The sequence below is a fragment of the Carcharodon carcharias genome, chromosome 1 (assembly GCF_017639515.1).
Source record: "Carcharodon carcharias isolate sCarCar2 chromosome 1, sCarCar2.pri, whole genome shotgun sequence".
Lineage (NCBI taxonomy): Eukaryota > Metazoa > Chordata > Chondrichthyes > Lamniformes > Lamnidae > Carcharodon > Carcharodon carcharias.
In genome coordinates, this window is record NC_054467.1 from 210,619,873 (window position 1) to 210,691,961 (window position 72,089).

Here is a 72,089-nt window from a genome sequence, read left to right on the forward strand (position 1 = left end):
ACACCATTTGGAAGAAGCACTGAGAGTGGCAAGGGCACAGAATGTACACTGGATGGGGGACTTCAATGTTCATCACCAAGAGTGGCTTAGTAGCACCACTACCGACCGAGCTGGCTGAGTCCTAAATAACATTGCTGCTAAGCTGGATCTGCAGCAGTTGATGAGGGAACCAACAAGAGGGATAAACATACTTGACCTCATCCTCATCAACCTGCCTGCCGCAGATGCATCTGTCGATGACAGTATCAGTAGAAGTGACCACTGCACAGTCATTGTGGAGACGAAGTCCGCCTTCGCATTGAGGATACCCTCCAGTGTGTTGTGTGGCACTACCACTGTGCTAAATGGGATCGATTTCGAACAGATCCAGTAACTCAAGACTTGGCATCCATGAGGCGCTGTGGGGCGTCAGCAGCAGCAGAATTGTACTCAACCACAATCTGTAACCTCATGGCCTGGCATATCCCCCTCTCTACCATTATCACCAAGCCAGGGGATCAACCCTGGTTCAGTGAAGAGTGCAGCAGGGCATGCCAGGAGCAGCACCAGGTATATCTAAAAATCAGGTGTCAACACAGGACTACTTTGTGTCAAACAGCATAAGCAGCAAGTGATAGACAGAGCTAAGCGATCCCACAAACATCAGATCAGATCTAAGCTCTGCAGTCCTGCCAAATCCAGTCGTGAATGGTGGTGGACAATTAAACAACTCACTGGAGGAGGAGGCTCTACAAATACCCCCATCCTCAATGATGGAGGAGCCCAGTACATCAGTGCAAAACATAAGGCTGGAGCATTTGCTACAATCTTCAGCCAGAAGTGCAAAGTGGATGATTCATCTCAGCCTCCTCCAGAGGTCCCCAGCATCATAGATGCCAGTCTTTAGCCAATTCGATTCACTCCACATGATATCAAGAAATGGCTGAAGGCACTGGATACGGCACTGGATATGGGCCCTGACAATATTCCAGCAATAGTACTGAGGACTTGTGCTCTAGAACTTGCTGCGCCCCTGGCCAAGCTGTTCCAGTACAGCTACAACACTGGCATCTACTGGGCTATGTGGAAAATTGCCCTAATATGTCCTGTACACAAAAAACAGGACAAATCCAACTTCTCCAATTACCACCCCATCAGTCTACTCTCGATTATCAGTAAAGTAATGGGAGGGGTCATCAACAATGCTATCAAGCAGCACTTGCTTCGCAATAATCTGCTTTTTTGCACTGATGCTCAGTTTGGGTTCTGCCAGAGCCACTCAGCTCCTGACCTTATTACAGCCTTGGTTCAAAAATGGACAAAAGAGCTGAACTCCTGAGGTGAGGTAAGAGTGACTGCCCTTGACATCAGTGCCGTATTTGACAGAGTGTGGCATCAAGGAAAACTGGAGTCAATGGGAATCAGGGGGAAAACGCTCCTCTGGTTGGAGTCATACCTAGCACAAAGGAAGATGGTTGTGGTTGTTGGAGGTCAATCATCTCAGTTCCAAGTCATCACTGCAGGAGTTCCTCCAGGTTGGTCTCCTCAGCCCAACCATGTACAGCTGCTTCATCAATGATCATCCTTCCATTATAATGTCAGAAGTGGGGATGTTCGCTGATGGTTGCACAATGTTCAGCACCATTTGCAACTCCTCAGATACTGAAGCAGTCCATGTCCAAATGCAGCAAGACCTGGACAATATCCAGGCTGGGGCTGACAAGTGGCAAGTAATATTTGCACCACGCAAGTGCCAGGCAATGACCATCTCCAACAAGAAAGAATCCAACCATCACCCCTTGATGTTCAATGGCACTACCATCACTGAATCGCCCCACTATCAACACCCTGGGGGTTACCATTGACCAGAAACTGAACTGGATTAGCCATATAAATACTGTGGCTCAAGACCAGGTCAGAGGCTAGGGATCATGCGACAAGTAACTCACCTCTTGACCCCCCAAAGCCTTTCCACTATCTACAAAGCACAAGTCAAGAGTGCGATGGAATAGTCCCCACTTGCATGGATGGGTCCAGTTCCCACAACACTCAAAATGCTTGACACCATCCAGGACAAAGCAGCCCACTTGATTGGCACCACATCCACAAACATTCACTTCCTCCACCACCGACTCACAATAGCAATGCACTGCAGAAATTCACCAAGGCTCCTTACACAGCACTTTCCAAACCCACAACCTCTCCCATCTAGAAGGACAAGGACAGCAGATAGATGGGAACGCCACCAGCTGGAAGTTCCCCTCCAAGTCAGTCACCATCCTGATTAGGAAATACATCACCGTTCCTTCATTGTCCTGGGTCAAAGTCCTGGAACTCCCTTCCTAACAGCACTGTGGGTGTACCTACACCACATGGACTGCAGCGGTTCAAGAAAGCAGCTCACCACCACGTTCTCAAGGGCAACTAGGGATGGGCAATAAATTCTGTAGCAGGCAGGGAAGGCCACATCCTGTGAATGAATGAAAAAAAAGACCCTTTAACCACTTTACCTTTAAGCAAGATGAAGGTGATCATCAGTTGTATCATCAGGCTTCTTTTTAGAATGCTATTGTGCCTGAATGTGATGAGGAAAGAGACAGAAAAAGCAGCTTGTGCTAGAATCTGCACACTGAGTTCAACACACCCTGTTTTCAATCCTGAGCCAAACATCTGACAATAAACTTTTAATAGCCTGCATGGTGAGAGAACAGAAAGACCTGGAAAAACTGTGCTGTGTTGTCAGTTCTCAAGCCAAAGGTCTTATTTCATGCTCCAATAAGCCTATTTAAGAAGGAATGGACAGCCTGGCTTTTGGAGTTCTCTCCACTGAATTCAACATTTTTTAGAATGTTACAGCTTTCTTTTTGCAGTTTGAACTGTGTGGAATCTGTGTGAATATGTCCCTGTGATCTATTTTTGCAATAGCTATCCTATTCCAAAAAAATTCTTCTCTGAACCCAAGTACAATTTGTATCTGAGTGGGTCACCGAAAACCTAACATGTTGATCGAAGTTGAATTATATTCACTGAAAACAAAGGCAAGTGGTTAATCCAAGTACAGAAGTGTAAGCAAGAAAGAGTACAGAAGCCAGTGTGATCATTGGGTTGGATTGCACAGGAATAGTCGGGTGCAGGCCGCTTGCTCCGACTCCCGGAAGGAAAGCTGGTACCGAACAGTCTGACTTTTAAAAATTCTTCCCCACGGCGATAACACACAGCTGGTAGGCTAACCAGGCTGAAAGTTGGACTTCTGCCCCTCAGTGGACAGGAAAACCCACCCTCGAGTTGCTGTCCAACCTGATTGGCTGGCAATTCCTGCCAGCCCAGTAGCAGCAGAGCTTAGTAGTGGGCCCTGCTGGGACTGCAAGGAGGTCCCGGGAAGAAGATCTTCTTGACTGGCAAGAGTTAAGATGCAGCATTTGTAGATGCAAACAAGTGCACAAACAAGGTGGTATGAAAGTTCAAGTGCAATGTGTAATACATTCCATCTGGCAGGTGTAATAATTGAACATAGCTGGCAAAGAATCTCCAATTATTTCTCCAATGGAAGAAGGAGCAATGGAAATTGCACCAATTGTGTTGAAGTCATTATGGCACTAAAAGGCACTGGTACACAAGCCAACAGGAGAAGACAGGAGCAGTACAAGAACTATCTTAATGACAATGGCCTGCATTTTAATGACAAACAAATTTCTGGTGAGAAACAATGCTGATATGTTTGTTTCCTGCCCACTCATTTCAGAATGAGAAAAGAAATAGAATTATATTTACACGGACATCAATGCCAAGAGTTTAACGTTGTCATGCGGTGGGTGGGGGGTAGGAAACTGAAGGTATTGGCTATGAAAACCCATGTAGTACAATGCTGATGGCCACCCCATCAGTAGAATTCTGCCATTGACTCAACTAAGAAAATCCTGTAGAGATCCATAGGCCAATATTTTACTGCTATATGGGAAATGCTTGTATATTTCTCAAATCTGTTAGATAAATGTTGGTGTATGTGTAACACTCATGCATAGTTTTAAGTCATAAGAGTCAGTTTTTATTCAGGTGAAACAGCATGTTCCAATTTCTAGGGTTTTCAGAGATGATGAAATAACTGTTCTTAATGGGCTGGGATTGTTTAAAATATTTGACTTAATTAAAAATAATACAATTTGGGAGAAATTTGTACAGAAGTGATTCTTCCTAGATATTCATTTAAAAAAAATCATTCATGGGATATGGGATGATGGCTGGGCCATCATTTATTGCTAATCTCCAACTGCCCTTGAGAAGGTGGTGGTGAGCTGACTTCTTGAACCGCTGCAGTCCATGTGGTGGAGGTACACCCACAGTGCTGTTAGGAAGGGAGTTCCAAAATTTTGACCAAGTGACAGTGAAGGAACGGCGATATATTTCCAAGTCAGAATGCGAGTGGCTTGGAGGCAAATTTCCAGGTAGTGGTGTTCCCATGTGTCTGCTGCCGTTGTCCTTCCAGGTGGTAGTGGTTGTGGATTTGGAAGGTGCTGTCTAAGGAGCCTTGGTGAGTTCTTGCAGTGCATTCTGAGGATAGCGCACACTGCTGCCGCTGTGCATTGGTGACGGAAGCAGTGAATGTTTGTCCTGGATGGTGTCAGGCAACTTGAGTGTTGTTGGAGCTGCAAAGTATTTCAATTTATCAGAGTATCTACTTGATTAATTTCTTAATGTGTGAAAATAAATGATGGAAGTGCAAAATAAAAACGGAAAACGCTAGAAAAATTAAGCAAATCAACCAGAATCTTAAAGAGAATGAAAAGGTTAATGTCCAGGAGTTAAAAGCTTGCTTTCTCTTCAAAATACTCGCTGCATTTTTGAAGATCAGTTTTACTCATTTGATTTATTATTACTGGGGGAATTTACAATATTTTCCCAATGATATTTGCTTTCCAAATTCAAACAGATTTATTGGCTTATACAAGAGATCTGCATGTATTCAGTAATAAAACTTAGGGCAAAGTGTAGCACACAAGATTAAGATAAGTAATATAGATATTCCTTTCAGTGCACATAGAACAAGCTTAGGAGAACATTTTGTTTATTAGTTTATGGAGATATGGCCGACTGATGAAGTTAAAAATATACAGATACAAACCTCCACCTCCTTAGCATTTTATTAAAAAAATCATTAAGAAATGCAGCAATTAATATTACATAGTTCCTTTATTCTTTCATGGAATGTAGGCATTGCTGGCAAAACCATCCCTAATTGCCCTTTTACTGATTGGTTTGCTAGGCCATTTCAGAAGGCAGTCAAGAGTCAACCACACTGATGTGGGTCACATGTAGGCCAGACAAAGTAAGGGCAGCTGATTTCTTTCCCTAAAGGACATTAGCGAACCAGATGGGTTTTTACAACAATCGATGATAGTCTCATGGTCAGCATTACCAAGGCTAGCTTTCAATTTCATCAATTGACTTTAAACTCCACCAGCTGCAGTGGTGGGATTTGAACCCAAGCTCCCAGAGAATTAGCCTGGGACTCTGGGTTATTTATCCACTGACATTAACACTGTGCCACCTGTCCTATTGACAGGACAGACCCAACAGAGGTGGTGGCATGGTAGTAATACAGTCAGGAGGGAGTTATCCTGTGAGTCCTCAACATCATCTCCGGACCCCATGAAGTCTCATGGCATCAGGTCAAACATGTGCAAGGAAACTCCTCTAATTATCACCTACCATCCCCCCTGAGCTGCAGTGCTCCTCCATGTTGAACATCACTTGGAGGAAGCACTGAGGGTGGCAAGGGTGCAGAATGTACTTTGGGGGGGGACTTCAGTGCCCATCACCAAGAGTGGCTTGGTAGCACCACCACTGACCGTGTTCGCTGAGTCCTAAAGGACATAGGTCTGCGGCAGGTGGTGAGGGAACCAATAAGAAGGAAAAACATACTTCATTTTATCCTCACCAACCTGCCAGCTGCAGAAGTCCCGTCTTCACATTGTTGTGTGGCACTACCACAGTGCTAAATGAGATAGATTTCAAACAGATCTAGCAACAAAACACTGGGCATCCATGAGACACTGTGGGCCATCAGCAGCAGCAAAATTGTACTCAACCACAATCTATAACCTCATGGTTTGGCATATCCTCCACTCTACCATTACCACCAAGCCAGGGGATCAGCCCTGGTTCAATGAAGAGTGCAGGTGGGCCTGCCAGGAGCAGTACCAGGCACACCTAAAAATTAGGTGTCAACCTAGTGAAGCTATAAAACAAGTGAAGCTAAGACTTGCATGCCAAACAGCATAAGCAACAAGTGATAGACAGAGATAAGCAATCCCACAACCAATGGATCAGATGTAAGCTCTGCAGTCCTGCCACATCCAGTTGTGAACAGTGGTGGACAATTAAACAACTCACTGGAGGAGGAGGCTCCACAAATATCTCCATCCTCAATGAGGGAGGAGCCCAGCACATCAGTGTAAAAGATAAGGCTGAAGCATTTGCTGCAATCTTCAACCAGAACAGCCGCACGGATGATTTATTTTGGCCTCCTCTGGAGATCCCCAACATCAGAGTTTCCAGTCTTCAGCCAATTCGATTCACTCCACGTGATATCAAGAAATGGCAGAAGACACTGAATACTCCAAAGGCTGTGGGCCCTGCTAATATTCCAGCAATAGTACTGAAGACTTATGCTCCAGAACTTTTTGCGCCTATCAAAGCTTTTCGAGTACAGCTACAACACTGGCATCTACCTGGCAATGTAGAAAACTGTCCAGGTATGTCAACCTTGCTTTTCTTACATTTAGACTTGACCACTCTAACATAGCCCTGGCTGGCCTCCTACATTCTACCCAATTGGCTGGCAACTCTGTACTCCCAGCAGCACTAGGTTTGAGCAGTGGCCACTGCTGGGATTACAGGCAGTCTGAAGAAGAGGAGCTAATTGATGCTGGACTGAAGGTAAGTCCAGGGTATTGGTGGGGCATGGCAGGAGTGCCCACCAAGGGATTAATGGGAGGGTGGGTAGGTGGAGGGTTAAAGAGGGGATATGACCTTCTGGGGAAGATGCCTCCGATTAGCACATGGGACTCCCAAAGGAGATGCCCCCCTTGCCCAATACCAGTTTGCCCGGTAAAAGCTACTGGGCTACTCGCTTAGCATGGGCCTCCCTTTCCGCCATTAAAATAATGACAGGGGTGGGATGATGCACTTAAATGGCCATCAATTCGCCCCTTAAAGGCTTCAATATGCCCAGTGTTTCCACCACCCCTGTAAAATGGAAGAGGCTTGAGCGGGCGTTTAGGAGGCACTGCCTTCGAACTCAATAGCGGGGGAAAACAAAATTCCACCCTGTGACTTTATGCTTTACAATAGAAACCAAAAGTCCCCGAGGCCCAAAGATCACCCAGAGTATGGGGAGTCAAAGTATTTGAAAGCAATAATCTAAGTCTTTTGGTGGTATATGGGGCATTCTTTGTTCCAGCCTTGCTCAGGCCCCCTCTCTTTTTTTCCAGTACGTTGTTGCCTGTATTGGTGCCATGTCCTGCTCTTGTCCTGAACTAGAAAATTTCATCAACTTTACTTCCAATTTCTAACCTTCTCTCACCTTCACAGGATCCATCTCCAACATTTTCTTTCCTTTCCTCTACTTCTTTGTCTCCATTTCTGGTGAATGTCATGTGATATCTCAATTTGGGAAGTTCCATGAAACCCCAGAGTAAAGATCTGAGGTAGAGGTTCCCACTGCTTTTTTGTCCTTCTACAGATGGAGAGTAGGCATTCCCCGTATATACCGAAGAGGAAAATACCACCTGCTGTTCCTAACAGCAAAAGAGCTTCCTAAAATTAGCAAGGAGTTTATAAATGCAATGTTCACCCTATTAAATTATAAATAATTATAAGTTTAAATTAAAATTTTTCGATACCAGTAGGGTTCATGTTTTGGTTTAGGATACTGGAAAGTTGGGCACGCTCTGCACCAGATGTTCTGATCATTTAATTCTAACCCTTTTATTTCTTCTCACCTGGCCTTCTCTTCTTTTTTACATTCTCATTTCTTTCCTATCCTTGACAGTGACCAATGGTAGTAAGGTTCCAAAGCAGATATTCACCAGCCCTGGAGAAAGGACACTTCCACTTCTCATTACAAACAATCACTCTCCTTTTCCTTGCTCCTAACCTATTCACAGATGGTAATCAACTGGTAAGCAATTACTCCTATCCCCGCCCATTCATTTTCACTGAGCAGTGGTCTACGTCTGCATAGACGGAAAGACTGCTGAATGATTAATGGCAGGAGCTGCCATGGATGGTGGAGATATTGCTTAGGCAAAATGGCCTAAAAATGTTTAAAATAGAGTTTTCAACCATACTTATGAGCTCCAGGGAAACATAAAAAGCTAATGTCATGGGTACCTCTGACAATCTCTCTGAGAATTAAGTATCTCACAGTTGGCATTTGGTTCTGATTAGTCACGGAGATAGGGGTACCTGGGTTTGTCATGGTGATAATGCTGTTGTTTGATCATGGTACATGTATCTGAATCTCTTAAGAAAAGATATCCTCTATTGCATTTTTTTCCGGTCATAAGCAACAAAGGGTGCTTTTGCAATTAATGAACACATCAGGCTTCATTTAAGTAATTAACAATTTGCTCTTACAAACTCTTGACATGTAAATGGTAAATCACTTTGCTAAGGGGTTAAGGTTAAGGGCTTAAAAACTTATCTCATGTTCTTTGATTAATAATCCTTTTAATGTTTGTGGGTTCTTCCATGCAACTTACTGGCAATCATGCTGTTCAAATGACTTGAGATGCATCTGATAGAATCCAGACCAAGGTAATAATAATCTAATATAATGAGATAGTTGATCACCTCCTTTATGAAAGGCAACCCTTGTAAATTAGGGACTGATGTAAATATCTTCTCAGATACAGTGACATCACTGGCCTGAACACCTTACATTTTTGGGAATTGACTCACCTTGTTCTATTTTTGCATGTATGCTAGTGTGATCTAGGCATGTCACAAAAGCAAAGACATGACTGAACTGTATATTTGCATCTTTCTTCAATCTGTCCTAAGATAGACCAAACAAGCGCTTGACGTGATGAAGCCACATATAGATTATTAAACTGAATGGGACTGCCCTTGGTACCTCCGGTCTTATTGATCCAGCTGTAGTGATAGAACTATAGAAACACTTGCAATGGCTTCTCTTTCCATCCATGCACCATTACCTCTGTAATGCCATAAATATCTTTCCCTGACCCTCTCCTATTCCTTATCTAGATTTTGCCCTTGGCAATAGCATCGGAAGACATGACATCAGGTGCCAAATGTTTGCTGACAACACCCAACTCAACCACACCACTATCTCTCTCGGCCTTCCAGCTGTGGTGTCAGGTTACTTGTCTGATATCCAGTCCTAGATGAGCCATTATTTCCCCAAATGAATGGGAAATTAATAATTGGGAAGCCAAATTCACTTCCTTTGGCCATCACCATCAATTCTACCCACTCCCTGGCCACTTTCTTTGGCTGAACCAAATATTCACACCCCAGTGTCCTATTTGATCCTGAGATGAGCCTCCTACCACATATTCTGTAAATCACATATAGGAGACTAGGTTTATCACAGCTTTTTACACAGCAAGTTTTTTTGTACGTTTTGTTGATGCCAAATTTGCTGATGTGTCTTCCTTTTTAATTATTGATTAATGGGATGTGAACATTTATGGCAAGGCCCGCATTTATTACCCATTCCTAAGTTCCCTTGAGAATATTGTGGTGAGCGTGTTTTTGAACCAATGCAGTCCATGTGGTGTAGAAACAACCACAGTGCCATTGGGGAGGGTGCTCCAGGATTTTGACTCCACTTCTGCCTGAGTTTATTGTCTGTGACTCCCCAAAGCCTGTCCATCATCTGCAAGGGACAAAAGCCAGGTGTGTGATGGAATACTCTCCACTTGCCTGGAACAATGCAGCTCCAACAATGTTCAAGGAACTTAACAGCATCCAGAATAAAGCAGCCCACTTACTCAACATTCCATTCATCACCCTAAACAATCATTACCCCCCACCCCCCACCACCGGTGTACAGTGTGTACCATATATAAGAAGCACTGCTGCAAATCACCAAGTTCTTTCGACAGTACCTTCCAAATCCATGACCTCGACCATGTAGAAGGACGAAGGCAGAAGACACATGGGAACACCACCACATGCAATTTTCCTACCAAGTCACACATCATCCTAACTTGGATGTTGTGATTCCTTCACTGTCACTGAGTCAAAATCCTGGAGCACCCTCCCCAATGGCACTGTGGTTGTTTCTACACCACATGGACTGCATTGGTTCAAAAACACGCTCACCACAATATTCTCAAGGGAACTTAGGAATGGGTAATAAATGCGGGCCTTGCCATAAATGTTCACATCCCATTAATCAATAATTAAAAAGGAAGACACATCAGCAAATTTGGCATCAACAAAATGTACAAAAAAACTTGCTGTGTAAAAAGCTGTGATAAACCTAGTCTCCTATATGTGAGGCATGGGCTGCCTACGACATGTAATCAGTTGGACAGGTTCTACATGAGATGCATTCAGCACATCTTGGGCATCAAGTGGAAGCACAAAATGCCCAACACAGAGATTCTTCAAAGAGCAGAAATGTCTAGAATTGAAGCACTTATCATTAAAGCTCAGCTCAAATTGAGTGGGCTTCTGGTATGTATGTCTGATGATAAAATCTCTAAGGCAGTCATGTACCATATTCACAACTTAAACTTGGAAATCACCTGCAAGGTGGTCCAAGATAAATGTTCAAGAACTCTTTGAAGGTGAACCTCAAGAAATATAGCATGCCCACCATGGACTGGGAGAAAAATGCACAAGAAAGAACTACCTGGGGAGTGAAGACAAGTAGTGGCATTGCTTTCTTCAAATAGCAAAGAATACAGTCTAAGGACAAAAGGCATGCTAAAAGGCTGTGAAGTCCCAACAAAACTAAGCAACTAGTCCTTGCCAGCACTGTGGATAATTCATGCAGGTTGTTACAACCGGTCCCTGGGCAAGGTCCCCCAATTTGTTAACTTCCTGAATGGGACCCCAACTTTGTTATGCTCCCGGGTGAGGAGGAATGAGCTGGCTCTTCTTTATTCAACCCCTTCGACTGGTCATAACAACGTTAATTTAAAAGGGATCCTTTCTCCCATAGATACATTTGGACTGGAAAAAGGTATTTATTTTTTAGAAGGAGCCAACTTAACCAGGCTTTCTTCAGTCAAAAAAAGAGTAAGTTTAGTAGTTGTTGAAAACCCTCAAGAAATAATAAAATGCAACACACAGATCAGAAATGAGAAGTTAAGAGTCCAAATAAAAGTTAAAAAAGATATATGGATCAGTCTTTGTAGTCCATGAGTAGTAGATGGCGATATGTTGTGTCCGTTAAATTGGGTGATTCTGGTAGAGCTGACTTTGGTAGTTTTGCAGTTGGTTTGGAGACATTCGGTTCTGCAGGTTGGATGAAGAGGCTGTCCTATTTCCTTTTTGATTGTGGCTTCTGCTAAGCCTTGCCTCCAGCAACAGAGAGAGAGAGAGAGAGAGAGAGAGAAAGATAGATAGAGAGAGAGAGAGAGAGAGTGAGAGACATCACCTGAAACTTTAGGGGTGACTAGTTGGTCTCCTTTTTGCTGTCTCACACACACCAGCACACATTGCACTGCAGCTAGCTTTTTAACCCATTTTCCCTGTAAAGGAAAATAAAAATGCCTTGCGCCCAGAGTCTGTTTTCTTTGATTTCCAACCACTTTACACATTCTGAGGTATAAATCAACAGGAGATGGATTTTAGATTATTGCCGAAAATTGGTAATCAGTCTTTAGTCTCTGCAATCACAGGAGATTAAAATTTCAGCCTTGTGCACCTTTCCTATATCCCTTTTAAGTGTCCCTGCTTGAAGAAGGCCATGACACTTTTTCAGGTGCAATATTCCACGTTGTCCCAGGACAGGTCTGTCAATATAATCCACATAGGAATTTTGCGGAAAGTGGTCACTTTACATTATCTGCCATCCTTTGCTCAGTGTCCACGCTTGTATTTTTTAAAAAATGCTCACATCTTCCTAAAAAAGTTCAATTTGGCTGCAAGTAATTCATGGCTGTAATTGGCTTTTCATGACAAGGTATGCAGTCAGGTTCTACAGCCATGTTAGAAAACACAACAGCTGACTTTATACATGAATAAAATGGTCATCTTTGGTAATGAAGGGAAACTGTCAATGCTGGAGAAAATGAAGTCCTGAAGTGGTCAAGGGCTGAATCTAAGGGGAAGCAGTGGTGTAGTGGCAACGTCACCCAACTAGTAATCCAGAGGCTCGGACTAATACCCTGGAGACATGTATTTGAATCCCATCGTGCAGCTGGTGGAATATTAATTCAGTTAATAAATCTAGCTAGTGTTGGTGAGGGTGACCATGATACCATTGTCAAAAAACCCAAACTTGCTCCTCAGCAATAGAAACTATAGGTTGATTCTTAAATACCCTCTGAAATGGCTGAGCAAGCCACTCAGTCATATCAAAATTGCTGAAACCTGACAGATCATAAGGTCAGAAATGGGGATGTTTGCTGATGATTGCACAATGTTCAGGACTCCTCTGATACTGAAGCAGTCCATGTCCAAATGCAGCACCTGGACAATATCCAGGTTGTGGGCATATAACATTTGCACCAAACAAATGTCAGACAATCACCAACTCCAACAAGAGAGAATCCAACGATGGCCCCTTGATGTTCAGTGGCATTACTAGCACTGAATTCCCCCACTGTCAACATCCTGGGTGTTATCATTGACCAGAAATGGAACTAGACTAGCCATATAAATACTATGGCTACAAGAGCAGGTCAGATGTTAGAAATAGCGTCATGATTAACTCACCTCCTGACTCTCAAAGCCTGTCCACCATCGACAAGGTGCAAGTCAGGAGTGTGATGGAATACTCCTCACTTCCCTGGATGAGTCCAGCTCCCACAACACTCAAGAAGCTTGACACCATCCAGGACAAAGCAGCCCACATGATTGGCACCACATCCACAAACATTCACTCCTTCCACCATTGATGCACAGTAGCAGCAATGTGTACCATCTATAAGATGCACTGCAGGAATTAACCAAGGCTTCTTCGACAACACCTTCCAAACCCAAGACTGCTACCATCTAGAAGGACAAGGGCAGCAGATAGATGGAAACACCACCACCTGGAAGTTCCCCTCCAATTCACTGACCATCCTGACTTGGAAATATTTCACTGTTACTAGGTCAAAATCCTAGTTATTCTTTCCTAACAGCACTGTGTGTGTATCTACAGCACATGGACTGCAGTGGTTCAAGAAAGCAGCTCACCACCACCTTCTCAAGGGCAACTAGGGATGGACAATAAATGCAGGCCCGACCAATGAAGCCCACATCCTGTGAATTTTTTTTTTTAAAAAAGCGCAGGGGTTACTTAAAAAAGAAATTCAAAGAACAAAGGGGTAGCATGAAAAAACAATGGCGCGTAAAATGAAGGAAAATACAAAAGTGTTTTACATGTATATTAGAGGCAAGAGGATAACCAGGGAAAGAGTAGGGCCCATTAGGGACCAAAGTGGCAATCTGTGTGAGGAGCTGGAAGACAAAGGTGAGTATTTAAATGAGTACTTTGCATCTGTATTCATTATAGAGAAGGGCAATGTAGGTGTACAAATCAGGGAGGTGGACTGTGAGATACTTGAACAAATTAGCATTGAAAGGGAGGAAGTATTAACGGTTTTAGTGGGCTTAAAAGTGGAAATATCACCAGGCCAAGATGAGATGTATCTCAGGCTGCTGCAGGAGGCAAGGGAAGAGATTGCAGGCATCCTGACATTAATTTTCAAATCTTCTCAGGCCACAAGAGAGGTGCCAGAGGGCTGCAGGACAGCTAGTGTGGCACCATTATTCAAAAAGGGTGGAAGGGATAAACCAGGGAACTGTAGGCCAGTGAGTCTAACATCAGTGGTAGGGAAACTTTTGGAAAAAATTCTGAGGGACAGGGTTAATCTCCAATTTTGAGGGAAGGATTAATCAAGGATAGTCAGCATGGCTTTGTTAGGGGGAGATCATCTCTAATAATTTTGACTGAATTTTTCAAGGAGGTGACTAAGTGTGCAGCTGATGTAGTCCAAATGGGTTTCAGTGAGGCTTTTGACAAGGTGTCACATGGGAGACTGGTCAAGAAGATAAGAGATCCAGGGCAATTTACTAAATTTGATTCAAAATTAGCTCAGTGGCAGGAGGCAGAGGGCATTTGTTGAAGGTTGTTTTTGCAACTGGAAGCCTGCAGGTTTCTGCAGGGTTCACTGTTGGGTCTCTTGCTGTTTGTACTGTATATTAATGATCTAGGCATGAATGTAGGAGGTATGATCAGTAAGTTCACAGATGACATAAAAATTGGTGGTGTGGCAAATAGCCTTAGACTGCAGGATGATATAGATGGGCTGGTCAGATGTCCAAAACAGTGGCAAATGGAATTTAATCCTGAAAAGTTTGAGGTGATGCATTTTGGGACTGCCACTCTGGCTCTCTGTTGCTAGGCAACAGTCCAATTGTTCTACCCTTATTTGTTTAACCTAGCTGCAACAGCTGTAAAAAACCTCATTAGAAATGCAAGCACCTTGGACCAATGAAACTAAAACTCATTTTGACCTTCCTTAACACACAGATACAGAAAGACAAATCAAACTTAAACATTAAAGCTAAACTCATTCCTAATACCCAAAAAATACAAGTTTAACTTACTTAAACTATCTTTATTTCCTAACACTAACCCTTTAGAGGAAAGAAAGCTTCACAATAGTGAATGTTTCTTTACAGTGGCCTTACATCCACTTCATACAAACTTAATATCATAAACCTCTAACAATAGGTTATTACATATGACACAAATAAATTTTCCATTTTTGTTTCACATTTGCACCTCATATTGTACAATTACAAAAGTGTATTTAAACAAAGTCAATAAATGTGACAAGATTAACAAATTTTGCACATCATAGTATTATCATAACTTAACTATTATGTTTCTTTTTCCTCTTATTCCCAATCTTTAAAAAAAGGATGTTTCATTTAAGTCTATGATCCAATAGTTCTTTTCATTCACTGTAGGCATAATTCCATCTTCAAGCTCATTTTTCGAACTTAAATGTGGTACATTCTCATTTTAATTTAACAAAGTCAAAATGGCATTTTTATGCTTTAACATCTCATTTCTTCTCTGGTCAAAATCACTTATCACCATTTGAAGGATGTCAATGAAATGCTTTTTATGTTCACACAAAAGGGTTTTGAATCCCTGCTTGGTTTGATATTTAAATTTTTCATGAGATTGTTTTTTTCTCACAATCCCATTTCGAACAGCTCTTTTCTACTTCTCTTTGAGTAATGCCAATTATGTTCCTCCACTGGAGTTTCATAATTCGTTCCAACCCTTCAACTCTTTTACATAATCCACAAACTATATCATGCCACTCCTTTCCAGGTTTTGAATGATCTTTTGCAACCCGTCAACTTGTCTGGATTCCAGCTGCTGTATTTTGTGTATTTACACTGGCAAGCATTTGTATATCAGGGTTTCTGGTCATTGAATTGGAAAAGTCATTTTGCATTTTCAATGCTTTTTGTTGACAATTCTTGATTTCCAATTCTGCATGCACTTTGATAAAAACAAAAAACTGCGGATGCTGGAAATCCAAAACAAAAACAGAATTACCTGGAAAAACTCAGCAGGTCTGGCAGCATCGGCAGAGAAGAAAACAGTTGACCTTTCGAGTCCTCATGACCCATCAGCAGTACTCAAAGTTCTGAGTTCTGCTGAAGGGTCATGAGGACTCAAAACGTCAACTCTTTTCTTCTCCGCCGATGTTGCCAGACCTGCTGAGTTTTTCCAGGTAATTCTGCATGCACTTTAGTTGTTTTCATATTGTCCATTACTGAAGTTGACACACCAGTAATTTTACTTGGATCAATTCTTTGCTAGATTGGACCACAATACAGTAAGGAGTTTTCATTCACAAGAACAGCTTTTGAACTGTGACACTCCATACCACACATCTTATCTTTCCTTTGGTCCAGTTTGCTTTGAAGTTCAAGAATCTCTTTATTCTTTTCAAAGCAAAGTTCTAACAGTTTGTTAGTTTTGCTTTTTAATTCTGCATTCAACCAATTATTCTGATTTACCACAATTCCTTTTCTTGTTTAAGGCATTTTCCCTGATATTTCATAACAACTACTGACGCTTGAAGTTCATCAAGTTTTAACGGAAGATTGATCTTTGTTAAATTTGCTCCTACAACATCATTTAGACATTTCAAGGCCTCAGTGAAGTGTTCTACTTTCTGCGGCTGATTCTCAATTGACCCTATTGATTCTCTTCTTTCATTAGCAGACTCCTCTTTCATACGTGAAAATTGGTTTCCTACATTAATCAGGTTTTCCTGCAATTGCTTGTTATCAGCAATAAGTATCGCATCTTTGGCCACAGTAGTTCTCTGAAGTTTGTTAAGTTCAATCGCCTGCTGCAATACAGTCATTGCCACATTACTATTTCCACTAGTCAAACCATTACCCAGAATAAAATCCACTGCTTCAATAGGTGATTTAAGAATAACTCCCACCGTAACAACTCCATTTACAAAGTGACTTTGTAAGTTAGCTTTACACTAAGAAACAGGTTCATAAATTCCATTAATATCCTTTATCAATACTGTTTCTCACTTAAAACTACCTGGAACACAAATTGTAACATTTTCCACCATCAATGATTGATCTGATCCTTTACTTAAAAAAAAAATAATCTGATTACTTATTTTGTTGGAGGAGTAAGGAACACTTCTCCCTTTGACACAAAACATCCAGACCCTCTGTTAGCTTGATTTCTTTCACCAGTAATCAAAGGAGAATTTTCTGGACTATCCTGAACCATATTCCCCTTTCCTGTGTGTTCTGGGGGAACATGTTTCACCTGTACCACTACTACAGTTTTAACAACCACTTCTTTTTCTGATGCAAACTTTCCTGAGGATTCTCTAGGAGTTCCTATTACTGCAATAGACCTACCATTTAATCTCCAACAATCTACCCTAGCTGTCCCACCTTGTTACAATGAAAATACTTTGGCTTCCGAATGTTAATTCCACCCTCAGTACATTCCTTGCTGGTCTGAGGAAAAATTCCCTGGGAACTCCCAACTGTCCCTTCTCTTCCCTGGCTGCCTTCCTTTCACCTTCCCATCTTCTATCCTTCTCAGCTATCCTTCTTGGGTTTGTGGGGATGACCGACAAAGAACTTAGATTTATGGACCTGTTCATAATTGTCAGCTGTCTCCACTGTCTGTCTGGATGATTTAACCTTCAACATGCGTTCTAATTACAAGAGGAAGTGAATCTTTAAATTCTTCCAAGGGAACTATTTCTCTAAGAGTTTCATATGTCATGTCTAGACTGCAAAGGTAATGTCCAGATTTCTTTTAGCTACTTCATTTGTGTAGCTATCTTTTCAAATGAGATAAAGAATGCTTCTGCATCACTTTGGGAGGGCTTGCACAAACTTAAAAATCTCACCACCAGGTTTTGAGTTGAATGATTTTTCATCAGCAGAACTTTCCTCAGCATCAGAGATCTCTTTAACTTCCAGCCTAATAAGCTGGTATTCCCTTTCTTGTTCCTTCTCTCTTGCCCTTGCCTCTCTTTCTTTATCCTTCTCCCTTGTCTGATATTCCAATTCCACCCTCTTTTCTTTCTCCTGCTTTCCACTTGATCCCTTTGAAACACCCCTTCTCTTCCCTTTTCACGTTTCTTCGGTTCCTTTCCTTGTTCAAGTTCAAGCTTCTTCTTTTGTAACTGAAATTCACTCTATCTCCAGCTGTGACTCATCCCTGGCTCTGGAGAATGTGGTTTCTCTGCTATCCCTTCCAATTTTAAATGCTGTGCTATTATCTCAACTATGTCGGCTTTCCTTGCCCCTTCAGGTAATTCTAACTCCAACTTATCCACCAATTCCATCAGCTTACTCTTGGCTAATTTCTGTAAACATGTCAGGGTTACATTTGCATCTGTAAAAACGTCTTAGGAACCTCCAACGGCATTTTGGATTCCAACCCATATGATACATATCTGAGGATATGGGGTAGACCATTTAGGACTGAGATGAGGAGAAATTTCTTCACCCAGAGAGTGGTGAGCCTGTGGAATTCGTTACCACAGAAAGTAGTTGAGACCAAAGCATTGTATGCTTTCAAGAATGAGTTAGATATAGCTCTTGGGGCAAAAGGGTTCAAAGGGTATGGGGAGAAAGCGGGAGCATGCTATTGAGTTGGATGATCAGCCATGATCATAATGAATGGCGGAGCAGGCTTGAGGGGCCGAATGGCCTCCTCCTGCTCCTAATTTCTATGTTTCTCTGTTTCTATGATACTTCATAGCAACTCAAATTCCCATGTCCAGTACCTCTTCATTCCATGAACTCATTTTATAAGGATTCACAGATCCCACCTATGTTCAAGGATATCCAATCCCAGGCCAATTATTATTCCACGTCCAATCACCATGTTTCAGATCCTGGATAAGCCTCCACTTTGTTACGATCCCAGCTGAGGTTATCCCTGGACAAGTTTGAGCCCAGAATGGAACACAGCTTGTTGGATCCTAACTTCTATTTGTTTGTTTAGATGCTTGGAGAGGGCCTACTGAACAGAGTTACCAGAGTCATCTAATGACCTTTTAACTTGCTGTGTCCCTAGACAAGCTGTTCTAGTATAGCTACAACACTGGCATCTACCCAGCTATGTGGAAAAATGCCCAGGTATGTCCTGCACATAAAAAGCAGGACAAATCCAAACTGGCCAATTACCACCCCATTGGTCTATGATCAATCATCAGTAAAGTAATGGAAAGGGTCATCAACAGTGCTATCAAGCGGCACTTGCTTAGCAATAACTTGCACACTGATGCCTAGTTTGGCTTCCACCAGGGCCGCTCAGCTCCTGACTAAATCACAGCCTTGGTTCAAACATGGGCAAAAGAGCTGAACTCCCGTGGACTGCCCTTGATATCAAGGCTGCATTTGACTGAGTGCGGCATCAAGGAGCCCAAGCAAAACTGGAGTCAATGGGAATTGGGGGAAAACTTTCTGCTGGTTGAAGCCATACCTAGCACAAAGGAAGATGGTTGTGGTTGTTGGAGGTTGGTCATATCAGTTCCAGGACATCATTGCAGGAGTTCCTCAGGGTAGTGTCCTCGGCCCAACTATCTTCAACTGCTTCATCAATGACCTTTCTTGCATCATAAGGTGAGAAGTGGGGATTGTTGCTGATGATTGCGCAATGTTCAGCACTAATCGTGACTCCTCAGATACTGAAGCAGTCCATGTCTAAAGGCAGCAAGACCTGGACCATATCCAGGCTTGGACTGACAAATGGCAAGTAACATTCACGCCACACAAGTGTCAGGCAATGACCACCTTCAACAAGAGAGAATCCAACCATCGCCTCTTGACGTTCAATGACATTACCATCACTGAATCCCCCAGTGTCAACATACTGGGGGGTTACCATTGACCAGAAACTGAACTTAACTAGCCATATTAATATTGTGGCTACAAGAGCAGGTCAGAGGCTAGGAATCGTGCGACGAGTAACTCACGTCCTGACTCCCCAAAGCCTGTACGCCATCTACAAGGCACAAGTCAGTAGTGTGATGGGATACTCCACGCTTCGCAGTATAAGTGCAGCTCCCACAATATTGAAGATACTGGACACCGTCCAGGATGAAGCAGTTCGCTTGATTGGCATCACATCCACAAACTCCCTCCACTACCAACGCATAGTAGCAGCAGTGTGTACCACCTACAAGATGCACTGCAAAATTCACCAAGGCTCCTTAGACAGCACCTTCCAAACCTACAACTGCTACCATCTAGAAGGACAAGGGCAGCAGATAGATGGAAACACCACCACCTGGAGGTTCCCCTCCAAGTCACTCACTATGCTGACTTGGAAATATATCGCTGTTCCTTCTTGTCATTGGTCCATCACTGGGTCAAAATCCTGGAACTCCCTTCCTAACAGCACTGTGGGTGTACCTACACTGCATGGACTGCAGCGGCTCAAGAAGGAGCTCACCACCACCTTCTCAAAGGCAACTGGGGATGGGCAATAAATGCTGGCCCAGACAGCAAAGCCCACATCCCATGAATGAATTAAAAATAACAAAAGAGTAAAACATTTATTCAAAAAGAAAAGATGAATTATATTATAATACTCCTTCACCCACAACTATGCCTTTGCAGATGTATACAGATTTGTAAGGATAACACAAGTTACAAAAGCTATCTAATACTCTCATGATCACATTAAGTACACAGTCCATGTAAACAAATAGGCACCCTGTGGTCAGACACACCACACTCTGAAACCAAGTGACAGATGCCACCTCAACCAGGTGCTGTCGATCACTTCTCAATTCCTCCAGAATTGGAGTCACACCATCTTTTACATGAGGGTTGCCAATCTCCACTCTCCAAGGCCTCACCTTCCCCAAACCAATGTTTTCTCTCAGATGTCTTGCACAAGGGTTCAACTCCAAGGTTTTGAACTCTCCTGATGTTCTTATTCCCTGGGTCACCATGTGTATTCAAACTCTCTTCCACACACACACTCTCTCTCACTGACTTGGTATCAACAGTAGCACTACTTCTTCACATGTCCATAGCAAAGAGTTACAGAGCTTCAATTGTCTCTTTGGACCTTCTTGCCTCTTGTAAACTGCTTTCATTGGTCAAAATCACTTATCATCATTTGAAGGATGTCAATGAATTGCTTTTTATGTTCACACAAAAGGGTTTTGAATACAAAAACAGAATTACTTGGAAAAACTCAGCAGGTCTGTCAGCATCAGCAGAGAAAGAAAGAGTTGACGTTTCGAGTCCTCATGACCCTTCAACAGAATTGGAAGGGTTTTGAATCCCTGCTTGGTTTGATATTTAAAGTTTTCATGAGATTGTTTTTTCTCACAATCCCATTTCTAACAGATCTTTTCTACTTCTCTTATGTTCCTCTGGTGGAGTTTCATAGTTCGTTCCAACCCTTCAACTCTTTTACATAATCCACAAACTATATCATGCCACTCCTTTCCAGGTTTTAGATGGTCTTTTGCAACCTGTCAACTTGTCTGGATTCCAGCTGCTGTATTTTGTGTATTTGCACTGGCAAGCATTTGTATATCAGGGTCTCTGGTCATTGACTTGGAAAAGTCATTTTGCATTTTCAATCCTTTTTGTTAACAATTCTTGATTTCCAATTCTGCATGCACTTTAGTTGATTTCATATTGTCCATTACTGAAGTTGACACACCAGTAATTTTACTTGGATCAATTCTTTGCTTGACTGGACCACAATACAGTAAGGAGTTTTCATTCACAAGAACAGCTTTTGAACTGTGACACTCCATACCACACATCATATCTTTCCTTTGGTCCACTTTGCTTTGAAGTTCGAGAATCTCTTTATTCATTTCATGGCAAAGTTCTAATGTTTCGTTAGTTTTGCTTTTTAATTCTGCATTCAACCAATTATTCTGATTTACCACAATTCCTTTTCTTGTTTAAGGCATTTTCCCTGATATTTCATAACAACTACTGACGCTTGAAGTTCATCAAGTTTTAACGGAAGATTGATCTTTGTTAAGTTTGCTCCTACAACATCATTTAGACATTTCAAGGCCTCAGTGAAGTGTTCTACTTTCTGCGGCTGATTCTCAATTGACCCTATTGATTCTCTTCTTTCATTAGCAGACTCCTCTTTCATACGTGAAAATTGGTTTCCTACATTAATCAGGTTTTCCTGCAATTGCTTGTTATCAGCAATAAGTATCTCATCTTTGGCCACAGTAGTTCTCTGAAGTTTGTTAAGTTCAATTGCCTGCTGCAATACAGTCATTGCCACATTACTATTTCCACTAGTCAAACCATTACCCAGAATAAAATCCACTGCTTCAATAGGTGATTTAAGAATAACTCCCACCGTAACAACTCCATTTACAAAGTGACTTTGTAAGTTAGCTTTACACTAAGAAACAGGTTCATAAATTCCATTAATATCCTTTATCAATACTGTTTTTCACTTAAAACTACCTGGAACACAAATTGTAACATTGACCACCATCAGTGATTGATCTGATCCTTTATTTCTCAAAATTTTAATCTGATTACATATTTTGTTGGAGGAGTAAGGAACACTTCTCCCTTTGACACAAAACATCCAGACCCTCTGTTAGCCTGATTTCTTTCACCAGTAATCAAAGGAGAATTCTCTGCGCTATCCTGAACCATATTCCCCTTTCCTGTGTGTTCTGGGGGAACATGTTTCACCTGTACCACTACTACAGTTTTAACAACCACTTCTTTTTCTGATGCAAACTTTCCTGAGGATTCTCTAGGAGTTCCTATTACTGCAATAGACCTACCATTTAATTTCCAGCAATCTACCCTAACATGTCCCACCTTGTTACAATGAAAACACTTTGGCTTCCGAATGTTAATTCCACCCTCAGTACATTCCTTTCTGGTCTGAGGAAAAATTCCCTGGGAACTCCCAACTGTCCCTTCTCTTCCCTGGCTGCCTTCCTTTCACCTTCCCATCTCCTATCCTTCTCGGCTATCCTTCTTGGGTTTGTGGGGATGAAGGACAAAGGGCTTAGATTTATGGACCAGTTCATAATTGTCAGCTGTCTCCACTGCCTGTCTGGCTGTTTTAACCTTCAACATGGGTTCTAATTACAAGAGGAAGTGAATCATTAAATTCTTCCAAGGGAACTATTTCTCTAAGAGTTTCATACGTCATCTCTACCTTTAATGTTCTTGTCCAATGGTCAACATTACTTTGCTTTGCCCTCTCAAATTCAATACAGATCTGCCCAGGCTGTTTCCTTATATTCTGAAATATCTGCCTGTATGCTTCAGGGACTAACTCATATGTACTCAGAATAGCCTTTTTCAGTGCATCATAATCCACTAATACCTCTCCTGACAGCGATGCATAAACCTCATGAGCTCTACCTACCAACCTAGACTGCAAAGATAATGTCCAGATTTCTTTTAGCTATTTCATTTGTGTAGCTATCTTTTCAAATGAGATAAAGAATGCTTCTGCTTCATTTTGGGAGGGCTTGCACAGACTTAAAAATCTCACCACCAGGTTTTGGGTTGAATGTTTTTTCATCATCAGAACTTTCCTTAGCATCTGAGATCTCTTTAACTTCCAGCCTTCTAAGCTGGTATTCCCTTTCTTGTTCCTTCTCTCTTGCCCTTGCCTCTCTTTCTTTATCCTTCTCCCTTGCTTGAAATTCCAGTTCCACCCTCTTTTCTTTCTCCTGCTTTCCACTTGCTCCCTTTGAAACGCCCCTTCTCTTCCCTTTTCAAGTTTCTTCGGTTCCTTTCCTTGTTCAAGTTCAAGCTTCTTCATTTGTAACTGAAGTCACACTATCTCCAGCTGTGACTCATCCCTGGAGAATGTGGTTTCTCTGCTATCCCTTCCAATTTTAAATGCTGTGCTATTATCTCAACTATGTCTGCTTTCCTCGCCCCTTCAGGTAATTCTAACTCCAACTTATCCACCAATTCCATCAGCTTACTCTTGGCTAATTTCTGTAAACATGTCAGGGTTACATTTGCATCTGTAAAAAAGTCTTAGGAACCTCCAACGGCATTTCGGATTCCAACCCATATGATACATATCTGAGGATATGGGGTAGACCATTTAGGACTGAGATGAGGAGAAATTTCTTCACCCAGAGAGTGGTGAGCCTGTGGAATTCGTTACCACAGAAAGTAGTTGAGACTAAAGCATTGTATGCTTTCAAGAATGAGTTAGATATAGCTCTTGGGGCAAAAGGGTTCAAAGGGTATGGGGAGAAAGCGGGAGCATGCTATTGAGTTGGATGATCAGCCATGATCATAATGAATGGCGGAGCAGGCTTGAGGGGCCGAATAGCCTCCTCCTGCTCCTAATTTCTATGTTTCTGTTTCTATGATACTTCATAGCAACTCAACTTCCCATGTCCAGTACCTCTTCACTCCACATACTCATTTCATAAGGATTCACAGATCCCACCTATGTTCAAGGATTTCCAATCCCAGGCCAATTATTATTCCGTGTCCAATCACCACGTTTCAGATCCTGGATAAGCCTCCACTTTGTTATGATCCCAGCTGAGGTTATCCCTGGACAAGTTTGAGCCCAGAGTGGTACCCAGCTTGTTGGATCCTAACTTCTATTTGTTTGTTTAGATGCTTGGAGAGGGCCTACTGAACAGAGTTACCAGAGTCATCTAATGACCTTTTAACTTGCTGTGTCCCTAGACAAGCTGTTCTAGTATAGCTACAACACTGGCATCTACCCAGCTATGTGGAAAAATGCCCAGGTATGTCCTGCACATAAAAAGCAGGACAAATCCAAACTGGCCAATTACCACCCCATTGGTCTATGATCAATCATCAGTAAAGTAATGGAAAGGGTCATCAACAGTGCTATCAAGCGGCACTTGCTTAGCAATAACTTGCACACTGATGCCTAGTTTGGCTTCCACCAGGGCCGCTCAGCTCCTGACTAAATCACAGCCTTGGTTCAAACATGGGCAAAAGAGCTGAACGCCCGTGGACTGCCCTTGATATCAAGGCTGCATTTGACTGAGTGCGGCATCAAGGAGCCCAAGCAAAACTGGAGTCAATGGGAATTGGGGGAAAACTCTCTGCTGGTTGAAGCCATACCTAGCACAAAGGAAGATGGTTGTGGTTGTTGGAGGTTGGTCATATCAGTTCCAGGACATCATTGCAGGAGTTCCTCAGGGTAGTGTCCTCGGCCCAACTATCTTCAACTGCTTCATCAATGATCTTCCTTGCATCATAAGGTGAGAAGTGGGGATGTTTGTTGATGATTGCGCAATGTTCAGCACTATTCGCGACTCCTTAGATACTGAAGCAGTCCATGTCTAAAGGCAGCAAGACCTGGACCATATCCAGGCTTGGACTGACAAATGGCAAGTAACATTCACGCCACACAAGTGTCAGGCAATGACCACCTTCAACAAGAGAGAATCCAACCATCGCCTCTTGACGTTCAATGACATTACCATCACTGAATCCTCCAGTGTCAACATACTGGGGGGTTACCATTGACCAGAAACTGAACTTAACTAGCCATATTAATATTATGGCTACAAGAGCGGGTCAAGGGTTAGGAATCGTGCGACGAGTAACTCACATCCTGACTCCCGAAAGCATGTATGCCATCTACAAGGCACAAGTCAGTAGTGTAATGGTATACTCCCCACTTGCCAGGATCAGTGCAGCTCCCACAATATTGAAGCAACTGGACACTGTCCAGAATGAAGCAGTCTGCTTGATTGGCATCACATCCACAAACTCCCTCCACTACCAACGCATAGTAGCAGCAGTGTGTACCACCTACAAGATGCACTGCAAAATTCACCAAGGCTCCTTAGACAGCACCTTCCAAACCTACGACTGCTACCATCTAGAAGGACAAGGGCAGCAGATAGATGGAAACACCACCACCTGGAGGTTCCCCTCCAAGTCACTCACTATGCTGACTTGGAAATATATCGCTGTTCCTTCCTGTCACTGGGTCCTTCACTGGGTCAAAATCCTGGAACTCCCTTCCTAACAGCACTGTGGGTGTACCTACACTGCATGGACTGCAGCGTAGAAGGAGCTCACCACCACCTTCTCAAAGGCAACTGGGGATAGGCAATAAATGCTGGCCCAGACAGCAAAGCCCGCATCCCATGAATGAATTAAAAATAACAAAAGAGTAAAACATTTATTCAAAAAGAAAAGATGAATTATATTATAATACTCCTTCACCCACAACTATGCCTTTGCAGATATATACAGATTTGTAAGGATAACACAAGTTACAAAAGCTATCTAATACTCTCATGATCACATTAAGTACACAGTCCAAGTAAACAAATAGGCACCCTGTGGTCAGACACACCACACTCTGAAACCAAGTGACAGATGCCACCTCAACCAGGTGCTGTCGATCACTTCTCAATTCCTCCAGAATTGGAGTCACACCATCTTTTACATGAGGGTTGCCAATCTCCACTCTCCAAGGCCTCACCTTCCCCAAACCAATGTTTTCTCTCAGATGTCTTGCACAAGGGTTCACCTCCAAGGTTTTGAACTCTCCTGATGTTCTTATTCCCTGGGTCACCACGTGCATTCAAATTCTCTTCCACACACACACTCTGTCTCACTGACTTGGTATCAACAGTAGCATTACTTCCTCACATGTCCATAGCAAAGAGTTACAGAGCTTCAATTGTCTCTTTGGACATTCTTGTCTCTTGTAAACTGCTTTCATTTTAAATCTGTTTTCTGCAGCTTAAAGTTTTAAACTTGAAGCTTGAAGCCTTTCTCTGCCCCTCACTCTTAGCTTCACATTAACAGGACCTTTTCCAGGTTCCTTTCCTTCCTTTGACCAGAAGTGTCATGAAAATATAATAATTTTTATAAGGTCATTTGGATTTACTATAAAGTAGAAATAGTGGGGTTTGGATAGTGTATATGTGTTGGGTGAGGGGACCTAATTGAATTAAAGACAACTGGGTTGAAGGCTTTGATGTATAAGACGAGAAGATAAGTTTGAAATGCTAAATAAGTAAACATGGATGAAGTTTTGGAATGTGAGGTGTAAAAGGAAAATTTGCATTTTGAGATAAACCAGAGTAGTCATGAATTTCAAAGATAGGGTGAAACAGTACACTTAGCCAGAAAAAGTAAAACAGTGTGTTTTTTTTTCTCAAAACTTACTGATAAAATTGGTACTATGAAAGAATTTTTATTATTAGAAATGTAAAGCCCAAAGCCATATTGAAACTATGGAATTTACATTAAAACATTAAAAGGAGAGAAACATGTATAGAGGAGGTGAGGGTATGTGTAAGGAAAGAAGGCATTGTACATCTAACATGTGTGAAAAGCCTCCAGCCTCTATGAACCAAGTTTCTGCCTGTAGGAAGCAAAGCTAAGAGAATTCACTGTAAATATCCCTGTCCCGGGTATCGTGTGCTTTGCCTGGGTCTATTAAAATCTATTTTGTTTTTACTGTTGCCTTAATGGAGGTGTAACTGTGAGTTAAATTAATTAGGGGAGCCAGGAGTTATCATAGTAGCAGTTTATAGGCCTATGTATGTGCTTAAAATTATTTATTTAATTAATAAGTGTTCAATTTAGTTTTGTAAAAAACCTCTAAGACACTGTGGAATTATTACTACTGAATTCAAGGCATGCCTCTCGAAATCAAAATACAAATTACAAAATAGTTGTGGCATTTGTTTCAAGTTTCCCTCTGAGACGTGAGCAGCTTACCATCTGCTGTGCCATAAAAAGGACTGCTTTCGGCTTTCCTCCATTTCACTCTCCTACAATTTTTTGGGTTTTCCTTAGCTCGGGACTGGCTATCTGTCCCCTTCTAGGCTTCTCTTACATGGCAGCTATCCTCAAAACCAGCTGAACTCCAACAGCTTCCAAATCAAACTGCAGTTTTTCTTCTTCTGTGTGTATCTGTGGGAGGGTCTTGTGTCTCTGGATCCCTGTTGCTAGGCTGCATGGCTATTTTGCAAGGTTGCAAGGTGTCGCCTCGTGCAGCGAGTGATTGGGATCTGGAATGCACTGCCTGAGATTTTTGGTGAGGCAGATTCATTCGAGGCTTTCAAAAACAGATAGTATAATTACCTGAAGAATAATCATTTGCAGGGCTACGGGGAGAGGGCACAATGGGTGAAATTGCACAGTTTACCAGAATGGTTCAAGGGATGAGATATTTCAGTTATGAGGAAAGATTGGAGAAGTTGGAACTGTTTTGCTTGGAGAGAAGGCTAAAAGGAGACGTGATAGAAGATTTCAAAATCATGAGGGGTCTGAACAGAGTAGATATGGAGAAACTGTTCCTACATGTATACAGATTGAGAAACAGAGAGCACAGATTTAAAGTGTTTTGCAAAAGAGGCAAATGTGAGCTGAGAAAAAAACTTTTTCACACGAGTAGTTAGTGTTTGGAATGCACTGCCTGGAAGTGTGGTGGAGGCAGGTTCAATTGAGCATTCAAGAGGGCATTGGCTGATTATTTAAATAAAAACAATGTGCAGGGTTATGGGGAAAAGGTACGAGATTGGCACTAAGTTAAAATGCTCAGAGAGCAGACACAATTGGCTGAATGGCCTCCATCTACACCATAACAATTCATGAGATTTTGTTTCTGTGAAATGGCCCTTTAAGTGCTGTAATTATACTATGATCCTATGCATTTCTAATAACTGAGACAGGTTCTCGTTTTCTAATATTTTGTCTGAAGAACTTCTGCCTCGAATGAGACTTTTGCATATCTTCAACCAGTTCAGACAAACATAAGCGGGGATGGGAGGAGGGTGGGGCGGTGGTGGGGGGTGGCGGTGGGGGGTGGGGGGGAGCACGGTGGTGAAATTGGGCATGAACAGGGATGGGTATCAGAATTCTTTTATTATATCTCTATTATTTTGTTTCCTTTTCTCTCCTGAAACTGCTATTGGGATATAGTTCCATTGGTGGCACATTTATTCTAGTACTGTGGTCAATGATCATTCTTCAGTCTTGGCCTCTGGGAATATGAGTAATAGAGGGCTCCTGCACAGTCGAAGCTGATTCTGCTTTCACTCACCTCCACAAACATCTGTGCCACCAGCAGTCGCTGGATGGTGATCAGAATTTGGAACTCTGGTGAATTGTTTCCTCTGCCCAGCCCAGTGGCAATGAGGCCAACTCTAATACTTGCTTTCCTGGCTAAGATCAACTAAATCAGAACAGACCAGGAATGAAATTTTGGGCAATCCTGGTCTGTATGGATCAGTTAGCCTTCTACTACTATGACACTGTTGGAATTTAGCCAGACTTGTAACTATTAATAATTCACATTTGAGGCATGGAATTATCATAACCTTGTTCAAGCTCAATTGTTCCTGTACTGTGTTGCACTATATTAAGTAAATTGTGACCACAATTTTCATGCACACCCTCTTTTGTGCTTTTTATTGTGACAAATGTTCGTTTGAAATGAATTTGAAATACTATTTTGAAGTAATTTGAGAAGCCAAGAAATGGTTTGCTGCCCTTTACATTTCCATGCTGCAGTGAAAGGGGTAAAATCTGCTGATAAATGATCATTTGTGAATGTCTGGCATGAAATATTTGACAATTCTTTTTAGAATAAGTGAAGTTAAGTTGACTAAGGCATATTTATTTCAATGTCTATTTCCTCAAAATAGGCAGACCTATGAGAACTGGAAAAATTAAACTATAATGACAGCGTGAAAAGACTTGAAATAAATTGGAATATGAATTGCTCTATGTAGATTCCTTAGCTTTTCATGCTTTAAAATTGTGTTGGCCTTATCTGTGTTTCAGTATTCAGTGAGAATTTTCATATTTGGTGAAGTATTAGGGAAATGTAAACAGTATCTTAATTCACATTAGTTTAGTCTCAAAGAGACTTTTTGATTTTTTTGTGTTTATTGAAGGGGTGAAGTGACATGATGCGAAATGGTGCCTGCTGCTTCATTAGATATGCACTCATCTGAAGTGGGAACTGTCATGGACTGATACATGGGCTCCGCAGCTAAATCAGTCACAGCATGAGAGATCAGTTTACCAGAACATTTCACATTTAGCCAGCATCTCAAAGAACTGGAACAATGGGTACCCTTTGCAAGCTTCTGTGTGAAATAACTCAGTTTACAGAAAAGAAGCTCAACAAATGGATGACTCCAAAAGGACTGAAGCATTAATGTATGATAACAATCAGTTCAAGAACAGGTTCTACAATATCTCATTCTTGTCTTTCCTGAAAGTTGAACGCAAATGAATATTGCTGGATAGAACTGTTCCACTTTAAATGTGTTCCATTTCCCTCTGCCATCAGTCGTGTAAAAAAATGCCAACTATAAAAATATCAACTGTAGCTTGTTTGGCTGAATTTTCCTTTAAGTTAATTTTGTGCACATTAAGTGAAAGGTTATTGATTTTCCACTGAGCCTGAAAATTCCACAATGGAAAACTACGGAAAACATTGCAGAAAAAATATTTGCACTATGGACGGTAAGTGTGATAAGTGTTGGAAAACTCCAATTTGTCTTTGATTGAAACATGGAAGCATGTCACTTATTTTTCAATATGACAGCTTGCTACTGATATTGCATTTCCAGAAGTTGCATATTTCAGGACCAGGGAACTTAATTTAGGGTTTGTTAATTACAAAGAATCATTGGCTGCGATTTTCCAATATGAGCAGTGGCGGGTAAAATGATGGGTGGGGTGCAGTGGGAACTGAAAAATCGGCTTCCCAGCAGCATGAATTGACAGTGGGAACATGCGCTCCTGCCCATCATGGCGGGTTGCCATTCTGACCAGAGGCCAGTGTGAAGCCATTTTGTATCCTGTTAATGGGATGCAGATGAAGCTTTGACTGGAATTGTTCCACCCTGTCCAGTTATCCACGCCGGCAATGAGATATGATACCGCTCTGGAACAAGTCCGGGCCACTGTGGTGTGAACATGCCGGGACTCGCCTGGAAGAATGCCTGGGGCAGATTGTGGAGAGTTGAAGATGGAGGCCTCCAGTGACCATGGACCCTGGAACACCACATGCAGTGGGAGCATTTACCACGTGGACATAGCACTGCTGGAGTATCCAGGATGTGGATCTTCACACTGCTGGAGCATCCAGGATGTGGATCTTCAGCCTGCAGGAGTCTCCAGGATGTTGATCTTCATACTGTTGGGGCATCCAAGATGTGGATTTTCATACTGCTGGTGGACAGCTGCATGAGGTACTGTTGGGCAGACATGGTCTGTGCTGGGGGGAGAGGGGGGGTTGGTAGGCGGTGAGGGGTGGGGGCGGGGTGGATGCAGGCGGTGGTTGGTGGGGGATTAGACAGTGAGGAGAGGAATGAAGGTGTGGGGCAGTTGTGCAGGCCTGGAGGAGGACCATAGGTGTTTGTGGGTGATTGCGGAAAGTGAGAGGTGCAGCAGGTGTCGTGGAATGAGTGAGGCCTGTTACTCATTGGCGGGCACATTGCCGACTCCTGCCCATGCCCATGGACTGAAATATCACGCAAATGCGCGATGATGTCAAGATGCTCGCCTGACATCATCGTGCGTCATTTTACGCTTGTTTAGGTCAGCCGCCCAACGAGCTTAATACTCTGGCCCATGGCATTCACCATCCTCCCCATGAAGACACAGGTCAGAATCACTTCATCATAGAGCAGGTGGACGGACTCCTCTGCGTCACATGCCACTCTGTTGTTGGCCTCCGCCACCTCTGCCTTGATGTTCCCCCACCTCTTGCACCTTCTTCAGCATCTCGTGCAGGACCAATCCCAAAGGCTCGTCATCCGAATTGGACATCACAGATGTTTCTTCCTCAGCAGTCCTCTGAGAACTGGTGAGCTTTTTTGAATGTGCAGTGACCACCAGCATGTGAGACCCAGCCTGAACTAGATCTAATATCCACCGAGGCGTGTGTCTCTGTGCTGGTGGAGGGTGCAGGTGACTGATGTGACAGCTCTATAGGTGCACCTTCTTCCTCCTCCCCAATGTCCTCAGTCCTCTGTGGGTTGGTGGTACTGCTGAACAGGGCTTCCTCTTCTGGTCTTCCCCTCTTCCTACTGGCACCTGTAAGTGAGAGAAGGGAAATCAAGTGATGCATGACCTGCCTCCAACATAGAGGAACACTTGACCCTCCAACATAGAGGAACATGTGACTACATTAAGCATTGATCCTTTTCAGATGGAGGCTGCCTGCCAACCTCTCCAACTGTACAGTGTTGGTCCAGTTCCTCCCTTCCCTCCTCAAACTCTGTGAGGTTTCTCAGTTCAGGAAGGCCCACTCTCATCTTCTCTCTTTCTCCTGTTGTGCCATAACTTTTCCTGCACAAAGGGAGAAGATGGAGTTGAGAGCAAATGGGTTTCAGGTTTCTTTCTCATGCTTCCACATTTACAAATAACCCACTGGATTGTGTGCCATGTGATTGATGCACTGCAGATTGTCCACAAGGGTTGTGGGGCAGCATCCTCCAGAGCAGTGAGTCCACGCAGATAGACTGTCATTAGCAGTGCTCTGTGTAGAAGGGTCACGGACCTGAAGTGGCTTCTCCACCTGCAGACTAGATGGACTGCGTCACATTATCACATTAAATAGCTCTTTTATGCATGGGCAATACGGATGGTGCCCTTGCCACTGAGGCCAATGCCTCTCCACCATTCAATGAGGTGATTGTGAGCAGCTGAGGATTCACTTAGCCTGGTGGTGCAGATGAAGTCATTCATCTATTTCTGGCAATGCAGGGCTGCTCTCTGGTGGAGGCCACGGGCACTGACCACCGTGGAGACTTCTTTCCATGATCACACGTCTTGGCCTCCTCCTTCCATCCTCGGGGTACAGGATGTCCCTCCTGGCTTCCACTGCATTGAGCAGCACATCAAGGAAAGCGTTGCTGAATCTGGGGTTTGAGCTCCCCAGGATCACCGGGCCATCTCCTCCTGTATTGGGCTTGCAAAAAGAAGTTGATCTCTGGCCGCCTCTTAAGTGTGGTGCCCTGATATGATAGCAAGGCGGACATCATCCAGACTGCCCAACCATATAATGCTGGCAAACACCCGACTGCATAATTAAGGAGCCAGCACTGTGCGATTCGATGTGAATTCCCAATGGGCTCTGCAGCATGAAACACTCCTGGATCCTGCCCCTGCCATAGGAATAAGGCCCAGAATGGAAAATCCATGCCTTTCTTCTGATTTACATTGAGAGCAACTTCAGGACTCAGGAGAGACAATAATGTGGCCCAAGTGGCTTGTCACAGTGCTGGGCAACATACTATGACTGCCAGGGTTGTTTTTTGTCAGCATTCAGTGAAGGGATGATGGCTGCCTGCTAGAAGACAAGTGATTGGAGAATTGGCACTGGGCAAAGTATAAGGAAGGAAAAGGACACCACGGACATGGGCATGCCAGATAATGAGGATGCTAATGGTAGGGCACCAAGGGTTGAAGAGGAAATATGTATCTATTAAGCTGCCAGGCCCGAGAAAAATCCTAGCATAGAGTTTGAATGAAAATATTACATGATATATAGATGAGATAAACTTTAAAAACATGGTGATATATGCAGCTATTTCAAACTTTACTTTTACTGTATAAAAATAAGAGCATAATTCACTTGCCACCTTTTATTGCAGATACTTGAATGAAATCATTAATTTTTATCATTTCGTCAGTTTATATTTTCTACAATAATTTTAAAAATTACAAAACTTACTGCTTAACGGAAAACAGTTCCCCTTTTTGCTAAACACATTTCTAAATTGTTTGACAAGTGCTGCATAATTTTATTCTCTAGATTCTCATTCTTTAAATTATGCACATAGGTCAAAATCGCCCATTATGTTATGTGAAACAATCAATTATAGTGCTGTTAATCTGCTTCGAGTACAAAGTTAGCTAGCAGAATACACAAAAGTATGGAGTGCTAGGATCAATACAAGTGCACCAGCAGATAGGCTGAGGCAGGGGCCAAGACAGGGGATATTACAGAGGTGGAATTAGGTGATCTTTGTGATTAGAGAGGCTTATAGGACCAGAAGTTCAGCTCAAGGTCAAATAGAATGCCAAAGTTGCAAACAATCTGTCTCAGCTTCAGATAGCATGGGCTTTGCATTAAACAAGAGTTAAGATTCTTGTTTATTTTTTAAACATACACAAGGCAATGCCCACTTTACTTTGTGTACCTTCCAGAAGCTCAAATGTCCATCTGCAGCAGTGCTATCAAGCTGACTAACTGGCTGTTTCCACTCCATTCCATAAGCGCTCTGTCTGAAGGCAGGCCCTTGGCTGCCAATGCTTCATCCTGAGTTTTTGTCAGTGGTGGTTTGATATTGCCTTCCACTCTCAGGGACAGGGCGAGGAGGCAGGACCCAAGTCTATCTCAGCTGGAACAGGAATCAAACCCGTGCTGCTGGCGGTATTCTGAACCAGATGTGAGCCATGGCATGTCTACTAGCTGTTAAGTCAATATAAATAGAACAGCGCGGGTCTTTACAGCTGTGGAATGCTGATATCTGTGTGAAATGAAGGGATAGCATGGAAAGCTTAAAGCTCATGATTTGCAGATGTGGTCAAGTGCTCCCCTGAGAACACAGAGTGCCAATTTGCAGGCAAAAATCACAAACTGGTGAACTCTATTGGTCTTTATTGAAGAGAAGTATGTAAGGAAAGATGAGAATCCTGAAGTAGTTGAGAGTGAGACATTATGATGCATGAAAGGAAAATTTTAGATAAGTTAGGCAAAAGAAAGTGCAGCACCGTGGTGTGTGACAGGATACATCCTCTGATCCTGAGCGTAATAGGGGAAATTAATGAAAGCTTAAAAATTGAGTGTGCGATGGACTGGAGTGTGATCAATGTAGTATATTTTTAAAAAATGGAGCCAGAGCTAACCTGGGTAATGACAGGCCTATTATCATAACACATATGGCATAGAAAACTTTGCATTTTTCATTAACAATGAAATCACCTTAAAATTTCAGCTCATCTAATACTGGAAGCAGGACAAGCATCTGCAAACTTGATAATACTGTTCCAAACACCCAAGTCTAGGTCATTTCTAAAACCTTTAAAGAGTAATGAACCCAAAACTGACCCTTGGGAAGCAGCACTGGAAGACACAAGTTGGTATGAAAAATATTCATCCACCACGGTGGGATCAGTAGATGGCAGTAGTAATTTTACCGAACTAGTAATCCAGAGGCTCAGGCTAATGCTCTGCAGGCACAGGTTCAAATCCCACTGTGGGAGCTGGTGGAATTTAAATTTAATTAATGAAACATTTGGAACTAAAAGCTAATCTTGGTAATAGTGAGCATGAATCGATTGTCAGAAAAGCCATCTGGTTCACTAATGTCCTTTAGGGAAGGAAATCTGCTGTCCTTAGCTGGTCTGGCCTACAGAAATGTGGATTGACTTTTAACTGCCCTATGAAATGGCTTAGCAAGCCACTCAGTTGTCTCAAACTACTCCGAAGATTGAATAAAGGAATGAAATCAGATCTTCCATCTGGCATTGACCCATGCACAGAAAATGACAACAGTCCACCCAGCCCTTTTGACCCTGCAAAGTTCTCCTTACTAACATCTAGGGTCAGGTGCCAAAATTCAAGAGCTGTCCCACAGACTAGTCAAGCAACAGCTTAACATAGTCATACTTACAGAATTAAACCTTGCAGATAATATCTCAGACACCACCATCACCATCCCTGGTTATGTCCTGACCCAACAGAAGTGGAGGCACAGTGATACACAGTTGGGAGGGAGTAGCCCTGGGAGTCCTCAACATTGACTCTGGACCCTATGAAGTTTCATGGCATCAGGTACAAGGAAACCTCCTGCTGGTTACCACCTACTGTGCCACCCATACTCCTCCATGTTGAACACCCCTCAGAGTGGCAAGGGCACAGAATGTACTCTGGGTGGGGGACTTCAACGTCCATCACCAAAGTGGCTCAATAATACCACTACTGACTGAGTTGGCTGAGTTCTAAAGGGCACAGCTCCTAGACTGGGTCCGCCACAGGTGTTGAGGGAGCCAACAAAAGAGCAAAGCTTACTTGACCTCATTTGCACCAATCCACCTGCCAGAGATGCACAGATCCATGACAATATTGGTAATAGTAACCACCACATAGACCTTATGGAGATAAAGTCCATCATGCTGTGTGGCACTATGACCATGCTAAATGGGATAGATTTCAAACCAACATTGCAACTCAAAACTGGGTATCCATCAGGTGCTGTGGCCCATTATCATCAGCAGAACTGAAATTAACCACCATCTGTAACCTCATGGCCCTGCTTATCTCCCACTCTACTATTACTATCAAGCCAGGGGATCAATGCTGGTTCAATGAAGAGTGCAGGAGGGCATGTCACGAACAACACCAGGCACACCTAAAAATGAGGTGTCAACCTGGTGAAGCTACAACACAGGACTACTTGCATGCCAAGCAGCATAAGTAGCATGCAGTAGACAGAGGTAAGCTATCCCATAATCAGTGAATCAATCTAAGCTCTGTGATCCTGCCACATCCAGTCGTGAATAGTGGTGGACAATTAAACAACTGACAGGAGAAGGAGGTTGCACAAATATCCCTATCCCTTAATGATGGGGGAGCACAGCACATCAATGCAAAAGATAAGAATGAGGCATTTGCGACACTCTTCATCCAGAAGTGCCGAGTGGATAATCCATCTTGGCGTCTGCCAGAGGTCCCCAGCATCACCAATGCCAGTCTTCAACGAATTCGATTCACACCACATGATAGCAAGAAGTGGCCAAAGGCACTGGATACTGCAAAGGCTACGGGCCCCGACAATATTCCAGTAATAGTTTCTTTCTGAAGGCTTGTGCTCCAGAACTAGCCGTGCCCCTAGTCAGGCTGTTCCAGTACAACTACAACACTGGCATCTACCTGACAGTGTGGAAAATTGCTGGGTATGTCCTGTACACAATAGCAAGGCAAATCCAACCCAGCCACTTACTGCCCCATTAATCTACTCTCGATCATCAAAGTGAGGGAAGGGGTCGTGCACAGGGTTATCAAATGGCACTTAATCAGAAATAACCTGCTCACTAATGCAAAATTTGGGTTCGGCCAAGGCCACTCAGCTCCTGACCTCATTACAGCCTTGGTTCAAACATGGACAAAAAAGCTGAACTCAAGAGGTGAGGTGAGAGAGACTGCCCTTGATATCAAAGCAGCATTTGACTGAGTGTGGCATCAAGGAGCCCTAGTAAAACTGGAGTCAATGGGAACCAGGGATAAAGCTCTCCACTGGTTGGAGTCATACCTAGCACAAAGGAAGATGGCTGTGGTTGTTGGCGGTCAATCATCTCAGTTCCAGGACATCAGCACAGGAGTTCCTCAGGGTAGTGTCCTAGGCCCATACTTCTTCAGTTGCTTCATCAATGACCTTCCTTCCATTATAGGTCAGAAGTGGGATGTTCACTGATTATTGTACAATATTCAGCGCCATTCATGACTCCTCAGATACTGAAACAGTCCATGTCCAAATGCAGCAAGACATGGTCAACTTTCAAGCTTGGGCCACAGATGTGCCAGACACTGACCATCTACAACAAGAGAGAATTCAACTATCACCCCTTGACATTCAATGGAATAACCATCGTTGCACCACCCACTAGCAACATTTGGGGGGTTACCATTGACCAGAAACTGAACTGGACTAGTCACATTAATACCGTGGAAATAGGAATTCTGTGGAAATTCTGTGGTGAATAACTAACCTCCTGACTCCCCAGAGACTGTCCACCATCTACAAGGCACAAGTCAGGAGTGTGATTGAATACTCTCCACTTGCCTGGATGAATGTAGCTCCAACAATTCTCGAGAAGCTCGACACCATCCAGGGCAAAGCAGCCCGCTTAATTGGCACCCCATCCAACACCTTAAACAGTCACTCCCTCCACCACCAACACATAGTGACAAGATGCACTGCAGCAACTTCTTTGATAGCACTGTCCAAGCCCTCAACTTCTACCACCTAGATGGACAAGGGCAGAAGACGCATGGGAATATTCAAGTGCCCCTCCAAACCACACACCATCCTGATTGAAACTACGTCACCGTTCCTTCACTGTCTCCTGGTCAAAATCCTGGAACTTCCTTCCTAACAGTACTGTGGGCACACCTGCACCACATGGACTGCAGCGGTAAAAGATGACTCACCACTACCTTCTCAAGTCTATTAGGGATGGGCAATAAATGATGGCCTAGCCAGCAATGCCCACATCCCATGAAAGAATAAAAAAAGACCTTTGTTCCCTGTGACTGAGACAATTTCATTTCCATCCCCCTAGATAAAGAGAAAATAGTTTGAAGTAGCCATTATAATTTTGGAGGGATTTACAGCCAGAATAAGCACAAAGAGCTTGATTCAGTTAAATAAGTGTGAAAGAAATGACTGGCAAGCTGGAAACACTCTTTGGAAACCTGATAGCAGAAAGGATCCTGTGATCTAAGTAGTTTCAGCAGCTTGGAGACACCACTGCTGTCTGTCTTTGAGTAAGAACTGCCTCCACAATGTAAAATTGTGTTGTGGTCCACATGATGCCATAGGAGTGTGTCTTTTACATTCTAGTTTGGTGCCAACCTGCCTGCAGCAGGCTTCATTCCCAGATTTAAAAAAAAAACACAGTGAGCAAAGCAGTAGAAATGAATTCATTGACAATGCAGCAGGAAGTGCTAGACAGGCAATTTCGCCACTCATCTGCCTCCTTCCTGCTGGAAAGATGTGGTTAAAATCAGACTGAGGAGCGCGAATTGGCTGCAGATGGGACATCCACCCTTTACTTGGAAGGAAGTCTCATCTCAGAATGCTGCTGACCAATCTGATTGGCTGGCAGCCCTGCAGTCCAATCAGTGCCACTGGGAGCAGTGGCCACTGCTGGGCCAACAGGCAGTCCCCAGATTCTAACGGCCAAATTTTTATGAAGGTGACTTGGGAAAGTTTTCGACCCTGCAAACCCATCTCCATTAAGAAGGAGGTGCCTGCCATATTTTCATTCCGGAGAGGTGAGGATGGAATGGAGTCAGCCCTGAGACAGCAATGGAGGTGAGCAGATGGTGAGGCTGGTAGGTTAGAAGGCCTGCCTCTGTTCACAGAAGGGCCAGAGTTGTTAGGCCCTTGAGCCCTCACCCCATGACTCCCCACCTACAAATCCCTCTCATAACCCCTCCATGCCCCCCATATTGCCCATGTCTGCTCCATGCCCCCAGGTCCCTTCAGGCCCCTCAGATCTCCCTTGGCCACTATGATGCCACCTGGAAATATGTCTGGTCATTTGTTCTAACTGCTTCTATGGATAGAGTTGCCAGATGGCCTCATTATGGGTGCTTACCTGAACTCCAAGAATGGCTAGTACTCTGCAGGCAATGTTTACAAAGCTGCAGAGGATGTGCAGGCTTTGTTTCTTTTACATATTTATTACCTTCTAATAACTTGGTCTTTCTTTGAAGAGTTGTTCAATGCCTATGTGTGTATTTACATAAGATTTAGAGGTATGAAGTGGATAATAACTTTTTGTGATTGATACTATAGATAGCTGTGATTGATTGGCAGCTTTGTGAGAAGGTAAGGGGGCAATGTACTTCCAAGTGAATGTTAAAAGTTTGTGTATATTTTTGGTTCCCGACTCAAGAAAAGGCTGTCCCTGTGGTTCATGACACCTCTGAGAAGATGTGAATCATGTGTACTAGAACAGACTCGGATCAAACAAAATTCTGTGGGAGTGGGAGTGATTGAAATGGCTATCCCCAACAATGGAGCTGGCAAGGGCAGGGGTGTTACGTGTGGACTGGCTACTCGCACCGTTACCCTGGGCTGGCAAAAAATTGCCAGGAATGGGAATGGGAGCTGGAATCCTGGAATCAGGTCCCAATATCACAATTGACCCTCAGCATTTTGCTAGTGAATTCAACTGCCCTTGATGAAGGGCCAAGGAAATTCTCAACAAATGTGATGACAATTGTGTCTAGCTGCTCTCAGCTGTCATGCTATCTAATATGCAGAAAGAAGGGGAGAAAAGTCTGCATATTTCTTTAATGGAAATCCAACCTTACTCCCAGAGTGTTGATTACCAGATTTCCACAGTCTGGCTGATTACATCATGGAATGCCATTGGATCAGGTTTGAAACACAGCATATGGATTGAGTTAATAAACATCTGTTTTATATTTCACTTACACATTCTATTAGTTATATTGCACATTTTTTTAAGAACCTGAACAGAAGCAGACACTATCATGGGTTTTCAGCTAGGTTAATCAATTCATAGCTTGTGACTGAAGGCCAATTTTAGCTTAGAAGAGGCACATAGTGAGTATTAACATGCTTAATGACTATAATTTTCCTTCTACTTGTCTATTTATTTGATGGAGCAAAGTTACATTTCTAAAATATACTTTAGCAGTAAATACTTATTCTGCCAGTCTGTAGAGGTTTCTGTTTAAATATTGCTCTGCATAGGGGCAAAACAACCCCACTCGTGCCCGATCCCAGCCCCTTTCCATCATGGTTTGGTATCAGCTGACCTTGACTGATACAAGGGGCTGGACTTTCAATCTAAAGTCAGCAACCTGACCCCTGGAACATTTCCATCACATCATAACGTGATTGTGAAATGCAAGCAGCTTACTTGGCCTGGGGGCAAGTTCAGTGCCCAATTTGCAGCACCAAGAGCAGCCTGGAGATGGGACCCTGTAACCAAGGGCCCTTTAAAAAGGCGAGTGGCAGCCATCACGTTTGCTGAGGAGATGGCACAGGATGATTCACAAAGGGCCAGCTTTGGCATAGACATACATCTACAGACAGCCTCAAGGTTCTCTGATGCCTCTCTTTAAACGTTAACTGAGGCAGTCATTGAGAGGCAAGAGACATTGCCTCAGCATTTGTCTGAAGAACTCTGAAGAACAGGGTCACTACAAGGGCCTGGATGAAGGTGGTGATGAAAGTCAGCAGTAGAGGAGTGACTAGAAGGGCATAGGTCCAGGGTTGAAAAAGATTCAATGACCTGATAAGATCTGGCAATGTGAATGGCGAGACCGCTAACGCTGTACACAACAGCTTGCACACGAGTTGAGCAGGCAGAGGGCTCATAGTTCTCCTCAACATTGTTAGAGCAAGTGGCCACTTGCATCACTGACAAGCCAATCACCCTCACATATGGGGGTGCAATTAAACAGGGGGCATCACTGAAGAGCACAACAGGTTATACAAATGGAGGCCCTCCTTATTGAAACACCCTCAAAGGGTGGGTAAGAAACCTTTTTAATGAGCCACGGCCAAACAGGCAGGATCTGGCAACTGGAGGAGTGAAAGCTTTAGCTTTGAAGCTACAGGGGGCGGCCATTGCAGCAGGGGATGGAGGGGCACCCTCAGTGGGCCATCGGGCATTTAGAAAGAAAGGGGTATCTGGGAAGTGTTGGGAGACCACCCTGATGCATCTGATGGTCTCCTCTGATGTTGGGGGCCATTCAGACACTGGTAAATGCTGGCAGGAACATAAAATGACAGTCACTAGGCCAGTTAATATGATTAATTGGTTGCCCGCCTTCAGTTGGCAGGTGACCAAGCTGTTGCCATTATAGCCTCTTAAAATATCCCTTGGCAGTGGGAAGACATTGGGATTCCCCCCTGATGCACTCCACCAGCATTTTACCACCTCTCCCACCTGCCAGCTCATTTCCAGAGAGTGGGTAAAATCCCAGTGCATATTTCAGATCAAAGAACTTTCATCAGAACTGGGGACCAAGGGGTGTCAGGGCCCAACAGAAACCTGGCTACTGCCTCCATAACATTTCTTGTTCTGGCATTGTGGTCACTACTCTTCTAAGACTGTGAAGGAGGTAGGTATTTTGAGAAGCAAAATGAACATACCATGAAACCGCCATTGATAATGATGGGCACAATCTTTTGGCTCTTCGCATCAACTGTAGCTCAGTCGGTAGCACTCTCACCTCTAAATCCCTCAATCAACATCACTAAAACACGTTATCTATCATTAGCAAAACGCTATCTGTGGGAGCTTGCTGTGCACCAATTGGTTGCTGTGTTTCCTGCATAGCAACAGTAATTTCAAAAGTGGTCTTCGAAATTTGGCTGTAAAGCACTTTGAGATGTCCTGAGGACACAAAAGGTGTAAATGCAAGTCTTTCTTTTTTTGAGGGGGTTAAAAGCAGTGGTGATTTCAAACAGTGGCCAGCAGCATCTCTCTGCACTGACAGCTTGTTCACATTCCCACGTAGTGGGAAGATGCCAAAGTTTATGTGGAAATAGTGAAGACAACGTTACGACTTTGTATTGCACTCATGTGTTAAATGTAATGCAAAGAGTGGTGGCCAACTGCATAGAGGCCATCACAGCAAAAATCCCTCACCTGTCAGTCATAGATGCTCCCTTTTTTAGGCCCTTTTAATGCAATCCCTGTACACTGTTTTGGAGCTCTTCTCCTTATTTAAGCGAAACATGTTGATTACCAATCTAACTACTGGACAGAATGTATTGATCCCAGAGCATCATTAAAGCATTGGCAACATATTTGACGTTAAAGTAATCAGTATACTAAATTACTCGGTCCAGAAAATGAAATTCTAACTGTAATGTCCCTCTTTCATTTACTGAAACTGATCTTAATGTTTCATTGATTTCAGTTGAACTGTAATTTATTAACATTGGCTGGATTTTACACATCCCCGCCTGTGGGTTTTCTGGCAGGGGGTTCATAAAATCCAGTCGGTGGCTTTCCCACCACCTACCCATCCAACTCCCAACCTATTCGAAATTGTATGGGGGACAGTAGTCTATTGACCTATTGGGGGGCAGTGGTCTATTGTCCTATTGATTTGGCCTATTGAAACCCTTAAGTGGCTGCCTAACACCTCCAGTTGGAGGGTGTATATTAAATTGAAAGAATTACAAAGAAATAAATCACTGTTTACCTGGAAGGAGTGTTTTGGGATAAAAATAGAAAATGCTAGAAACACTTAGCAGGTCTGGCAGCCTCTCTGGAGAGAAAAAAATGTATTAATAGTTCAGGTTATGAAATATAGGAGTGTGTTGGGCCTTGGACTGAACACGGGAGGAATGAAAAGGGAAGGAATTATTGTCCTGCACTTGCATGAAAGGGTGTCATGGGAAGGGGGAGGATTTTTGGTTGATTGAGGAGTGGACCAGAGTATTGCAGAGAGAACGATCCTTTTTGAAACCTGAAAGAGGAGGAGAGAGGTGGTGGCATTGTACTGGAGGTAGTGGAAATGGCAGAGAATGTCTGATGAACGTGGAGTCTGGAAAGATAAATAGATTCTTGTTAGGCAAGGGAATCAAAGGTTATCAGGGTTAAAAGGGAATGTGAAACTCGAAACACAAAATGATTAGCCATGATCTCATTGAATGGCAGAATGGTGTACTCTTGTTCCTATTTCTTATGTTCTATGTTCTTATGTTCTTATGTGAGCACAAGGAGAACCCTGTTGTGATTCAGGGAGGAAAGGGAAGAGATGGGATCAGAATTGCAGGAAATGGAATGAACATGGTAGAGAGAGCTGTTAGCCAGAGTGGAGGGAAGTCCTTGGTTAAGGAAAAAGAGAGACATTTCGGAAGCATTGGTATGGCAGATGAAATTGTCAGAACAGATGCAATGGACTCAATGAAACTGGGAGAATGGAACATAGTCTTCACAGGAAGTAGAGAGTGAGGAAGTGTTGGAAAAGTACCTGTGGGAGCCAATAAGCTTCGAGTGAATATTGATTGATAGCATAGCTCCAGAACTGAAGACCTAAAAGTCAGGAGAAGGAAGGGAAGAATCAGAGATGTGAATGTGAGGGAAGGGTGTTAATTGGAAACAAAGTTGATGAAATTTTTTAGTTTGTTGTGAGACCATCGCCAATATAGCTATCAATGCATAGGAAAAATAGGTGATGGAGAGAAGCTGATTAGAAATAGAACAACATTTTTTCCACATTTCCCTGAAAAAAATAAGCATAACTAGGACCCATACAGATTCTCACAGCAATACCTTTTTACTTATAAGTGAGTGGAGTCAAATGAACAGTTTTTCAATGTGAGAACAAGTTCATCCAGGTAGAGGGTTGTGATGGCTAGGGATTGGAGGGCCTCTGTTTAAGGAAGGAGTGGAGAGCCCTCAGGCCATCCTGGTGGGAGATGCAAGTGTATGGAATTGGATGTCCATGGTGAAAAGGAGTTGGTTAGGCTCCTGAAGCTGGAAGCTATTGAATTGGCAAAGAGTGTGGAAGACTCACAAATGTAGATAGAAAGAGACTAGGCGAGGGGAGAAGAAAAGAGGTGATATAGGAAGAAATCAGTCTGGTGGGGCAGGAACTGTCTGAAGTGATGACCCTACCAGGAAAGTCCTGTTTGCGGATCTTGGAAGAGAGGAAGAAGTGAATTGTATGAGGTTAGGGAACTATGAGATGGGAGGGTGTGGAGGGATGATTTCCAGAGGTGAGGTCAGAGACAGTTTTAGAAATGATAGCTTGATATTCATGGGGGGAGGGGCAGGTTGCGGGAGTGGGGTCATTATCCAGGGGAAGGTTGGAGGAAGTGTCTGGTGTTCAAAGTGAAGTGAAGTGAAGCGAAGTGACTCTCATCTTGTTTACAACATGGGTCCTAGCTAATAACTCATTAGGAAAAGGGAGGCTGATCTCTAATCAGAAGTCCTTTCTGAATCTACAGCTTCCCACTTCAAGTCCTATCCACCCTTTTCATGGTGAACCCTGTTAAACTCTGCCTCACAGTGGAGAGACAGATGTTGGAAGATTGAAACAAAGTCCATTTTGGCATGGAAAGTGACACGACAAATATTTGGTACTTGTGGTGGATATGGCGCAATGGTGACTGTGGCAAAGAGCGAAAGCAGAGAAATACCCTGTACTGGTCATTCACTGCAGCTTTCAAGCTACCTAGCCATCTTGGATCCTCCCTGCCTCTGAGATCATGCAAAAGCAGCTAAGAGAGCAGAGACAGCTGCACTGACCCTTCCTCAAATTCTTTAGTGTAGGCTTAGCTGTAAAGTGTGATCTAAAGAACTGCAGCGATGGGAAGTGAGCAAAACAACAAGTGTAGTCTCTAGATGGACCCGGAAACAGCATCAACACCAGTCAACACTATGTGACAACCCAGCTGCCCTATTTAGGGATACATTCTGACAGCTGGCAGGTTTTCACTGGAGGGTTGGCTAAAAGGAGGCCTAAGCAAAGACTGCTTCTTATGTTTCTGTCCTGCATACCATGGCTGGGATCTAGCAGCAAGAAATTATAGAAGGAATCAAAGACAAACACACAATCACCAACCATGACAGTGGCATGTTGGAATGTCCGCACCCTACTTGATCATCAAACCAACAGTATACCTGAACACTATTCAGCCCTAGGAGCCTGAGAAGTTAGTCAGTATGGTATAGACATAGTTACTTTTGCAAGTAGGTTTAATGACAATGCCAGGGTCGGTCATGAGAGAACAGATTGCCACAATTCCAGTGGGAGTTGGAGAGAGGGAGTGAGGGGAGCAGAGAAATTAAGAGGGCTGATGTCGTGCCTCAGTTCCCAATGAAAATGTCTAGAGGGGATAAGAGGCCAGAGGAAAGGATCCAGGCATGAAAATTATGAAGACAGCAGAAAGCGTCCATTGTGTGGAGTAGAAACTCCTGGCCAAAGAAATGGTCGTATAATGCATAGCATCATGCTGAGTTCAAAATGTTTTGAGGTGAGAATTCAAGGCAGTGAAGCTGAGGACTTTGCTGAAGGCTGATTGTTCAGAGTCAGAGAGGTGAAAGTGAAGCAAAAGATGACATGGAAGAAGCATAGGGCAGAATTTTACGTCCTACAGGCAGGCGAGTGCCGACCCAGTCAGGTGTAAGATTGCGCGCGATGATGTCAGGTGAGCGTCCCAACGTCAATGTGCACGCACACGATATTTTGGTCGGCGGGCGCGTGGGTTGTCGGAGCCATGCCTGCGATTAATTAAGAGGCCATTTAAGGCCCTTAATAGCCCAACTGACGGTGGTTTTTCCAGGCCCGTGCGATTTCACACTTGTTGCATGGGCAAAACGGGCAGGCGGCCAGCCGACATTTTCAAAAACCTCATCCATGGGCAGGATAAAAAGGGTCAGCAGCATTGCCAGTGTGAGTAGTGAGGAATTTTGGAGATAGTTTGCTGCTGGTTACTTATCGGTACTTGGCAGACTCATCTCTGTTTGGGGCTTCATTCTTAGTATTGCCAGGCTTCACTTTAGGACTTATTGATGTCTCCAAGGCCCCCAGAGAATTCAGACCATGTTGATCCTTCCAGGTATCAGACAGCCTTCCATTATCCGGTCATGGAGATTGTGGTCTCCATTGAGGAGGAAGAGAGGGGCAGAAGGGAGAGGAGGCCAGGTGTCCCAGTGCAGCTTCCTGGGGAGTGACCTGTGGGATGATAGGTGCAGGCACAAGGGGTGCAGGGCCAGCAGGAAGTCCAAGGCTTAAGGGGCTGCAGAAGTTGCCACTATCCTGCTGCCAGGGTTTACAGGCAGCGATGCAGCTACCTCAATATGTCTGAGGTGGAATGCCAAAGGAGGCTCCACCTCTCCAGGGAGACTGTGACCTCCATTTGCCAAATGATTGGGCCTGAGATCACCTCCGACTGTGTGGGTGGAAACCACGTGCCACTGGCTCTGAAGTTCACAGTGGCCCTTAACTTCTGTCTCTCCAGCTCTTTCCATGGATCAGTGCGGGATCCCAGTCAGCTGTCAACAGTTGTATCAAGCTATGTTCAGGGGGGATTGACCTTTATTCTTTACTCTATGGATGAGGTCAGTCAGACTGAGCGAGCCAGAGTGAGCAGTGATTGTACACTTGTGGCCATCAAGGCGCCAGCAGGTGAGCCTGGTGCCTTTGTCAACAGGAAGGGCTTCCACTCCATGAACGTGCAGATAGGGTGTGATCACAGGATGCAGATTCTGATGCTTACATCCTGAGGCACACCCAGGTGCCGAGGCTCTTCAGTGCTCCAGCCCAACTTGAAGGGTGACTGTTGGGTGACAAGGGCTATCCATTGAAGAGGTGGCTCATGATGCCTCTCTGCCACCCAAGAACAGAGGCAGAGAAGAGTTACAATATGAGTCATGCCTCCAGAATGGCGGTGGTAATGAGGGCCATAGATCTTCTCAAGTTGCGCTTTCGATGCCTAGACTGGTCATAGGGAGAACTACAATACCCCCAGAGCGGGTGTCACTGATCGTGGTTGCATGCTGCGTTGTCCACAATCTGGCACTGGCAAGGGGTCACCCACTGGAGGAAGAGGATCTTGACGCAGCTGCACAGGCCACAGATGATGAGTCCAATAGTGAGTACGAAGATGAGCCTGGTGAGGAGAACACTGAGGGCGTGGAGCCAGACACTGGTAACCTGCAGGGAGTAGGGACACCAGGGTTCCTTGATCAAACTCTACTTTATCTAGGCTACCAAAGATCAGCTTCAAATGCATGCCAGGGCTGCTGCCTCCACCCCGGACGTCTGAAAGGACCCTTTCATTTGAACACAAAGAACACTCAGTGCCTGCGCAATAAAGTTCAGAGCCACCTATGTCCAGCATAACATACTGGCATACCCAGCACCAATGAAATAAAAAGGTGAAGAGTACTCAGGTCATGACGACAAAAACACAATTTATCTCACTCTGACAGTTCAATAATATTTACAAACGTTTCTAGTCTTCAGCCGCAGACCAGTATATATAAAGTAAACATAAATGAACATAAAATCACCCGAGACTTGGCCGTCTGGTGCTCATGGTATTTTTAACTTATGCTTGCAAGTGTTAATTCTTGGCCTTTTCCCCTCACTGGCACTGGTATTGGAGACAGTGGCTGACTCTACCGTCTTGTTGGCCTTGATGACATTGGTGGTCATCCTCTGGCCAGTAAAGCCTGTGTTGGCCCTGCCTGGGACGGAACGGCCAGTGCCATGGCTGGCATCTCCCCAGTTGCTGCAGCCTCATCAGATGCGAGAGTCACTGCCAGAGGGGCGGAGGAGCTGCTGCTGTCATGCAGAGCGCCCTGAGAGGAGCCCACAGAGATGACAGGCAGCTCATGTGCCAACATGAGGTTGGTCTGGATCTCCCTGCTCACCATTGATGGACGGGCACCTAGCTAGGATACTGGGTGCCTCATCCATCTCCCACATGGACACTGACCGCCTGAGGTCAGTGCCTGTGTGAGGGCTTGCAGGTCCGAGCGTAAATCCAGGGCACCCTGATTCTGTTCCTGAAGCTGCCTCTCCATGAGAGTCGCCACTCTCTCAATGGAGGAGACAGTGTCCGTGACAGTCAACGTTGTGCTGATGCTCCGCATGGACTCCTCCATCAAGGAGACTCATGCATATCCTCATGGATCTCTGTCAGATCCTCCCGCACATCCCGCTGGACATCAAGCATCTACCGCCTAATGGATGACTCCAGAGGCTTATCATTAGCCTTCAAGTGAACATCGTCCTGGTCCCCGGCAGCTCTCTGACTGTTGGCATCCTGGGCACTCTCTGCCTCCGCTTGCACTGCAAGCGAGTACAAAGTGCCCTCACCAATGTGCATCAAGATACTAGCAGCCGCTCTAATGCCCACCAAGATGCTGGTATCTGCGCTGGTGCCTGCTTCCAAGAGTGGGCATGACACAGGTGCAACCGAAGCTTGGTGGTCCTCCAGTGTCGGGGGTGGCCCTTAGGGGTCCATGGAGCACATGCCTGCTGGCGAACGTAAAAGGGAAAACAAGGACATGATATTGGATAAAGTCATCACACTGTCACTGTGTATGCCAAGTACCCTGGTGAAACCATGGAGATCCGCATCATGGTGCCCTCATCTTCCAATGATCAACAGGGACTCCAGGTTCGAGGCTCACATCAATGAAGAAACTACACTAGAATTGATGCACAATCCAAAATTCTCACCTCTGTGCACTGCACTCTTACATTCGTCTGGCACCACCACGCCCGGTTGCACATGGGTCGAGCCGGCTTTTGAGCTCCAGGGCATCTTGTTCATATCTGGAAAGGATTAGGAGGCTAGTAGTACCTTCACTGGTCTGTGGCCTTTCAATATTGTTGTGGGCTGTCTTCTCCTGAAACAACAGGGGAACATTGATTAGCCCACTCTGTACCTACAGCACCATGCAGCCTGGCCAACCCCACCTGAGGACCCTGCCCTCCTGCCTGCCGTGTCCAGCCGCACTCGACTCCATTGCAGAAGTGCAGGAGATGTCCTTATGTGGCAGCGTTCCAGGTGCTTCCTGGGGCCACTTTTAAACTGGCTGCCAGGTCGCCATTGGACCCAAGGGCCAACAGGCTCCCACCCCCGCTTGGCCCTTGCCGGCCAGTGCAGAGGCGCATTTCACGCTGGGCGGGCCTTAATTGGCTCACCAGCGTGAAATCGTGATCGGGGCCTGATCGCGGGTGGTGGACCTTTTCCTGGTGTTTCCCAGCCCGCCCGCTATGCCTGCCCGCCCGTAGACCTCAAAATCCTGCCCACAGGGTCAGAGGAAAGTGAAGAGGAGAAAGGATCTGGGAGGGTATAAAATTAGCTCATTTTTATATCTGCTTGACTTTTTTTCCACATGAACATCTGTAACCCAATGTTTACCAACCTAACATGTCTATCTAATAATGATGCATGTTATATCATTTAATAAAATATCTGAGCAAGTAATAGTGCATATTTTACTTTAACTCACTTGCATAGGTTTCATTTTGTAAGGAATTCTTCAGCACAAGTCAGAATAATTGCTCTCTCCGAACACTGTGCCAAAGGTAATGTTTTAAAACTTCTATAGCAAATGCTGCATGAGTCAGATTTACCTATGGCATTTTCCAAATGGATTTCTGCAAAAATAAATTCTCTTGACAGAAAATCAATCTAATAGTTATGCCACGCAAGTGGATGAATGATCTATAGCATGTGCAAAAATAAATTGATCAAATGCCAAAAGTATAATAACAACATTGCCTGGTTTAAGGTATTTCATGAAGAAATGTTACACTGAGAGGAGTCCAAGCTTTCACAGTTGGATTAGTGAAACAAATGGAGACAAGGATTATTATTTCTGTCTATCCTGTCTAATCCTGCAGATCTTCTTCAGGACCCACATAAAAGAATAACATGATGTAATTGTGATGACCTTCAACCTTGAAGCAGAGCAGTAAGAAAAGTTTTTAATTTGTTTAAAATATCTGTATGATCCGTAATTGGTTTTAAGAATGTTTGAAAAGGACTTTTAAGAGTTTGCCTCAATTGTAAAGAGATCAATTGTCATTTTCTTAAATAATAAGAAACACTGGTCCATGGGACCTGGCAACCCTTGACCTGGAAGCAGTCCAAACAGGAGGAAGTTAATATATGAATGCCATGTTGTCAGACACAAAGAAGAGCTGCCAAGGCACAAATGAGAGCTGGAGGCAGAAGATGGTCAGATCACAGATGTAGAGACACAGATAAAGTAGACAGAGACAGAAAGAGGAACACAGAATTCATGTGAGGAGGAGCCAGCAAAGCTCTCTACAAAATGGTCAATTTTCTGTTTGACAGTAAGAAAAAAAAATAGAATTCCAGGGGCAGCAATGTATGACCAAGCTAAAAAGGGACTCATTCCTAAAAAGCAGTGCGAATAGCTCAGGCTAGCAGGAGAGCCGAATATTTGTGTCAGAGCAGCTCATGAGCCAGTTTTTGTTGGTTGGTTGGTTGGTTGAAAAGGAACTCTGGAAAGCTATGCCATCAAGACTGCCATGTCCCAAGTGAGAAGGAGTTTATCAATGTGTGCCTTGTTGGTGTCTTACTGTGCCTGGGGACCTTGGATGAAGTACAGGTGCCAGTGATGAAACTCAAAGGCCAAATCGATTGAGCAGGAAAATGAGAGAGCCTACGTACCAAAGGCTGAGTTAGAGAATTTTGGAACTCCTGTGAGAATTGATATTATTTTTAAAAATATTTTGGGGAATTTTGTGTCATTCTGTAAAGAAGACTGGGTAACTATGTGTGTGTGTGGTTTAATTAAGCTGGGCAAGATGTGGATAGGAGTTAGGCTGTCTGGGTGTTTAGAAATGTGAAGAGGTTAAAGGTATTAAGTTGAGGTATAAGTAAATGGGTTAGATCCAACATTTGCATTTTTAGATAAGTTGAGATGTTGTTTCAACCTCAAAGGGGAATCAGAGGTAACAAGAAAAATGTTCACACCTTGCAGGAGCCCATAGGTAAATATTAGCGGGACATTATATTTTTATTAACCCAAAAGCAAAGACAAGATGGAAACATGAAAGGCCTTATATTTGGAAGGGTTTGAGTTTTAAAGGGTTGTAAGAACAATGGAACTGAGATGGAAAGGGGAAAAGGTATATTAGAGATACTGTAGGTAGCTGTTGAGGTAGAGAGAGCGAGAGGTAGCTATTGAGTGGGATAACTGTCGAGCCGTTAAGCTGGTGATGGCTGGAGATAGCTGGAGCTGTTTGAGCTGTTGAGAAGTCTTGGGCTGAAGCAAGCAGTTTTATTCTGAAGTGAATTCCATAGCAAAATGAAAGAGGGTAAAGATCATGTGGTACATCTTTATTGAAACTACAGCAGACTGCCATGTGTGATATTATTGGATTCCATATTTAAGTATTGTTCTGGCACAGTGGATGGTAAATGCTGAGCTGCTCAAATCCCAGAGGGAAACTTGAAACAGCTGCCACAACTGTTTGCAATTTGAGCACTTTATTTTGAGATGTGTGCCTTGAATTCAGTAGTAATGAGCCCAGGAAGACTTAGAGGGTTTTTTTTACAAAACTAAATTAAACATTGATGAATAGAAGAAAAAGATTTTTAAGCACATACATTGGTCTACAAATTACTACTATAATAACTCATAAATCTCCTAATTAATCTAGCTCCCAGTAACACATCTGTTAAGCCAACAGTAAAACAAAGTATAAGTTTTAACAGAACCAGACAAAGCAAAAGTTAGGGGAGGATTTTCTCCAGATTGTGTGGTAACAAGATCACAAACATACAACTTTAAATGGGAAGAGGAGGAATCTAAAAGATGGGGGTGGGGGTGGGGGTAGGGGTGGGGGTGGATAATGAAATTCACTTGGCTGGATCAATTTTGGAAATTGTTACTCAGGAGGAGAAGACTAAAGAGAGTGAGGATGAGTTGTTTAGCTCAGTGCAGTTAGTGGAATTACAGCAGAAGGACTCAGATTTAAAGAGATTATATCAGACAGATTATCCTGAAACAGAAGCAGAATGTATTCCAGAGTGTTATTACATTAAGAACAATGTGCTAATGAGGAAATGGAGACCACCTCACATCCCAGCAGATGTGAAGTGGGCAGTGCTGCACCAAGTAGTAATTGCATATGGGTACTGGAATGAAATTTTGAGGGTGGCTCAAGAAATTCCAATGGCTGGACATTTGGGAATTAGGAAAACTCCAGCTAAGATATAAAAACATTTCTATTGGCCTGGACTACATAAAGATGTAGTCAAATTCTGGCAAACATGTCAGGTGATAGGAAAGCTTCAGGCAGTGATTCAGCCTGCACCTTTAATTCCAATTCTAGCATTTGAGGAACCTTTTAACAGGGTCCTAATTGATTGTGTAGGACCCAGCCCTAAAACTAAAAGTGGAAATCAGTACTTACTAACAATCAATGATGTGTCCACCAGATTTCCAGAAGCAATACCTTTAAGGAAAATTGCAGCAAAGACAATTGTGGAGGAGTTAACCAAATTCTTCACAAGATACAGATTACTAAAAGAAATCCAGTCTGATCAGGGATCAATCATGTCACAACTGTTTAAAGAAGTGATGAATAGTCCAGGAATAAAGCAATTTAGGTCGTTGGACTATCACTCTGAATCATAAGGTGCTTTAGAAGGGTGGCATCAGACTTTAAAGACTATGGGCGAAATCGTCCCAGATTTCACTAAGTGCGGAAGTGGGTGGATAAAACGGCATTTTACCAGCTGGCCGCGATGGCGGGTTTTCATGCCATATCATCCCAAATCCACTGCTTTAGTTATACATTCCTGGGAAATATGCTGTTTCTATGGCAGGCGGGCTCTCATTCGCCTGCCACACCATCACCTTGACGGTTCATCACGCTGGGCACCAAATTTAAAGTCCAGCTGTGCACACACATCTCCAGCATACAACTGCTGCAGGGAAGATGTCCATGAAAGGCAAAAAGACTGCAGCCCCCAGGTTTAGTGATGTGTCACTGGAATGACTTTTGGGTGCCATGGAGTCCCGCTGGGATGTCCTCTACCCCCGCTCTGGCCGCAGGATGGGCAGCGTCGTGACCAACTAGGCTAGGGAGGTGGTGGCAGCAGTGGTCAGCGCCAACACCCTTCAAAAAAGGACAACCACTGAGTGCCACAAGAGGATGAATGATCTCCTCCATTTCACCCGGATAAATCACTCCTCTCACACTCTCAACTCACACACTCACAAACCCATCACACATCCACAGGGATCTCACTCACTGCTAGCTCAAGGACCATCACCGTTCACTCTCTTATGCACACCTTCATTGTTAATGGGACCACATGCCAGGCATACTTATCATCTGGCCTGGCAGGCATCCTGCTTACACTCTCTCTATCTCTATTTCTCTATTCATGCAAGACAAGCTGGCACACAACAACAGAGAGAGGTCACAGACTGGTGGAGGAACGCCTGAAATTAAGGTCCTCATGGACTTTGAAAACAGAGCCATCCTGCTGGATGCCAATGATCTGGATGAGCCTTGTGCTGACAGTGAGGTTGGCAGTGCTCTAGCAAGTGAGGATCCAGCAGTGCAACATCCATCAGACAACCATACTGTGAATGATGTGTCCGGTTTCAGGCCACGGCCATGCACTAATTATCGCTCCTTGCTTCCGCAGGCGCATTTGGGAAACAGCCGATGGAGTCAACAACCCAGGGCCTCCAATCAAGCCTCGAAGAAACCTCTGAAGAGGAATCTGAAGGCACCCTCCTTGAAGTCCCATCACAGCACTCACCCCCACCCTCCACCGGCGCAGAGACACACACCTCGGTAGGAACTAGCTTTACAGTAATCTTGGAGCAGGATCAGCAGGTGTCCCCGCTGGGGCCATCCATTCAGGTGACTCTGGGAGTGTCCGGCCCATCCAAAACTCCTCTTCCTGTGACCTCAGCAGTTCCAGCTCCACAGGCTGAAGAGGGCACTGACAGACAACAGGACCCTGAAAGCAGGCCGGGACCCTGCAGGGCTCGGTCCTCCAGAGAATGCCCGCCAAGGTCATCACAAGGCGCAGCAGTCAGCAGGCTGCCTCCACCTCCGTTGTGGATGTCCGGGGAGCACCATGACATAGAGTCAGGGTTAGGAAAGTTAAGCCGATGTAATTGCACAGTCTGGGCACAGGTGCTAATCTCTTGTACAGAATGTTCACTATTGTCAATAAACTCCAAAGAATGTGTCCTTTACTACAGCTCCTTGTTCTGATGAGCAGTGTTCATGTCACTCGGATGTGAAACCTTTCCACACAAGATAAAGGCAGGTGCCTCAGTCCAGGGCTTCCTCCCTGTGCTTTCTGCAGCCTTTAGACCAAAGTGATGGTCTGGTCTCACACTCACAGGACACCTTGATGCCTGCACTTTGACAGTGCTTGTCATTGATGCCACAAGGTAGTGGGCAGGCGTCACAGTGTTCCGTTATTCTCTTTGTGCTCGCAGCACCCTTAAGGTGAGGCTGGCCCCCATCTTTCCAGTATTGTGACCACTGACGTTGTGAAAATGAAGGGGTCAGGTGCTGAAAGGATCTGGTAATTCTAAAGTTTTATGGCTGTGTCTCTATGATATGACCCTGATCACGGAGTGCAAGTGATCTGCCCTCAGCCAGACTGGAGTCAAACGTTCACAGATGCAATGTGAGGATCTATGGGGACTCCTCACTGCATGTGGTCATCATCCTCCACAAATCTAGCATCTATGAGGGCCTCCAGGCATGTCTGCCTCGTCAGGCCAGTGTGAGGACCTCATCCCTATCATCGGCGCCTACGAGGACCTCATCACCCTCATCCCCATTGGCGTCTTCCTCATTGAATTAGACCTCCAGCTCCTCCATCTCGTCCTCAGCCAGCTTCTCTCCTCATTGGAGCAGCAGGTTGTAATGTGCGCAGCAGGCGAAGACGATGCGTGACACCCTCTGTGCACTGTATCACAGGGCTTCACCAGACCGGTCCAGGCACTGGAACCTCTTTTTCAGCATCCCGATGGTTTGCTCCACCAAGTTGTGAGTTGCAGCATACGCCTCATTATATCTTCGCCCTGCTGCACTCGGAGGCCGCTGCACGGGTGTCATCAGCCACATCCTCTGGGGATAGCACTTGTCCCTGAGGAACCATCCATGCAGCCTCTGTGGACCCTGGAATATATCAGGGATCTTTGAGATTGAGAATGTGTGCTCACCTCCGAGCTCCCCTCAAAGTGCAGCCTGCCAAGTGCACACCTTTTTATATGCTGTTGTGCAACATGTCGATGTGCTTTCCCGCCAATGTGGGTGGACGATCCAGTGGTCCACTCACCGAGGGGAAAATGACGTGGGATGATTTCGGGAGGAATCCACCACATCATCCCAGGTCGTTTAAATTTTTAGGAAGGTGGGCGTTCAGCGAAATCAGCTGTCCACCCGCCGACCTGTCAATGGCCAATTGAGGCGGGAAGAAGTTTCATGTCCATTTTTTAAAAATGTAATAAATTTTATCTGTTTATTATTAACATGTTCCATCTCATGTGACATTGTCACATGAGGGCTACATGTTAATCATTTTAATATTTTTCTATTTTTAGACTTTACTTACCTGTCACTAATGTCCCTTTGCCTCAAGAGTGCACTCTGAGAGATGGGGATACCCTCCCCCCAGGCACAGAAAGCACATAGTTGGGCAGGCCGCTGGGCGGGCCTTAATTGGCCTGCCCACTCAAAATGGCGGCGGGCCCCATTTCGGTGGCGGGGGTCGTCTATCTGCCCGCTGCCGGGCCGGTGGGGCCCACACGCCATCCAAGGGCAAAATTCTGCCTTATGTGTTGCTTACAGAAAAGTGAATGCAGTAACAAAAGCAGATTCACATCCTATTCCATGATTGGAGGATTGTATTGAGAAAGTGGGTTAGTCAACATTTATCACAAAAATTGACTTGCTACAAGGATATTGGTATGTACCTTATTGGAAAGGGGGAAAGAGATATCAGCTTGCGTGACAGCGTGGTCCATACCAGTGCAAAGTAATGCCTTTTGATATGAAAAATGCACCAGCAAAATTTCAGAGACTGACAAACAAAGTGATTGAAGAAATTGAATTCAAGCTTCAAAATTATATCATAGAGTCCAGTCACAGTCATTGGAGTAATTGGGCAATCGCGCAGTTTATATTAATGACTTAATAGTATTCAGTCAAACATGGGAAGAACATTTACAACACTTAAAGAAACTGTTTGATCAACTGCAGGAAGCCAGTTTGGTTGTGGATTTGAGTAAAAGTGAATTTGCGAAGGGGCAACTTACATATTTAGGCTCTACCAATGGACACGGTCAAGTGGCCCCACGAGCTGCAAAAGGTAAAAGCTGTTGTGGAATTCCGAGTACCTACAATGAAGTGGGAAGTTTTGAGATTTCTAGGCATGAGTGGATTTTATCGGAAATTCGTGCCAAACTTCAGCAGTATAGTTGCTCTGCTGACTGAATTATTAAAAACGAACATAAAATTCCAATGGACATAGGACTGTCAGAATGCATTTGACAGCTTGAACGCTGTACTAACAACTACACCTGTTCTATCAGCACCTGATTTTACAAAGCAGTTTAAGTTCTCTATTGATGCAAGTGATTTTGGTATTGGTGCCGTATTGCTACAAGAAGACGACTAGGAATTGAGAAGCTGGTAGGATATTTCTCACAGAAGTACATGAGAAAAAATATTCAACTATAGAGAAAGAGACTTTGGGCTGAATTTTCCCCACAATTGGGGGGAAGTTGATGGGCAGGCGCGTGCGGGTGTGCTTCTGATTGGTGCCCCCAATCAGAGGCGTGGTGCCATTTTACGTGGGTGGGCCAATTAAGGCCTGCCCAGCGTGTCATCCGCACAGAAGCGCTATGCATTTTGAAGTGCATGTTGCAAATAATTCTTCAGAGGCATGTGCATGAAAGAGCGCACTCACTTCCCTGAGGCTAGTGCAGCCTCAGGGACATCGTCTGTAAATGTAAAAATGACAAAAATAGAAAAATAAAATTTCCCTTACATGTCCCCTGATATGTCACATGAGTTGGGACATGTCCATAATTTTTACGCAATCTTTATTAAAATTTTTTAAAGCCTACATGAAACCTCATTTTACACATCGACGAACAGGCCCCATCCCCGCTTGCCAACTCAAAAAATTCTGCCCTTTAAGTTTGGTGTTAGCTTAGCAGCATTTTGAAGTGCATGTTGCAAATAATTCTTCAGAGGCAGTTATATATACTAGCCACAGTCCTTTGAAGTTGCTGGACAAGTATTAAAGCAGAAACACAAGACTGTTTTGGCGGAGTTAATTATTGCAACTGTTCAATTTGCAAATTATACATGTGGCTGGATGAGAAAATTTGATGGCAGATGCGTTGTCAAGAGTTTAAAATTCAGAACAACTTGGATATTGGCAAATGGGGAATGGACTCTTTTTTTACAAAAATCTTGTATATATTTTCATGATTAGTGCACGTAGACTATAGTGTAATAGTTTTGTTTGTATAGTTAAATGTAGTAAGGAATAAGAGATGAGTTGAAAAATGAAGCCATCTTTTTGGAATTATGATAGTTCCTTTTTTTATTAAGGAGAGAGATGTGAGAATGGATTTTCTTTAGTACTTTGGGGAATATTGTGTTATTTTGTGTGTCAGTGTGTGTGAATGAATTAAACTGGGCAAGACGTTGATAGGAGTAAGGCTGTTTGGGTATTTAGAAACATGAAAAGCTTAAAGATGTTAAGTTTGAGGTACAAGTAAATAGGTTAGATCTAACAGTGTCATTTTTAGATAACAATGAAAATGTTTGCATCTTTCAGGAGTCCATAGGTAAATAGTTGTGGGATATTATATTTTTATTAACCCAAAAGTAAAGGCAAGATGGAAACATGAAAGATCTTACATTTGGAATGGTTTGAGTTTGTGAGAACAATAGGACTGAGATGAAAGGGGGAAAAATGAATTACTGTGGATGGCTGTTGAGTTAGGGAAAGTTAGGGATAACCACTGAGCCGAATAGCTGTAGAACCGTTAACTGGAGATGGCTGGATATAGCTGGAGTTGTTTGAGCTGTTGAGATGTCATGGGCTGCAACAATTAGTTTTATTCTGAAGTGAACTCCATAGCAAAGTGGAAGAGGGCAAAGATAATGTGGTACACCTTTATTGAAACTACAGCAGTCTGGCTTGTGTGATATTATTGGATTCAATATTTAAACATCTATAAGGGAGTATTGCCTGGAAAGTGTTTACTTGTGAGTTTGACCAAGTAGAGAATTTGGGGGGAATGTTTTGTAAGAGTATCCTTAATTGTGTAACTGTAATCTTGTGTGCTTAAGTTTTCTTTAATTTTTTTCTTGTCAATAAAACTTTTTCTTTTAATGTTTAAAAATCCAGAAATATTACTGGACCTCTTACTGCTGAGATCGGTACATCGCCTTCTCGTTATCAGAATAGAAAAAAAAAGCTGTTGTATCGACTATTTAAAGTGAAATTTACCTTTTTACTTGAGGTATCATTTGCCTACTAATTAATATTTAATTTGCTTTGGTTCTGATTCGTGCTAAAGTAAGAGTTACAAAAAGTGAAATCTTGTTGACATCATCCCACAATATTAGCTAACTTGAAAACATCTTCTACTTAAATAGCTTAAAGATTTTTTAACATGTATTATTCTGCACAAGTTTGTTATTATCGGCCTTTGTTACGACTGCAGCTGATGTTAATGCTGAACAAGCCAGATCTCAGATTGAAATCTGTCTCATCTGATCATAAACATTTTTATTGTAGTGTAGAACGGGAAGGAAAGTTTCCAAACACAAAAGCACAGGATTCCAGTACTTCTTCAAATTTTAAAAGTTAATTAAAGATAGAAAAAGAACTTAAAAAGCAGAAGATACACGGAAAAATCTTACAAAACAGCTCCCAAAATTTTGGCAATAGCCCTTATAGTTTCTTAACCATAAAATCCAGGAAATATTATCCAAACCGAGAAATTACTTGTACTTTAAACTGAAGTACGACTTCCCAGAAAAGCTGATGTGGCTTTTCCAAATGGAGTTTTGAAACAAATTTTTTCTCAGGACAAATATTCTCCTGGTCCAAAACTTGAGTTGCTTTTCTTCAATTAAATGACTTCCATAGCTTTTCCAGCACACTCCACACACACAGGAATTGGTCTTCAGTGGGTCTTCACCCTGCTTCTCCTCACTCTTGACATCTTGTACAGTCCTAACCAGTTTGAGCTCAATGTTGTGGAAGCATTGACAATGTTGGCTTCTGTGATCATCGTCTACACCTTTGTCATCATGAACATGTCTTCTAGAATATTTGCATTGTACTGCTGCTTCTTACTAGTGGCCTCGATAACCAGAGAGAACGCCTGCTTGTCAAACTGTTCCAAAATATTTGCCTTATGTTTCATAATGGTGAACAAACTCATTGGTGGAATCTCCCACTTCTTCGTGATGTCCACTTTCCACTTGGTGCATAGTTTTCCACTTGCTGTATCAACCTCACCTTCTCTCTGGTTGAGAACAATCTTAACTTTCTCACAGCTTTAGCCATACTCTCAGGTTTTGCACGTGCTTTCACAGGGAGACCTCGATGTCAAACGATGGCTTGCCCAGCGCTCCATGATTTTGCACTCTTGTGTGGTCTAACTCCACTCTGTTCGGTGCAGTCAGATGACAAGTTTAGACCATTTTGGCTAATCTGGATTTAGCAGTGCAAAATTTCATCTTACTATGGGTATCATTCTATGGGATTTGTTATTCTGCCTCCTAGAATGGTTGCCGACCTGAGTTTGATTCATTACAATTTCACTGTAGTATAAAATCAGTAAAAGAATAAAATTTATCAAAGAGAGATGAACTTTATGTTTTCACTGGCCAAATTTATGTTATTAGCTGGACTGGCTTCAGACATTGTACAGATAAGCTGTGGAGAATCCTTTCTGGAAAATATTAGGTGGAGCTGGTTAGTTAGTTGGTCATGGGTATGGGAAGGAGGATTTTATAAACAATTATAACTGTAACCAGATAACCTACTAAATCTAATTTTAAAATCCTTTGTATTTCAAACAGCGATGTGATTTTCCTTCCATTTTAATGTAGGGCTTAATTCTATAAAATGTAAAGCTGACAACGGGAGTGTACCTCTTGATTTATTACTTCTGTCTGAGTTCTGTTTATATGACAAGTAGTTCTACAATGTGCTGATTGAAAGTAACTTAAAAGTCCCATTGTTCCCTCTGGTATGCTTAAGATTCCAGTAGTCAAATACTTAATGATTTCAGCACCTGTTGTTTCTTATGAAAGCACAGGGATCTGTCTTTTGTCAATGTTTTGCATGATTTGCCCTTATTGCTTGTAGCTCAGCTTCTGTCTAATGTTATTATAAATAACACTGTTAATTTAATGTCCGCACTACAGCTGCCACATCAGGTTTGAACATTTTTTTTTCATTCATGGGATGTAATGCCCATCCCTAATTGCCTTTGAGATTGTTAGTGAAACATTCTTTTCTGCTGCTCTCCCAATGCAATTCCTTTTGTTTTGATAATCTTGCAAAATTCTTCATGCACTTTCAACATGTGAAAACCACTCTGCTATTGTTTCTTATATTCCTTTCTTGCAAAGTTTAATTTAAACATTTGCTTCTAATATTTTTAAATTTAATTTGTAACTTACCTTCGGCAGCGAACTTTCCCAAGCTTCTTCCTGAGCTGTTTTGAACAGTTCCATGGCGTTACTCAATTGTCGATATTCGTTCCACCCAATTGAGAATTACTGGACTCCACTTGGTGCCATGGCTTTGATGATGCAATGCCCATGGTAGGAGGCTAATTATCACTGCAGATTGCTGCTGCGTTTTGACCAGTTAACCCATTGTAATCCAGGTTTAACATCATGGTCACAATATTAATTGACTTGGAAACAACTTCTATATCAAGTAGGTTAAAATTTTTTTTAACATATATTATTCTGCACAAGTTTGTTATCATTGGCCTTTGTTATGACTGCAGCCGATGTTAATGCTGAACAAGGCAGATCTCAGATTGAAAGTGGCATCATCTGATCGTAATTTTTTTTTTGTTGTATGGTAGAAATGAGGAGTGAACATTACTGAGCACAAAAGCACAGGACTCCAGCGATGACTTTTAAATTTTGAAGAATTAAAAATGTTTATTAAAAAATAGAAGAAAAAACTTAAACGCACAAGATAAAAGACACACAGTTATAAAAATCTTACAAAACAATTCCCAAAATGCTTTATCAAAAGTACACAATAAAGCTATCTTTTTGGAACAGCCCTTTATAGATTCTTAACCATAAAATCCAGGAATTAGTATCCAAACTGAGAAATTATTTGTACTTTAAACAGAAGTATGATCCATGACTTCCCAGAACAACTCCATGCTGATGTGGCTTTTCCAAATGGAGATTTGAAACAAATTGTTTTTCAGGGCAAATGTTCTCCTGGTCCAAAAATTGAGTTACTTTTCTTCAATTAAAAGACCTCCATAGCTTTTCTAGCACATTTCACACGCACAGGAATTGGCCTTCAGTGGGACTTCCCCCACAGCAACTCACTACAGCTGAAGTCCTATTGTCATAAGTACTCTTTTCACCCTTTTCATCTTAGTCCTCCCTTGTCTTCAAGTATCTCTTTGAAAACTCAGTTTCCCAAATATTAAAATCTTTGAGTTCCTATTTCACCATTATTTTTGGGCCAGTAAAATTTCAAAATGCCTGCTCCTGTTCACTCACTAATCTCTGTAAAATGCAAATGTTCTTTCACCTTTGAAGCTCCTTTGAAATGCAATAACTACACATCAATTTCAATACTTAACCCGAAATGCAAATTTTAGATCTACTCTTTTTACTTGTAAGTTAAAACCCATCATAGAGCTTCATTATAAAATTCAAGAAGGTAACACCTCTACTCTTTTATCCCTTACTTTCTACAGACAATTTGGTTCCAACAACCATGCCTTTGACTAACCCTGGACACACACAGACACAGCTTAACCTTACCTACACAGAATATATGCAGAAATACAGTTGCATAAAAATATACAAATAACATCACACCTTTAAAAAGGCTTAAAGGAAGCCAAAGCTGTAGAAATGAAACATGGGAGCAATATGTAACAGGCAACTGATCTGCTATCAACCATTCCATTGCCCACTGGAACTTATGATTATATTATCACCTGAAGTCACAATCACCTTTTATTCATTTTATTCATTCAGAGGATGTGGTCTTCACTGGCATTTATTGTTCATCCCTAGCTGCCCTTGAGAAAGTGGTGGTGAGCTGCCTTCTTGAACCGCTGCAGTCCATGTGATGTAGGTACACTCACAGTTAGGAAGGAAGTTCAAGGATTTTAACCCAGCGACAGTGAAGGAACAATGATATATTTCCAAGTCAGGATGGTGAGTGACTTGGAGGGGGACTTCCAGGTGGTGGTGTTTCCTTCTATCTGCTGCCCTTGTCCTTCTAGATGGTAGTGATCGTGGATCTGGAAGGTGCTGTCTAAGGAGCCTTGGTGAATTCTTACAGTGCATCTTGTAGATGGTACACACTGCTGCTACTATGTGTTGGTAGTGCAGGGAGTGAAAGTTTGTGGATGTAGTACCAAGCAAGGTTGTCCTGGACCGTGACAAACCTCTTGAATGTTGTGGGAGCTGCACTTAATCAGGCAAGTGGGGAATATTCAATCACGCTCCTGGTTTATGCCTTGTAGATGATAGACAGGCTTTGGAGAGTCAGGAAATAAATTAGTCATCACAGGATTCCTAGCCTCTGACCTGCTCTTGGAGCCACAGTTTTTATATGGTCAGTCCAGTTCAGTTTCTGGTAATTGGTAATCCCCAGGGTATTCATAGTGGGGAATTCAGTGATGGTAATGCCATTGAAAGTCAAGGGATGATGGTTGGATTCTCTCTTGTTGGAGATGGTCATTGCCTGGCACTTGTGTAGTGTGAATGTTAATTGCCACTTGTCAGCCCAAGCCTGGATATTGCCCAGGTCTTGCTGCATTTGTCCTTGGACTGCTTTGGAGTCGCGAATGTTGCTGAAAATTGTGAAATCATTCGTGAACATCCCCACTTCTGACCTTACCTTGAAAGGAAGGTCATTGATGAAGCAGATGAAGATGGTTCGGCCGAGGACACTACAAAGAAAAGTACAGCACAGGAACAGGCCCTTTGGCTCTCCAAGCCTGCGCCGATCATATTGCCTGTCAAACTAAAACATTTTGCACTTCCGGGGTCTGTATCCCTCTATTCCCATCCTATAAATGTATTTGTCAAGCTGCCTCTTAAACACCACTATCGTACCTGATTCCACCACCTCCTCTGGCGGCGAATTCCAGAAACTCACCACTCTCTGCATAAAAAACTTGCTCCACACATCTCCTCCAAAGTTTTCTCCTCTGACCTTAATTCTATGTCCCCTAGTAATTGACTCTTCCACCCTTGGAAAAAGCTTCTGACTACCTACACTGTCCATGCCACTTATAATTATGTAAACTTCTATCAAGTCGCCCCTCAATCTCCGTCGCTCTAGTGAGAACAATCCGAGTTTCTCCAACCTCTCCTCATAGCTAATAACCTCCAGACCAGGCAGCATCCTGGTAAACCTCCTCTGCACCCTCTGGAATGCCTCCATACCCTTCTGGTAATGTGGCAACCAGAATTGCACGCAATATTCCAAGTGTGGACTAATCAAGGTTCTATACAGTTGCAGCACGACCTCCCAGCTTTTATACTCAATACCCCTGCCAATGAAGGCAAGCAGGCTATATGCCTTCCCGACTACCTTATCCACCTGCGTTGCCACTTTCAGTGACCTGTGGACCTGTACACCCAGATGCCTCTGCTCGTCGATGCACTTAAGGGTTCTGCCATTTACTGTATAATTCCTACCTGTATTAGACCTTCCAAAATGCATCACCTCGCATTTGTCCGAATTAAACTCCATCTGCATTTCTCCGGCCAAGTCTCCAACTGATCTATATCCCATTGTATCCTTTGACAATCCTCTTCACTATCTGCAACTCCTCCAACTTTAGTGTCATCTGCAAACTTACTAATTAGCCCAGTTACATTTTCCTCCAAATCATTTATGTATAATAGAAACAGCAAAGATCCCAGCACTGATCCCTGCAGAACACCACTAGTCACAGCTCTCCATTCAGAAAAGCACCCTTCCACTGCTACCCTCTGTCTTCTATGACCAAGCCAATTCTCTATCCATCTTGCCAGCTCATCTCTGATCCCATGTGACTTTACCTTCTGTACCAGTCTGCCATGAGGGACCTTGTCAAAGGCCTTACTGAAATCCATGTAGATAACATCCACTGCCCTTCCATCGTCGATCATCTTTGTGACTTCCTCGAAAAACTCGATCAAGTTAGTGAGACACGACCTCCCCTTCACAAAACCATGCTGCCTCTCACTAATACGCCCATTTGCTTCCAAATGGTAGTAAATCCTGTCACGAAGAATCTTCTCCAATAATTTCCCTACCACTGACATAAGGCTCACCCGCCTGTAATTTCCTGGATTATCCCTGATACCCTTCTTAAACAATGGAACAACATTGGCCATTCTCCAGTCCTCTGGGACCTCACCCGTAGCCAGTGAGGATACAAAGATTTCTGTCAAGGCCCCAGCAATCTCCTCCCTTGCCTCCCTCAGTACTCTGGGGTAAATCCCATCTGGCCCCGGGGACTTATCCACCTTAATATTTTTCAAGACGCCTAACACCTCTTTTTTGATCTCAACATAATCTACACACTCTTCCCTAGACAAATCGACTGCTAAGTCCTCTTTGGTGAATACTGATGAGAAGTACTCATTTAGTATCTCTCCCATTTCTTCTGGCTCCACACACAGATTCCCACCTCTGTCCCTGAGTGGGCCTACCCTTTCCCTGGCAACACTCTTGCTTTTTACATATGTATAAAAGGCCTTGGGGTTTTCCTTAATCCATGTTGCCAATGACTTCTCATGACCCCTTTTAACCCTCCTGACTCCTTGCTTAAGTTTCTTCCTACTTTCTTTATATTACCTACGGGCTTCATCTGTTCCCAGCCTTCTAGCAAGTGCTTCCCTTTTCTTTTTGACTAATCTCACAATATCCTTCGTTATCCAAGGTTCCTGAAACTTGCCATGCTTATTCTTCATCCTAGCAGGAACATGCCAGTCCTGAATTCTTAACAACTGCTGTTTGAAAGCCCCCCACATGTCAGTTGTTGATTTGCCCTCAAACATCCGCCTCCAGTCTAGATTCCTCAGTTCCTGCCTAATATTGTTATAATTAGCCTTCCTCCAATTAAGCACCTTAACCCGAGGACTCCTGTTATCCTTATACACCAGTACCTTGAATTATGGTCACTTTTCCAGAAATGCTCCCCTACTGAAACTTCGACCACCTGGCCGGGTTCATTCCCTAATACCGGTCCAGTATTGCCCCTTCCCTAGTTGGACTATCTACATATTGTCTCAGGAAGCCCTCCTGGATGCACCTTACAAATTCTGCACTATCCAAACCCCTAGCACTAAGTGATTCCCAGTCAATATAGGGAAAGTTAAAATCACCCACCACAACAACCCTATTGCTTTTACGTCTTTCTAAAATCTGCCTACATAACTGTTACTCAATCTCCCACCAGCAATTGGGAGGCCTAAAGTAAACCCCCAACATTGTGACTGCACCCTTCCTATTCCAGAGCTCTACCCATATTGCCTCGCTGCATGAGCCCTCCGAGGTGTCCTCCTGTCGTACAGCTGTGATATTCTCGTTAACCAGCAGTATAACTCCCCCACCTCTTCTACATCCCTCTCTATCCTGCCTGTAACATCTAAATCCTGGAAGGTTTATCTGCCAAGCTTGTCTATCCTTCAACCAAGTCTCTGTAATAGCAATGACATCATAGTCCCAAGTACTAATCCAAGCTCTAAGCTCATCTGACTTGCTTATTATACTTCTTGCATTGAAACAAATGCATTTCAGACCCCCAGTCCCACTGTGTTCAGTAATTTCTCCCTGCCTGCCCTTCCTCTTAGTCCTACTGGCCATATTCACTAGTTACCAGACATTCATTTCACCTGCTGACCTATTGCTCTGGTTCCCACCCCCCTGCCATACTAGTGTAAACCCTCCCGAATGACACTTGCAAACCTCGCAGCCAGGATATTGGTGTCCCTCCAGTTTAGATGCAACCCGTCCTTCTTGTACCAGTCCCACCTACCCCGGAAGAGATCCCAATGATCCAGATATCGGAAACCCTCCCTCCTACACCATCTTTTCAGCCACATGTTTAGCTGCACTATCTTCCTATTTCTAGCCTTATTGGCACGTGGCACAGGGAGTGATCCTGAGATTACAACCCTAGAGGTCCTGTTTTTTAACTTTCTGCCTAACTCCCTGAACTCCCGCTGCAGGACCTCGTCACTCTTCCTGCCTATGTCATTAGTACCAATGTGTACCATGACCTCTGACTGTTCTACCCTGAGGAACTGCTGCAGTGATGTCCTGGATTTGAGATGATTGACCTTCAACAGCCACAACCATCTTCCTTTGTGCTAAGTAGGACTCCAACTAGTGGAGAGTTTTCCCTCTGATTCCCATTGGCTCCAGTTTTGCCAGGGCTCCTTGATGCGATACTCGGTCAAATGTAGGCTTGATGTCAAGGGCAGTCACCCTCATCTCACCTCGCGAGTTCAGCTCTTTTGACCATGTTTGAATCAAGGCTGAAATGAGGTCAGGAGCTGAGTGGGCCTGGCAGAACCCAAACTGGGCATCGGTGCGCAGGTTATTGCCAAAGAAGTGATGCTTAATAGTACTGTTGTTGACCCCTTCCATTACTTTACTGAGGATCGAGAGTAGATTGATGGGGTGGTAATTGGCTGGGTTGGATTTACTCTGCTTTTTGTGTACAGGTCATTTCTGGGCAAATTTCTACATTGCAGATTAAATGCCATTGTACTGGAACAGCTTGGCTAGGGACACGGCAAGTTCTGGAGTGCTGTTGCCAGAATATTGTCCAGGTCCATAGCCTTTGCAGCATCCAATGCCTTCAGCCATTTCTTGATCTCATGTGGAGTGAGTCGAATTGGCTGTGATGCTGCGGACTTCCGGAAGAGACTAAGTTGGATCAACTACTCGGCACTTCTGGCTGAAGATTGTATCAAATGCTTCAGCCTTATCTTTTGCACTGATATGCTGGGCTCCTCCATCATTAAGGATGGGGATATTTGTGGACCCACCTCTTCCAGTGAGTTGTTTAAATGTCCACCACCATTCATAACTGGATGTGCCAGGACTGTAGATCTTCGATCTGATCTGTTGGTTGTGGGATCGCTTATCTTTGTCTATCACCTGCTGCTCATGCCGTTTGGCATGCAAGTAGTCCTGTGTCATAGCTTCACCAGATTGACACCTCATTTTTAGGTATCCCTGCTGCTGCTCCTGGCATGCCTGCCTGCAATCTTCATTGAACCAGGGTTGATCCCTTGGTTTTTTGGTAATGCTAGAGTGGGGGATATGCTATAAGGTTACAGATTGTGTTCGAGTACAATTCTGCTGCTGCTGATGGCCCACAGTGCCTCATGGATGCCCAGCCTTGATTTGCAAGATCTGTTTGAAATCTATCCCATTTAGCACGGTGGTAGTGCCACACAACACGATGGAGGGTATCCTCAATGTGAAGGAGGGACTTGGTCTCCACAACAACTGTGATATTGTCATGGACAGATACATCTGGTTGGTTGGATCCCTCACCACCTGCTGCAGATCCAGACTAGCAGCTAGGTCCTTTAGTGTTCGGTCAATAGTAGTGCTACCGAGCCACCCTTGGTGATGGACATTGAAGTCCCCCACCCAGAGTACATTCTGCGCCATTTCCATCCTCAGTGCTTCCTTCAAGTGGTGTTCAACATGGAGGGGCACTGACTCATCAGCTGAGGGAGGGCGGTACTTGATGATAATCAGCAGGAAATTTAGTTGTCCATATTTGACCTGTATAGTTATTATAGTAGTAATTTGTAGATTTATGTATGTGCTTGAGATCTTTTCTTTCATTATTAAATCTTGAATTTAGGTTTTTTAAAAACTCTGAATTCTTGGTGGACTTATTACTTCTGAATTTGATGCTATGAGATTTCATGGAGCCTGGAGTCACTGTTGCGGACTCTTAGGGCAGCTCCCTCTCAACTGTATACCACTGTGTTACCACCTCTGCTGGGTCTGTTTTGCTGATGGGACAGGACGTACCCAGGTGTGGTGATGGTGGTGTCTAGGACATTATCTGTTATATATAATTTCATGATTATGTCTATATCAGGCTGTTGCTTGACTAGTCTATGAGACAGCTCTCCCAATTTTGGCACTGGCCCCCAGGTGTTAATAAGGAGGTCGACAGGACTGAGTTTGCCGTTATTGTTTCTGGTGCCGTTTGTCCGGTTTTATTCCTTTTTTTGAGATATTGTAGTGGTTTGATACAGCTGAGTGGCTTGCTAGGCCATTGGAGAGGGCATTTAAGAGTCGGCCATGTTGCTGCGGATCTGGAGTCACATGTAGGTCAAACCAGTTAAGAACGGCAGATTTCCTTCCCTAAAGTACATTAGTGCATCAGATGGGTTTTTATTTTACAACAGTCGACAATGGTTTGTGGTCATCATTAGACTTTTAATTCCAGGTTTATATTAGCAGGATTCGAACCCAGCGTAATGCTTAAAGTGGCGGTGGGGCCCTCTTCTCTGGCGGGGATTGGCTCCCTGCCCACTGGAGATTGGGTTGGGCCCGCCTGCCCAGTAGGCAGAAAATTCTGCCCACTAAATCTGCCCAAATCCTCCTGTAGCCACTTTACATCTTCCTAACAACACACATTCCTGGCTAGCTTTGTATCATCCACGAATTTGGAAATATTACATTTGGTCCTCATATTCAAATCATTGACATATATTGTGAACAGCTGGGGCTTAAGTACCGATCCATGTGGTACCCCACTAGTCACAGCCTGCTAATGCAAGAATGACCTGTTTCTTCCTACTCTCTGTTTTGTGCTCCTTAATCCATGCCAGTATATTGTCTCCCATCCCATGTGCTTTTATTTTGCTAATCAATCCACTGTGGGGGACTTTATCAAAAGCCTTCTAAAAATCTATGTATACTACATGCATCAATTCTCCTTTATCAATTTTGTTAGTAACATCCTCAAAAAACTCTGACAAGTTCGTCAAACATGATTTCCCATTTGCAAACTCATGCTGATTATGCCCAATCTGATCATGATTATCCAAGTATCCATTTATCACATCCTTTATGATGGATTCCCTATCACTGATATAAGGCTAACAGCTCTGTAGTTCCCTGTTTTCGCTCTCCCTCCCTTCTTAAATAGTGGAGTTACATTTGCTACCTTCCGATCTTCAGGAACCATTCCAGAATCTAAAGAATTTTGGAAAATGACAACCAATGCATCCATTGTCTCTTTAGCAACCTCCTTCAACACTCTGAGATGTAGACTATCAGGTCCCGGGGACTTATCAACTTTCAGTCCCATTAATTTCTCCAATACAATACTGATTTCCTTCAACTGCTCATTCTCGTTAGTCCCTTGGCTCTCTAAATCTAGGAGATTTCCTGTATCTTCCTCAGTGAAAACAGACACAAAGTAATCATTTAGTTTCCCTGCCATTTCTTTATTCCCCATTATGAAATCTCCTGACTCTGCCTGTAATGGACCCACATTTGTCTTAGCCAAATGTTTCCTTTTTGCACACCTATAGAAGCTTTTACAGTCCATTTTTATGTTTTTTACTAGATTGCATTCATATTCTATTCTCCGTTTCTTTACCAGTTTCTTGGTCTTCCTTTGCTGTATGCTTAGGTTTACTACTACTTTTGGCAGCTTTATAAGCCTTTTCTTTTAATCTTATACAATCCTTAACTTCCTTTGTCAGCCACGGTTGACTGACCTTTTGTTGGGGTTTTTGCGCCTTGAAGGCTGTATAGGTGCTGTAAGCTATGTAATAGTTCTTTGAAGACTATCCATTGCCTATTGTCACAAAGATATAATAATTATCATAATATTATTGTGATTATTATTAAAAGCAGGTTAATAGTGGGGTTTGGATAGTTTCTCTATGTGTGTGTGGGATTTAATTGAATTGAAGACAGCTGGCCTGGAGGCTTTGATTCATCAAAAGAAGCTAGGTTTGAAATGCTAAATACATAAACACGGCTGAAGTCTTAGAATGTTAAATGAGGAGAATTTGCATTTTTAAAATAAATCAGAGCAGTTTGAATTTCAAAGAGATGGTAGGATATTTACACCAACCAGAGAAGCTAGGCCAAGTAGCATGTTCATTTTTCCCAAAGGTTACTGACAATATTAGCACCATGAAAAGATTTATATCATGAGGAAGGTAAAGTTCCAAAAACATATGGGAACAATGGAATTTACATTAAAAGGGAGAAACATGTATAAAGGAGAATGAGGCTAAGTGTTTGGGAAGGCATTGTAAGCTCTAACAAAAGTGTGAGAAGCCTCCAGTATTTGTGCATTACGCCTGCTGTCTACAGAAATTGAAGCTGGGAAAAACCACTTTGAATTCTACTGTCCATTGTATTGTGTTGACTTTCCTGGATCTGTTTAAAATCTACTTTTTTTTACTATGGCCTTAACAGGGGTATAACTGGAAGCCAGATTAAGTAGGGGTTTAGGAGTTATTATTGTTATTATAGTAGTAATTTGTAGATTTATATATGGGCTTGAGATCTTTTCTTTCGTTATTAAATCTTGAATTTAGGTCTTTTAAAAACTCTGAATTCTTGGTGGATTTATTACTTCTGAATACAGGGCACACATCTCGAAATAAATACAAATTGCAAAACCATTGTGATAGCATATCAAGTTTCCCTCATGGATTTGTTCTCCCTGGCACACATCATCTGCTGCATCATAACACTATGTACAGTCATACCTTTTAATGTATTCCCAATCCACCTCAGCTAATTTGTCCCTCATGCCTTCATAATTTCCTTTATTCAACTTTAACACCCTTGCTTCAGAGTGAACCACCTCACTTTCAAACATAAAGTAAAATTCTATCATATTGTGGTCACTCATCCCTAAAGGTTCCTTTACAACAAGATTATTAATTATCTCTTTTACATTACATAATACTAGATCTAAAATAGCCTGTACTGTAACTGGCTCCTCAACATACTGCTCTAGAAAACCATCCCTAACACACTCCAGAAACTCGTCTTCTGCAGCATTAGTGCTCAATTGGTTTACCCATGATTTCTGTATTGCCCATGCTACATGCTTCTCTCATCTCCTGATTTATATCATGCCCCACATTGCTACCACTGTTTGGTGGCTGATAAACAACTCCAACCAATGTCTGATGCCCTCTGCTGTTTCTTAACTCCACCCAAACAGATTCCACACATTGTTCTTCCAATCAAGATCCTCCCTTACTATTGCACTGATCCCATCATTTATTATCAGTGTGACTTAGTTGCACATTTAAAAAAAAAGTTTGTTTTAATCTAAAGCCTACTGCAAACCTGAAAATCAATTTGAGCTTAACCCTGATGTTTGACAAAAAACCCCTCTAAGTCAACAAAGGTTCTAGTGTACAGAGCAGTTGTTGTTACCACACTCCTGTGCGGAAGTGAGATCTGGACTATGTATCTACAATACAGAGAAACTTCATCAGCAGCATTTCTGCCGCATCCCCTGGATTGTATAGAAGAACCATTAAACAAATGTTAATGTCCTTCTTGAAACCAGCCCCACAAGCATTCATGCAAAACTCTAGTAAAATCGACTTTGGTGGACTGCTGTGCCGAGATGGTCGAAAAGTGCCTCCCCTGCCGGGTCCCATTTTCTCAACTCTCAAATTGTCAACATTCCAGGGGTAGACAAAGAAAACACTTCAAAGACACTCTGAACCTCTTCCTTAAGCACGGACCATTGATGTTAATGACTGGGAGGCCCTTGCTACCAATCGTTCAAAATGCTGACAACTTGTCCATCAAGCTGCAACATGCTTTGAGTCACAGTGTCTTAATGAAGAG